The sequence below is a fragment of the Pistacia vera genome, unplaced genomic scaffold, assembly GCF_008641045.1.
Source record: "Pistacia vera cultivar Batoury unplaced genomic scaffold, PisVer_v2 Contig248, whole genome shotgun sequence".
Taxonomy (NCBI): domain Eukaryota; kingdom Viridiplantae; phylum Streptophyta; class Magnoliopsida; order Sapindales; family Anacardiaceae; genus Pistacia; species Pistacia vera.
The window spans coordinates 208127-280215 of NW_022196055.1; the positions used below are offsets into that span (position 1 = coordinate 208127).

Below are 72089 nucleotides of genomic sequence, written 5' to 3' on the forward strand. Positions count from 1 at the left end.
TTATAATATAGGTCATTGGTCCAGAAACTGAATACATAATACGAGAGTAACCCGAGGTTGACACATTTCTATGCCTTGGTCTCGTCGAGATAACGTATGATGAAATGATCGAATTGTGCGGTAACCATATCGTTGATAGGTAGCTACCTTGCTGAATCCGAATCTATCGATGGCCATGATGCCTGCTAGGGGCCAATCTTGGTCTGTGTTTAGTAAGACGATTAATTGGTGTTAATCGCAATACATACACTGCCAGTATGATGAGGAGTAAGGGTCACACACATAGAAGAAATTTAAGAGCCAAGAAGAAAGAAGGGCTTTTCGTCTTTTTAGGCAAAAGGGTATTTTGGTAGTTTTACAGTGCAATTAAATTTGCTGAGGGCGTAGCCTTATTTAATTTATTAGAAAAATTAAATAAGTGAAATTATGTTAAATATGTGTTCGTATATATTTAAATAAATTATCATATTGTTAAATGTTAATATATATATTAAATATATAAATGATTTAATTGAAGATAAGATGAATAAAATAATATCTAATTAGGGGGTGTTTGGGTTGGAGCCCAAGCCCAAGCCCATTCCATATGGGAATAGTGCAAGTAAGTAACGCTATAAGAAAAGTGTTAATTGAAAAAAAGAGGAGAATTTTTATTCATTCACTATTCATTGAAAAGTGCAAAAACCTACAACCCCATTTTCTCCCACGCCAGATTTGGTTTAGCCAAAATCAAATACTCATTTTCTTCTTTGTTTCTTAAGGCTAAGGAGGATCTAGCAAATCCCTCATTATTTCTGTGGTATCTTCGTGTAGACATACGTCGGTTCGATCCTAAACTTGGGTCGTTAGCAAAACGTTCAAGGACAAAGTTAGAGGAGCCTCCAAACTTGCGTAAGATTATTGAACCTTGAAACAGATTTTCTGCAGATTTAATTTATATACTGTATAAACTGTGATATTATACCTGGATCTTTGTTCTAAGGAACGATCCATGTCATTTATGTTTTTGTTTTCCGCTGCGTAAGTGGGTCGTTCACTAACAAGAATAGTTACAAAGAGTTGTCTCAATTGTCTTTCGGTAGCCCATGTTGATGCTTCATCCAAGCAATCATTCCACTCTTTATCATCATTAAGCAATCCAAATGCACAACATGCATCTTTGAATGTAAGGAATATTTCTCCGTTGATAGTTCGAATATCTTCAAATGATGTTGCTCCTCTTACTAAGTTCAGAAGCATTCGCAAATAATATTTCTCACCACTACCTGGAAATGCAAAATACACCTTGCCAATACACCTTGATTTATGTCATGGGGACCATTGTCTTTCTGTATCCTTCCAAACCCATTCGCTCGAAAATTCAAGATAAGTCAATGATCTTGCAGAATGGTATCGTTGATTACACTTCATCCATTCAGTCAACTTCATTTGCGTAACAACCTTACTTTCCAAAAGTTGAACCAAACACTTTCTTGGATAAAAAATAACTGTTTGTTCGTTCTCTAAGTGGAATGGCAAACTTTCAATAGCTAGTTCTTTGTAATACATGTCAAACTTAAATATCCTCTAGCAAGCTTCCATAAAAGAGATATATTTGTAATGTTTTTGATTGAATTACTTAATATCATATTTATAACAACTATCAACAAACAATATAAAAACATTATATTTGATGTATTTTGTAAATACCTGCAGTCCAGATATGCCTTTATTTTGTCTTTGTCCTGTAAAATCTCGTATTAGTTGTTCTGTTGACCATTGTTTTCAATTTCCATAGAAACTCTCGTTCTGTCCAGCCCTTTGTTGACATACTTGAATAGATACTTGATTGATCTATGTTGATTACATATCTCAATATTTATGCGAGCATCAAACTTAACCAAAAGATTCCTATTATAAGAAACAACAAAACGGTTATCCAGTTTGATACCTTTTTTCTCAACAAATGCTCCATTATTAAGTCTTCTATATATTGGGTATCTGTTGTCATCCACAGATGTTTCATTGACAAATTTCTTCAAAAAATGTTTTTACATCTTCCTTTTTCCATACATGGTGAATTCTTGATAAAATCACCATACGGACCATGGATCATGTGAATCTCCACAGCTGCAAAGGCAACACCATCAGTTTCCTTATTTGAAATTTCAGCAATAACTATGTCATCTATTTTGGATGCCGAAGGATTCTTATATTAGGAACGTAGAAAAACCAATATATGAGCATGTGGGAGGCCTCTCTTTTGGAACTCGATAGTGTAGATAACTGACATAAACAATTATAACGTGTTCAACAATACTTGGTATAACATAATTTCATATCATAAATTATCAATGAACTACAATTTGTAAAAAAAGTAGAAATATTATTTGTTGGAATACTTACTTGCCACTGTTTCACCAAAATATTCACCTTTTTTTACCTCTCGGATTAGCTTAAGCAATTTGATCTCAAAAACTCTGCAAACTGCAGTTATTCTACTTTCTTGATCACATTGTTTAATACAATTCCGTAGATATTGTATCTCGTGCCACTTGGGATTACAGGTTAACGTTAAAAAAATATCTGGATATCCATAACATTTGCAAATCGCCATTGCATCTTGATAATTCTGAACACGATATCAGGGACTGCTAATGTGAGACGAAGGGAGCAACATAGATTTCCCTAGACGTTGTGCATTAACATCATCCTTTGAAATGGCATCCATCAACCCACTGTACAAATCACTCCTCAATTTTTTTTTTTTTAATTGTTTCTAATCCAACAAAATCTTTCTTCTTCAACTGCCATATATGCATCCATAATATATTGCTGCAATAATCTACCTAATTTCAACAGAGTATGCCCTTCACATAATCTATACTGCAATCAAAATGCATAGTATTCTCTCATGCTTAGCTTGTTTCTCTTTGAAGACTTTTTGTCAAGAAAGTCTTTATGGTTAATATCAATTTTGTATCTGTTTTCTCCATACGTAAATAATATTGGATAACTTAATGCCATAAAGCTTGGATGCAAGTAAAAAATTCTTTGAAGACTGTAACACCCACATTAAGGTACGTAATTTTATTTATGCCCTAATACCCTTAGTTGGATTTCTTTGAAGTTACCTTAGACAAATGTGAAGGAAATTCCTTAAAATTTCATTAGGGGTAAAATGGTCTTTTCACTCCTAATTAGATGAAAAAGTGGGAAGTCAAAGGAAGCAAAATAATGTGAACAAGATAATAAAAATGAGGATATTTTAGTAATTGACTAAAGGACATAGATGGAATTTCATAGAAAGTGCAAGGGCAAAATGGGAATACATGTTTATATTATTTGATATAAGGCTTTATTTGAAGAAACCCTAACACACCTTCAGCCCTTGTTCACACCACCTTTACCCCATTTTCTCTCAATTTTCTTCACTAAATTTCAAAGGAAAATCATAGGATTTGGCTTGGATTTTTGGAGATTTTCAATCCTAGAGCATCCTAAGGTAAGATTCTAGCAAAAGGAGTGTGATTAAACTTTAAAGTTTTAAATTCTTATGGTTTTTATATGATCTAGGTCCAAGAGGAAGAGATTTAGAGCAAAAAGGAAGTGATCTCACATATTCAAGGTAAGTAAACCTAATTTTAACCTTGATTTGAGCAAGACTTGTGTTGAATGAATTTTTGCATGTTTGTATGTGAGAATTGTTGCCTGTTTTTGATGTTGAATGATGTGTAATTTCCAGCCATGAGAAGTAGTATATGGTTATGTGATGATTTGGTGAAGTTGTGGAAGAATTTGTGTTGAAATTTTTGGAGTGTAGAGAAGTGATGAATTCGGCCAGGTTTGATACTAAAGTTAGTGAGTTTTTGGCTCACAATTTGGTGGAATTGAGAGTTGTGGAAGTGTAGCCAACATGGTAGTTGCATGTGCATATGAAGTGTTTTATGAAAATCCCAAGAGAAAATGCATGCATGAGTTGGCTAAACCCTAATGAAGAAAGGGTTAGAGAAAGACAAGAATTGAAGTAGGAAGATTATGTTTGGGCTTAACCAAGTGTAAATGTTAGTATTCAAAAGTGCATATTGTTATGCCAAAATTTAATATATCACTTGGTCATGTTAGTTCCATGAGAGAAAGGGCCCTTAGTGCTGGGTTCTAGTTGCTTGAACATTTACTACTTCTTGAAATGCACATGGAAGTGTTAGAGAAGAATTTCAAGTTAAAGTGTTACTTTGATATGGCAATTGTGATAGTAGAGAATGGTAGAATATGTCATGACATACCATTATGCCATAATGAATTTGAAAGTTTGTATATGTGAACTTGGAAAGCATATTAAAGAATGGGCTTGATCATGCATATATTGTGCACATGATATATATGTATAGCCTTGATTTAGTAAATGAGAAAGAAAGGAAAGAAAATGACTAATAATTTTCTTTTAAGCTAAAATGCAAGTATGTATATTTTCTCATTTATTAAAGAATGCAAGTGTAGAATGTCCATAGCCTAGAAATTCATGTTGAAATGTGCATAGTATCTCTTTTTATTCTCTTTCTACAGCATGCTATGTTATAAGGTTTTTGCGATGGGGAACCTGTGAGTGATAGAAATGCCCACATACATCCCGCCACTAGCAAGCGGCCACAGCAAGAGATACAATTTTTGTACATTCTATCAATAGTGTATGTGGATGAGGACTATACCCAGCAAAGCATACCTACATGCATGCCGCCACAAGCCAACAGCCACAAAAGAGAGATACAATATTTGTACAGTCCATCAGCAGTGCATATAGATGAGGACTGTACCCACTCACATGGCCAAGGTTCCAAATCCATGCATCAACCTAGTCTGATCGGCAAACCAAAATAGAAGAAAGAAAAGAAAGAGAAACAGAGAAGAAAAGAATGAGATACAGCATAAGAGACAGAAAACAGAAAAGAAGAGAAAGTTCTTTTCTCAGGAAAGTGTATTATTCTACATATGTATTATGCTACTTACATGATTCTGTATTTCTTATGTGCTCGACAATGTACAGTTTTATTCATTGTCTTTGCACGTTGATAAGTAGCAAATCATAATATCAGAAAAGAATGCAGAATATCAGAAAAGAATATAGAATATCATAAAGGAATGAAGAATATTAGCAAAGATTAAAGTGAGAAAAGGGAAATCAAAACATGAGTAACGGAGGAAGAACAGTCGTGCAATATGGTTTACTTACTGAGCAATTAGTGCTCACTCCGTTATTTTATTGTTTTGTAGGTACTAGATGATTTACGACCGGGTGGGGTGTCAAGAAGCGAAGGACTTTTGCGGCACTGTTCAAGATTACCTTGTGCTTACTAAAGTATATCAATACTTCGTGTATATACTTATATGAATTAAAATTATAATTTTTCAGATTTTACATTATGTATATATGTTTATAAAAGTTATTTAGTGGATTTTTATCTTATATTTCTAAAAAACATTACTAGCTATTTCGAATGATGAACAATAAGATCTTTTCCAGTTTCTGAAATTCCAATATCACCGATAATTAAACCCGCAATTTCATATGCAATTGGAAAATTGTATTGTCTTCCATCCTTTTCCCTTTTCATTTTTAACCACAAATGCACATCTCTAATATCATTCCAATGGATATGGTTCCTGACAGAACGAAAACTTTTAACCAATTCATTGTTCACATCAAGCATCAATTGCAATTCTTGTACTAATTCCCTATCAATAGTAGCATCGGCTGTATTACCTTGTACAAAATTCAATCTATGACTAGTTTCATACTATGTGTCATAAATATAAAGTTGCGCAAACTGAGGTTTCCTTCCTTCAAGTGGAAGTAACGATCCTATTCGGTAGTAATTCTGTCTGCAAAGTTTGAAAACGCATGGACCACCCCCTTGGTTAACCTAATTGTCAACATGCCCTCCCATGATGTAAATGAGAACAATGAATTTTATATTCTTATTTTACTCCTGAAACTAATCCCTTTGTTACCACTGGACACATCCAATAAACCTTTTAATGGTTCTGGCGGTTCTTTCAATAACGGTAACTGAACTTTGCCATCCATACAACATAATGAAAACAAAGGGATGGCTGGCTCTTGGTTCTTAACAGTTCGCTCTTCATACCACATGACTGATCCACGATGAATGCACGTGCAGCATGGTTCACCAAAGTTCCAAGACTCTTTTTCCACTGTGCAAAGAAATAACGTGTTATTTTTAGAAAGTAATTGATGTGTTCTGTTAATTTAGAAACTCAAAATGACATTTTTTTTTTTTTTTACTAAGATTAATACTTAAGTTAACATTTAAATATGTATAACTAACAATGTGACACTTGTTACCTCTTTCTGTCGAGCGAGATTTTGAACTTCTATTTGTCTTCGATAAAGATTTCTTTTGTTTTTTCAATGTCTAACATGATAATAAAAAAAAGATCATCACAATTTTCAAAAACACTTGCAATGTCAAAATTGTTCGGCAAAGTTCTGCATCTTTATTTTTACAAAATAATGAAATAACATTATGTTTTTAAGATATAACAAACTAAATGTTTAAACATATGTTGTTAGATTCAGGGCTCATGATTGTATTGTTCTGCATTAGTAATTGAAATATTAGAGTTAGGCTCTGCGCACGGAGAAGCACTTGAAAAACATAGATTTAGTTAGTCAATTTAAGTTATCATAATCTAAAAATTATAGGTAACCACTAATATAATATTTTTTACCTCTCTTCCTTTTTAATACGGACATTCTCTCTGTTCTATTTTCCTCATGTATCTCATTTACATTTACAGAAGCATTTGAAGAACTTGTAGAACACTTCTCTGTGTTTGATAGATATTGTTTTTGTTCTTTAGATCTCTCATCTGAATTTAAAAAATAATAATAATAGAATTAATACTATACCATGCATTAAATTATATAATTGAAAATCTTAACCAAAAGGCAAAAACAGTAATTAAATATCTTATTTATATTTATAAAAGTATTTAAAGAAATTATTGGATCTTTTTTTGTCTTCGATACACAAGTTTTATGATTGAGACTATGTTACACTTCAAATTATATCATTAAAGAAAACAGAAACTGATTTACTCAACCATGTAATATACAAAATAATTGTATGACTATAGCAAAATAAATAAGGTAGTTACTTTTGTTGGATACTTTATTATGGATCATTTTGTTGTGAAATTCATACTTCAAAACACCGATTTATAGTTCGTGAATAACTAAAAGAACAAAGATATAGACTGAACTCGTTTACTCTTTATATAATAATTATATGAAGTTCTAATATTAAATATACCTTTTTTCTTTTTGGAGATTGACTTTCTGACTCGCTTTGGAAATCTAGGCCTTTTTTTGTTCTACATAAACATTCTCAATTTTCTATTCTCCTTGCATACTTTTGTTCTGAAATCAACGATACTTATTTGTCCAGAATCATATGCCAATCTATAGTTTTCAATCGCTTGCAAAAATAATTCCTGAATGTATGACTATATAGTTGCTGCATCTTCATCCGTAAGAACCATTTTATAATCTTGCACCTGACCAAAACAAAAAATATATTGTGTTAATTGCATTGTTTTTTTCCCCTCTGCCAAGTCTATACAATTACCTCTGCCAAGTCCATACTTTTATAATTGTATGCAAAAGTTGATAACAACTGATTTACTATAGTTTTTTGTGTAATTTTATTGATGAACAAATATTTTATTAAAACTTTATATCTTACAATATTATGATCTTGTAGGAAGATTTGAATTGAAACAGAGCTTCATCTGTTATAGCCACACATTAAAATAGTTCGGCAACGTAGAGATTTCCAAACAAAGGAAACATTTATTATTATAAATATGAATAAGCTGTTGGTTCGGCAATGGTCTATCAAAAGTAGGGGTGTTCAAAAGAACCGGTTGGAACCGGAACTGACAGGTACCCTGGGTTTGGTTCCGGTTCCTACCCAAAACCAATCATCAATGGGTAGGTTCCGGTTCCAAATTTTTGGAACTGTTACTGTGCGGTTCCAGTTCCGGTTCCTATAGTTAGGAACCAGAACCAGAATCAGAACCAGAACCAGGAACCAGGAACCAGGAACTGAGACTAATATAAAATAAAATTAAATATTAGGGGGGTTAATAAAAACTTTTTTAGAAAAAGTAATGTAAATACATTTATATTTATATTTCATAACATTTAAAGTAAGTTGGTTTGACTTTTGAGAATCTACCTTTACAAAGTAATGAAGTTTGTAATTTTGAATTTATAATTTGTAATTTTATTTTTGTTAACAAGTGTCAGGTAGGGGGGTATTTGTAAGTTTTTAAGGGTTTTTTTGCCATTTTAAAAACTTTTGGGGGGTCTATAATTTTACAGGGTACCCAGAACCGGAACCGGAACTGTTGTTACGGGTTCTGGTTCTAGGTAACTAGGAACCGGAACCGTCGGTTCCGGTTCTGGTTCCAAATTTCGAGGAACCGTTGGTTCTGATTTCGGTTCCTTCAAAAAGTGCAGGGTACCCGGAATCGAACACCCCTGATCAAAAGTATATCATCCATTTGTTGGTTTGACAACTGAGAATGTGATCGACTTTGACATTAAAACAAAAAACATACCTACATTTATTAAATTATATTATGGTATTCTTCTTTTTCCAAGAATTTATATAAATATTTTCACAAATTAGGATCGTCAAATTCACTTGTATAAAAAACTTGAGTTATTTGAATCTAATATCACAATCAATATTCAATTTAACAATTGTAAAAAAATAGTTCAGAGAAAGAATATATTCATTACCTTTAATAAGAATCACACTGCAACTATAAGGAGCAAGCGTTTCATCCAACTGTATATATCTATTTAACTATCAATAAAATAGAGATGTAAGGTAAGAAAGATGTAAATATTATTATGCATAAATTATTTAAGAAACAAAAGCAGTACGATATGAAAAAAAAAAAAAAAGGAAATGTAAAGCTTAAAGTAGATCAAACACGTCATACATAAAATAATATCAGTCTAATGTTCAGATGAATGTCCCTGTCTCTGTCTCTGTCTCTGTCTTTGTCTTTGTCTCTATCTCTGTCTATGTCTCTCTCTCTCTCTCTCTCTCTCTCTCTCTCCACACACACATACACACACACACACACACACACACACACACACACACATATATATATATAGCAATGTTATTAATTTCAATATCCAATCAAACACGATATTCTATAACATTTAAAATCTATGAGTCTATTGAAATTCACATAACTGTTTATATATGTATTTCAAAATGCCTTGTATTATACCTCATCATTTATTTATAGGATTAGATTCATCTCACTTGTAGTTTATTAAGAGCAATACATTAATGAGCAAATTAAATTTTACAAAATAAATCATTAGAAAATTAATGGTACGATATATCTTTATATTTTTNATTCTTCTTCGCCCCGGTGAAGCTTGGCACACTGAACTTCTTCTATTTTCAACCAATTTCAGGGCAAGTATTCAACACAACACTCAATCAAAGGTCAACCAAACAATATTACTAAGAAACCAACTCAAATAAGAGCAAAAAAAGAAACAATAACTACGTACCTCAAGTGGGGCGTTACAAATCTTTTGCAATTTTGAAAGCATTACAATATCATCGACGATTTTGATTTATTACCATGCGATGGTTTTAAACCTTTTATAAATTCGGAGACCACTCTTGGGTTTTTCACCTTTTTGAAATTTTTCTCCACTGTGGTCTTGTGCCTCCTCTCTCTTCGTTTGTGGAAGAAGTCATGATTTTTTTATAACGTTGTACCCACTCAGCTCCATCCCAATGCCTGGAGATTAATTTTGAGTTTTGAAAGTCTGTGTTTAATGCATGATATTCTACCCATGTTTGATATTTTTAACTACTTTTATGCATTGAAAAAGAGGCCGAATAGTCCATTTTATTTTATTGAGGGTAGAAAAGGCTCAATACTATTAACTGGATTATCAAATAAAGTGCGAGGATGGAGTGATAGATATTTTCTGTTGGGTTGCAAAAAAGGTTGGGGTGGACTACCCACACAATGGACAAAAGCTATAATACCCCACCAGAATCTCGGTAAAATAGATATGAAGGAACCTGGCATCCAGACATTGGAGAAGTTTACTCAAAATCAACAAACATTCGATGTTTTCGATATGTTGGAGAAATACTCCATTCTTCAATTCAAAAGAGGTATTGCAATTTTTTATATGATAACTTTTCATTTGTTTATTAACTGATTCTCATGTAACTTTTTTTTTCGTTTGTTGTAGTGGATATCGACATTGAATCCCCAAATTTAATAGCTTCAACATGAACTTCTACACCCAAACTGATGGGCCCTATTTCTGTGGGACCATCTACATTCAAAAATGAAGATAAATATGAAGATATAGAAGAGTTGCCACTGATCAGACGAACCAAGCGTAAAAAGGTGTGTGATGAGGAAGTTCAAGTTACATCCCCTCCCAGCAAGTTAAAAACAATGTCTCAAAAAGATCTTGAAGAACTTACATCAAAAGAGGAAAATTCTGTGATTTAAAATTGATGAATTTGATTTACTTTTAATTTATTTAAAAAAATTTATATTATTGTTGTTGTCGTTGACATGTTTGTGGCACAGAGAGTTATGGCTTATTTGGAAATCAGAAGGCGATGGCTGGCCTCCGATNTTTTTTTCGCTATTTATAGTGGATCTCGAAAAAGAATCCCCAAATTTAACAACTTCAATATCAACTTCTACGCCCAAATTGATGGGCGCTATTTCTGTGGGACCATCTACATTTGAAAATGATGGTAAAGATGAAGATATAGAAGAGCTGCCACTAATCAGACGAACCAAGCGTAAAAAGGTGTGTGATGAGGGAGTTCAAGTTTCAGCTCCTCCCAACGGGTTAAAAACAATGTCTAAAAAAGATCTTGAAGAACTTACATCAAAAGAGGTGAATTCTGTGACTTAAAATTGATTAATTTGATTTACTTTTAGTTTATTAATATTTTTTTATATTATTATTGTTGTTATGGCTTATTTGGAAATCAGGAGGTGATGGCTGGCCTCCGATAAGGTCATGGAAAATTTGGAAAGAAACAAAAAAAGGTTTGTTGTTTACAAGGCCAAAATCACTGAGGAAATAATGGATTTAGAGAAACAGATGGTAGAAGCTATGAATGGATTGGAGTTTCATAAGAAGAAATTATCAGTGATTGAACAATCATGTTCAAATGCAAAGTTAGAAAATGGTTTTCTTGAAAGAAAGGAGAAAGAGTTTTTGGACTGCAACAGTAAGCTGAAATCTAGCCTTATTGTAGTTGAAAAGGAAAGAGATAGAGCTTTTGATGTTGTCTCATGCATGTTCTTGAACATTCAAGAAGCGTGCTGTGATGCATTTAAGTCCAAATTTCCTGATGAAGATTTCAGTTTCTTAGAGAGTTTGTTTCTGCAAGAGGAAGAGATAGATTTGGTAAAAGAGGATTGAAACGCGGACGTTTGTGCTAACAACGATAACTCAGTTCAGGCCTTGAGGTTTCGTATTACTTATGGTTTGTTTACGGATCTTGTTCTTATAGTACTTTCGTTAAATTTTTTGGTTCAAATTTGGATTTTTTGTTTTGGAAATGTTGATTTTACCCAAGGGTGATTCGATTCACATCTGAGAGGTGTGTAATAATAATCTTGAAGAGGAATTTGCTTCAATTCATGAAATTTTTGATAAGTAGGATTACATAGCCATGGATACTGAGTTTCCTGGCGTTGTTTTGCATCTAGTTGGGAGTTTCAAGAATATAAACGATTATAAGTACCAGACGTTGAAAGTTATGTTGAAATTGATTCAATTGGGCTAACGTTTTCAGATAAAAATGGAAATTTACCTACTTGTGGTTTGCAAGTGATTCAGTGGAGATGTTGCAGCAATGTGGGATTGACTTTAAGAAGAATATTGAGAAGCATATTGATGTGAATCGATTTGGTGAGCTTTTGATGTCATCAAGGATTGTGTTGAATGATGGTGCTCACTAGGTTACGTTTCACAGTGGTTTATGTTTGTATTTGTAAAAATATTCCCTCATATATTATTACTAAACTGTGTGTGGAGCTATTGTAACTGCTATACTTGGTTAACGACTGGTACACTCTTAAGAATATTAACTTGGATTGTATCAGCAAATATTGAAATACTGGTATTACAATATTGCAATCCTATTGTTTAACCAATACAAAATAATTTCAAACAGTAAACAAAAAAAAAAAAAAAAAAACAATTTATATGAGAACAGAGATTTGTTTAATATATTTTAATATCAAAATACATGTGTGCATTGCTCTATATATTTATCAAGGTTCAACAAATGGTGTAGGTCCATGTTATGTGGTCATATGATCAGAACATTTCGATTCTTCTTTTTTGAGATCGATCGAATAGTCCCATGATTTAAGACCAGCAACAATAAGCTTAACATCGTCCACGATTTCAAATAAAGCACCAATCATATCGTTGCATTTTTCTCTTGTACCATTTAGATTTTCAATGTTGCTGCGAACATTGGGTAGTATCTGTTTGAACTCCTTTTGTCTGTCACTCATTGCCGCACCAACAGGTTTAAAAAAACAATGAATTTAAATAAATATTTAAACATGCTAGAAATACAAATTGCATTATAATTGTATATATATGAAAATAATTGGATAATATAAAGTTGAATTCCAAATAAATAAGTCAACAAATAATAGAGAATTCATAATATTTTTTGTTTAGTTTTATATTACACAAATTTTTATTACCTTCTCTCTTGACTCCTTCCCATTACAAGTCGTTCCTCATTTGCAGAAAGCAAAGTATCCTTTCCTTTCAAATCTGAAACAACAGCGACTATAGAATTCATGACCTCGACCAGCAAATGCATGCTTATTTGATTTTTGTTTTCATAGTATTTATATCGGTAACATTCTGGTCAATGTTGCTCAAAATTTGTTTTAGGTCTCCTTTTTCTCTAGCCATTATCGAACCAAGTGAAGGTAAAACAGATAAAGAGAGTCTACAAACGTATAAAAGTTATAAGAATAGAAGTTGAGATTGATGCTTACATATACATACAGTTTCAAGAAGAGCTTAAATAAGAAGAGAAAACGAACATATGGAAAACAAATAGACATGTCCTATTAAATGAATGCAATGATTGAAGAACCCCAAAATATCAAAAACCCAACCGAGGTGCTATGCACTGACTTGAAATGTTTCATTGATTTAATAAATTATTACATCTGGAAAACCAACAAAAAATAAGTATAATGATAAAAAAATATATTCTTTGGATAGTTTCAAAAGAAACAATAATATATATTTAGTTAAAGTCCATTGTTTCATACAACAGTTACAGCTTGATATTAGCATAACAATTTGTTCAGTAGACCAATTATAAGAATGTTATAGTTCAATGAATGATATAATGTTCATAAACACTACCAAACTTAATTAATATGAAACCATATATTAAAGTAATTTTTTATTTTAATTTGGTTGATGGTTTTATATTAATTAGGTAAATAGTTTATTAAATTAGTAATGACATTTTAGTTTTTCGTTCCAGTTATATTTCACCGGTTGACTTATTTGAATTAAGTATATTTCACCTAATTTTTGCAATATCTAACAATAATGTTGTTCGGGGTACTCATAAAAAAATAAATATTATTTTATTAAAAAGTGCACCTGCTATTTCAAAAACATTGGTCCAACCGGTTTTCTACAGTCGGCAGATTAACAGTCATTATGTTTTATTAATATATTCATTTATTTGGTGTTTCTTTATTTAACGCATTTTCTATTTCTTTAAGCTGTGTTCACGCCCATTGTCTGTCGGACACATTGTCAGTGTAATCGTTTCGGCTTTCTCTTCTGTCGGTGCCGATTTTCTTTCAAAGGGTTTGAAGCTTTCGTGTCAAAATCTGCTACATTGCCAATTTAGTTATTGTATATCTTATCCCTCTCTTCAATACCGTTCTTTGTTTTTGGTAGTAGTTTCATTTGTTTGTTTGTGTAATCTATCGTTAAAATTTGTTTAATGTTATAGTATACAGTTGCATTTGATGGGCATTCCTACCAATTGAAGTTATTTCTACGCAATTATAACACATGTAAAAAAATTTGAATCAAGTGTTATTAAAAATGAAAACCTAGGTTTACCATTCATAAGAAATCAATACTTGAAGGGTCACAAAAAAATAATTTGTTACAACAATTTTTAGAAGAAATTTCTTGTTTCAGAATTTACATGTTTGAGATAACAATGTTTTTTTTTTACTATTTGTTTTTCGTGTTAATATATTTCAATTTCAATTTCGTATTTGATTTGCTTTATTATGTGATCTTAGTGGAATGGAAAAGACGAATCAATCATCAAAGATGGTAGAATCACAAACTGAGGTGAAAGAAAATGCAAAGAATTTATCTTTGAAAACTAAACAGAAGAAAGTTGGTAGAGGTCCTGGTAGGCGCTTTGCAAGACTTCAAGGAACAGTTGTGCAATGACGACATTCAACGTGTGATAGAATTGGTGGTTTTCACTGACAGTGACCAAGAGGTTGAACTGCAATCACCTCAGTAGATGAATGAGGTTGCATCAAGTAATACAATTGAAAATTTGAAAGGAAAGGTTGACCATTTTATACACGTAATAAAAAATCAGCAAACTAGATACATAGATTTGTACTTCGAATCCCAAAAGAAGGTATAGAGATTCTGGTAGAATATCATTCGCTTTTCTAGATGATTTCAAATGCTATATCTATTTAAGTACTGTTAATGATTTTAATGATTTTGTTTTCACTCAAATTCAGGTTGAAACCTTAACAGAAGAAAATCATCAGTTGGCTTTGAAGCTACAAAATGGATCTGGAAAAATTGAAGTAGTATGACTTCTACACATTATTAATCAAATCCATTGTTTTATAGCTTTTATAAACTCACAATATTTTTATAACAAAATAAGATGTTTTGCACAAACTATATTTTATATATGAAATTGGTGAAATGAATTTGAACACTTGAGAAGATCAAAAAAATTGTGTTTATTTTGTTTGCTTGCAAACAGATAAGTACACTGGATTATGTCAGGAATTGATGAAGAAACGGAAGAACACAGTCTTACCAGCAAATTTAGTAGAAGTTCAGGATACAATCAATGTATCCTCTCAACCAGCACATGATCAACAACCTTGTCGCAGAGGTGGACCCCCATTGAGCAAGAGAGGGAATATTCACAAATGAAGACCCAATTTGCTTATGTATTTAATCTATTCAGTATGAAATGAATACTTTATGAAAATTTCAATGTTGTTTCTTTTGAACTGCTTTTATAGTTTTTATGTGAACTTAAAAAACGTTTGGCTAGCTTTTTTGCATGAATATTGCAATGTTATGTTGTTTCTTTTGGATTGCTTTTATAGTTCTTTTCCTCTTTTGTGATACCCCTAATATATTTGTATAAAAACGGTCTAATTATATTTTCAGCATTATCTGCTTGTACAATTGATATTATATTTGCAGACATGTTTTTGACATTCGATGTCGGTATTTGTAGTGAATTGTGCATGATATTTAATATTACCTAAATATTATGAAGATCAACTATTTAAATTTAAAATTTATACCGATCTTCTATAATTTCTGTAACTTATAATAATTTTCAAGTTCGACATTGTCTACTAAAACTTTTCTCACAACATAGGATTCATATATTTCTTTAAAATCATTAACCTCCAGTCCAGTTCTCAAACTAAACATCTATTCACTTCAAAAACTTTATTTGTTTAATAATTGAGAACATGATAATCCAATTAATTCTGGATTACTATATCAAACAACATAAAAGTTACTTTCGCAATTCTGTCAGACATACTCACATCTACATTTTCCCTGTTATAACATTAATGAAAAATTTACTAAAATTAAATGGATAATGGTCCTATTGCCGGACCAACCATAAATATACGTTATACTTATTTTATTCATTTAAATCAGTAATAAAAAATTTAATAATTTGAAAACTATAATTGATTAGAAATTTCATAGTTTCATTATTATTTTATTTATAAAAAAAGATTTTCAGATATAAAAGTATATCGAACTATTAATGTTGTGATAATTTATCTTAAAAAAATTGTATTTCCTCAATAATGTATTACTATCAATAAACTATAATTCAAACAAATCTCATCCCATAAATAAACATTGACATAAAATCACATGAATTTTAGGAAATAGCATGCATTTAATTCTTTCATAGTAACATCTATGAAGTAATTCACTATCTACTTCGGCTCAAAATATCAAAACTAAACCATAATGTTTTATACTAATTGTAGTAAACAATATGTCAAATCTAGACTTATGCCCGACTATTAATCACATTTTTGTATTTCTTTTGCTGTTACATGTTATATAATTTGATCATATTTCATATTCCAAGCATACAACTTGATTGTTCGTAGAGTCAAAGGTTAAATTTTGTTATTTGCGAATGAAGGATGCGAGATATATATATTTTTTCTTTATATAAAATAGTTTGTTCACTGTTTTATACTAATTGTGGTTTAATGTTATATTTATTTATGTTGGCATCCATCAATCAAGATAAAGCATTTTCACAAATGAAGTCCCAATTACATTATATACTTAATCGATCAAATGTGACATGATCACTTTATCAAGACTTTAACTTTTTTTTCGGGTTGCTTTTGTAACCCCTACTGCTTCTTTTAACATTCTCATCGTCGTTTTCTTTTGCTCATTTCCTCATTCCCTCTCTTTCAATGTGTCTAACATGTCTGTACAAGGAATCTCTATCCTATTTTCAGCATCATCAGCTTATACTATTGCCACCATTTTTCCAAACACATCTTTCATTTTTGGTGTCAATATTTCGTATTCAGTCACATCTAACATCGAGGATTATGATCCATATTCTCCATTATTTGCCTGTTGTTTTTTACAAAACATTGATATCACTTCAATATTATGAAAATTAACTATTTAAGAATAAAAATTATACTGACCTTTTGCAATTCTCGCAATTTATATTCATCCTCAAGATTCTCATCAATCGAAAAAACTTTTGTCACAGTATAAGATTCGTATCCTTCATTCAGATCCATAATTCTCAACTTGATTTTGAAAATAAACATCTGTCCAGATAGCTCGCTTAAAACTTTTGGGATATTCTTCTAATCATTACCTTGTTTGTTCAACAGTTGCGAACATGATAAACCAACCAATCTCTGGGTTACTGTATCAAACAATATAAAAGTTGCTTCAACAATTCCATCTGACACTCTCATTTCTACCTTGTACCTGTTATAACATTAACTAAACATTGTTACAAATAAATGTCTAAAATTGAATATACTTCTTATTATTGCATTGACAATACATAATTATAAACAGTAAAAAATAAACAATGATATACCTCATATGAGGAGATTTCAATTCCTTGTTGTATTTGTCATAATATAAATAGGTATTAATACCAAGAATATTTTTGTTGCAATAGGTGTAGGAATTGTAACACCAACCATATCTATCTTCAACTTTGGTTAACTTGGCCTTAATTGTATACTCCATCACCTATACAATTGTAATTTTTGTTCACAAACTATGTTATAATAATCAGTTTAACGTTTGAATGAATATTGTACCTCATCAACATCATGCCACACGAGATTGGTAACATGTTTAAGTGATGTTCTATTCTCAAACATTTCCTTCTCAATCGGAACTCGATTCAAAATCTTTTTCTGTAATTGAATTACTAGCAGAATTCCCATTCTGAAATAACAAAAGTAGATAAAATGTTAAATATCATTCTATCCGTGAAATTACTTTAAAAAACTGTTTCTCAAACACATACTCTTTCTGTAGAGAATGCACCTCCCCAATATCTAAATTTATATAAATTCTAGATGTTGAAGTTGTATTGAGATATAATCTTCATGTATGGAAAAAAACATAAGTTAGTAAACGAAAATATATTAATTTCATGTAATATATTTTTATTACCATGGAAATCTTTAACATTCGTTGAAGTAACTATTATGACAATTGGGTTGGTACTTGCTGATTGCAAATCTTCACCTATTCTTCTGAAAACTTTCCCCATAACGTAATGTCAACTGCTTCTCTGAAATTAATATTATTGTAAATTATTTAAAGTGGAAGATAAACATAAAAATATTAACAAAAGAACTTACTCTACCATATGCAATCTAATGTCTTTTTTTAGTCTTTGTTGATTTGATCTCTTCAATTTCTCCAATTGCATTCAAAACTCCAATGATATCTGCATATAATTTATCATATTTGATGTACAAAAATATTTCTCACGCATTTAAAATATAAATATTCAAATTAACTATACCTATATTCTAAAGATCATGAAGACCAAAAAATTCAAATTTATATCTTGGAATAACAATTCTTGGTTCTTTTATTTCTTGTACAATCGTGATCATGAGAAATTGTATACTGTATATACCTTCAATGGGTCTGTAAGAGGGAGCAAATGATATGACTTTTATATGTCTGATCAAATATATTGACCCTTCATGAAGCTGATTTTTAAACTTTGCAATCCAATTCTTTGGTATCGAGGCATGCATAACTTGATTCTTAAAAACCAATGAAAGCCACAAATTTAAACAAACCTGTATAAATCAGAAATAAAAGTCTTAACATTATTTTCAGACTATATTTTATACTTGTTGATCAATCAAAATCATGTCAAGACTCATAAGTTCGGCACCCATTCTAAAATTCCTACACTCTGACAATCTAGATACTTTGACAGTGACTATCTAATCATCTCTTGCTTCATCAATATCTTTAAGAAAATTATCAGACATTGTTATAACTTGCCTGCAAAAAGAAATTCATCCTTAATACAATCCAATAAAAGCAATAACGATTCCCAAGGGAGATTTTACAACTAAAGCAAATGTCGGTGTATCACAATTATAAATAAATAAAATAATGTTTTGATTTTATAATCTAATTAATTTAATAGTATGTGGAATTTTTTGTTCGGTACTGAAATTTTAAACTCCAAAAAGAACTTACTAATTTACAATTGTCACTATAATATTGTTCGTCAATTTCTTTATTACAATTATATAATATTATTATATGCAAATTAATAGCTTTTATGGATGAATTCATAATCCAACATATACAACATTACAATAGAAGGATAAAAACAATTAAAGGTATCACATTACCTATAATAGGAACTATATTTGAACTATGTCAGCAATTTGTTTGTTTTTTTTTTTTTTTGGGAACAATGATCTAATGATGTACTTTCAAGTACCTTTACATATTTCTCTTAATCGTGTATGACAACATAAACAACTACATATATATAACAAACACTTTAATTTCAAGAGTTTTACTTCAGATAAACACTCTTCACACTTCACATTAATTTCACATTAACAATAATACATAGCAAATACAATATATTGATCTCTTTCAGATAAATATCTATCCACAAAATTGCATCAACTTCAATAACACTTAATAAAAAACATAACAATAATAACAAAATTAAATAAAAACTCAGTTTTTTTATTTTTTATTTTTTTTATGTGGACAGCTGTAATTCTTATTTAAGTTGCGTTTGATACAAACTTATACTATTATGTGACATAAACAGTATCATTTAGATAACAAGAGCAAAATCAGCTACAAGTACTCTTAACCATCATACTTCTGGTCTCCCTCATCAAGTCTACCTTACAACAAGTCAGAATGTAGTTGAATCTGAACCTTCTATAGTAGCTAAAGCTCTTGTCAACTCTGCCTGGACAGTAGCCATGTAGGTTGAATTTGATGCACTTGTGCATAACAACACCTGGACCTTTGTCCCTTCAACACCTGATATGAACATTGTAGGGAATAAGTGGGTGGTTAGAACCAAAGACAATGTAGATGGCACATTGCAAAAGTATAAAGCAAGATTGGTAACTAAGGTTTTTTAGCAAACACTTGGCTTAGACTATTTTGAAACTTTTAGTCCAGTGGTTAAAACCATCTACCATTCGGATTATACTTACCCTGGCAGTAACCAATTCCTGGGATGTCTAACAAATTGATGTGAACAATGCATTCTTAAATGGAACCTTGAATGAAACAGTGTATATGGCACAACCTCTTGGATTTGTATCAACTGCTTATCCATCATTTGTTTGCAAGTTAAACAAGGCTTTATATGCATTAAAATAGGCTCTTAGAGCCTGGTTTGACAAGCTAAAAACTACTCTTCAAAGAAAAGGGTTCAAGAACTCCATTTCAAACTCTAGCCTATTCATTCTACATCAGCCCTCTGGTCTTATCTATATCCTGATATATGTAGACAATATCCTTATCACAAGATCAGATCCTAGCTATATTTCTCACCTGATGACATAATTTAATGAGCAGTTTGCTTTGAAGACTCTTGGTTCCTTGAAATACTTCCTAGGCTTGGAAGCCAACAGAGGGTCTACTGAAATACATCTTAAACAAACCAAATATGCCTCAGATTTGTTAGAAAAAACCAAGATGATGGATGCTCATCCTTGCTCCACACCAATGGCTATTGGTACAAAACTATTTGCTGGTGATAGTCCCTTATTTGATCAACCAAAGCTCTATAGAAGCACCATAGGGGCACTGCAGTATTTGACCCTTACAAGACCAGATATTAATTTCCCTGTCAATCGGCTAAGTCAATTTTTACAAGCACCTATTGATCTACAGTGGCAAGCAAGCAAAAGAGTGCTTCGGTATATCAAAGGCACTCTATGCTATGGGCTTCAAACCAGCAAGCACTCGTCATGTTGAGTGCTATACCAACGCTTACTGGGGAAGTAACTTAGACAATAGACGATCAACTAGTAGCTATTGTGTCTACCTTGGTCCAAATTTGATTTAGTGAAGCTCCAGGAAATAGAAAGTAGTGGCTCTCTTTTCCACTAAAGCTAAATATAGAGCTTTAGCTCACACTGCCATTGAAGTGGCATGGCTTTAGAGTATGTTCTCTGAGTTAGGGATTACACTTCCTCACACTCCAATCATTTGGCGTGACAATGTTAGTGCAGGTTCTCTAGCCGCCAATCCCGTGTTTCATGCAAGAATGAAACATATTGAGATTGACACACATTATATACGAGAGCAAGTATTAGCTAAAAAGATCAATGTTCAGTATGTGCCTTCTAAATTGCAAATAGCTGATCTTTTAACCAAACCATTATCTGCTACCCAGTTTGCTAAGTTAAGACAAAAGCTAAGTGTAGTTGAATCTGTTCCTCCACATGCATAGTTCAAATCTGTATACTAGTGTCAGCTACTTGTTGCTCATCCTGGTGTTCACTCAGTTCAACTGTTATCTAAGTTGATTAATTGCTACTTCAGTTCACTTGTTCAGAATATAATCAGTTCAACTGTCATATGAGTTGATAGGTTGATTGATCAGTTCAGAGCTTATTAGTTTCTACTGCTTGCTACTTATCTTAGTATTCAGTTAGTTTAATTACTATATAAGTTGATTAGTTGATGGATCAGTTCATAGCTTTGATTAATTCCTACTTCAGTTCACTTGTTCATAATACAATCAGATTACAGTCATACAGAATGTAGCCAGATTATATGTTTTATATGTTCAAATTGCTTTGTATTGCAGTCTAGATCACTGTCACAATTTGAGTCAGTTGATTTGTGATTAAAGATTACATACTTGCTCCTCTTATTCTACAGGTTCAGTTCAGCTTACAATCATAATTTGTTCAGTTGCTGCGTGATCAAATGTTACAGACTTGGGCTATAATTTGTGGCTCAACTATGTTGACAGCAATGTACTAAAGCTTCCCAGTTTGATTTGAGGGAAGGTGTTGATAAAGTAATGATGCTTCCCAGTTTGGTTTGAGGGGAAGTGTTGGTAAAAAGGGATGAGAATGCAAAGAAGCTGAGTAGCAGGAACAAAATGAACTTTGACAAAAGTGATGTCGTTTTGCCAAAGTTCAGTCATCTGTATTTCACAAAAGAGAATGCAGATTGTTAGAGAATGTAATTTGTGGGTTATCTCAAATTGTATAAAGGGAAAGTTATTCCCTCTTGTAAAACTGTTCAGAAAAAGAATCATATAGAAGTAAAATTCGATTTCTCTTGTCTTTCTCTTTGTATTCTCTGAACCCTAGCCATTGTTTCAGAAAAGCCACAAATAGATTCCACCAAAAAGTAGGAAAAGGCTCAACATCTTTAAGAGTGACTTAAGAAATTGATCAGCATACTCACTTCATCCTTGATAACATGATGAACTGCTAATTTGCTAGTTTTCAGACATTGTAATTCTGGCAGAGGAATGTCCAATACTTCATAGTACAATATGTCAGAAGTCTGTCCAAGAACATGATGAGAAAAAGCATAATATTATATTTTTCATTAAATTTCAACATCCTAGATTAACTACGACCACGAGTACTACCTGGTTGTAGTGAATCAGCATATCCACCAAATGATCAATGCCATGGTACTTAATAGGTTGAGGTTTGGGTTGCTATGAGTAGCGGTTATGTGATGTAAGCCTGATTTTGGATGCATCATCCAAATTAAATTTCTGAGCTACTCTTTCTACAACATCATCATACGTAAAATTTGACATTGACATTCAAAACACAATGGCATCAGATACAATTACTCGGTAATGTACATATACATAAAATAATGCACAATCAACAAAGATAAATCTACAGTAAAATTACAGAATTCAACTTCATCTAATATTAAGCCCTTACATCTCTAGACAAAAATCATCTTCCTTCAGCTTTTCAAGAGATCGGAAGTGAACAACCACCTACCACACAAAATCATGCAAAATTTAGCAAAGTTAAATGATGAGTTGATGAATACCAATTAATTATAAAAACAATAAACACAATGTCTAGGGATGACAAGGAAGATGTCCACAACAAAAAAGCAAAAAGATAAATCACAAATGTCAGGGGATTGTAAACCAATAATAAAACAAAATGAATATCAAAGAAAAGCTTAGTTTTCTGAATACAATAGGAACCATGGAGGTGTACCTGTCGATTATGCACATAGTCCAAAAATGAAGGAACATCTGGATACCGATATTGTTCAGCACTTTCAACTGTATGAGATTTTTGAAAGCAAACAATATCTCCATCTTGAAGCTGCAACAGAGACAATGCCACAGTTAAACATTATCACAGGGAAAACAAATCACACCATGTCTGTTATGCATAACATTTACCTTGCTAGCTCGAAATGTATATCTATAGTCAATGGGTTCGTACATCACACTGGGCTCAAACAAAATTTCATGAATATCAAAACATGAGTAAGTTACCATCCTCAAAATAATGCATAACCATGCAAATTTAAATATGACATGCTAACTGATTATCAAATAAACCAACATTCCAATGCAACCTCTAGAATGGACTTAAACCACAAAATCCTGTAACTAGAGATCTCAGCTCTCAGACAACTCAACTCTTCATGGTCCACATTTTTAAAGGACAATATTAAAAGTCAACCCTTAATACATCAGTCACTCCAAATAACCAAAGCATAGAGAGACAGACAAGTGGACCTGAAACGAGTTGCATACCAGCAAGTACCCTACACACTCTAGGGCAGAGAGCACCAAATTATCATAATTTTATGCTCACAGGCAAGGATGACATTGGCTTCAAGTCCAAGCATAACTAAAGGAAATCATCTCCGAAACATAAGAAATAATATAAATCTCTAAGGGGCCACAAAGTATTAGCACACCCAAACTTTAAATTTCATAAAACTGTGTGATTAACTACTTTTAACATTTTTTTTTTTTTTTTTTTTAAAAGCATTGAAGTTGCTTGTTTTGCTAATTTAAGACCATTTTTCCCCAAGAGAATTTTGATTGCTCGGATCCTTCTTCTTCTTCTTCTTTTTTGTTTTTCTCCAAATACAGTACTAAATACATTTTGCATTAACTATTGAAAATAAGGTTGAAATACTATAGCAGTCCACTCCTTAGTAACAACAATTGAAGAGAAACCTATCCTTTTTGCAACTTTACGAATAAAGTAATGGACTAAGAAATTCTTAAACCACTCAGCTTGAGTTCGCCACCGTTCATTTAAGGCTTCTCATGAAAGATAAGCAACAGGAAACAAACCTCATAGAGTTTGATTTCTTCATCAGGATCATAGCCAGCCATTTTATTTAGATTTGCCAAATATTCCATCAGATTACCAGTACTCTTCACAAAAAGCCTTCCAACATAGCTGTTATCATAGAAAAATAATCTCTAAATCAAATGGAGTTATTCCAGAAGATAAAAAAAAAAAAAAAATACACTCATAGACACAAATGTACAATAGAAAACAACAAAGTACCATAGCTCTTCTTTCTCAGGGTCATAAAGCTTGAAAAAAAGTAATATATCTTCCTTTGTGTTGCTAGGTCGAGCAATAGGCCGTAAATCCTGAACAGAAAATACAAACGTAAATAACATTTATTTTGATTGGTAAGCAACTCTAAATTAAATGTTTTTGAGGGCTGTTTAGCTTCAGGTAATTTTGGTATTATCATAACTGTACAAATTGCTATAGAGATCAGCATATCGACTTTATACTAGTAGCCTCACTGAGGGATGCTACTATTTTGTTAGTGGACACTTGCCCACATGTATCCACTACTTTTTATCAAAATAATTTCCATGTTTCTTTAAAAGTAATAGAAATGACATTAATAACATCACTTAAAATATGATGATAGTTCAAGGAAGAAACCAGAAAGCCTAAATAGGAAGGAAAGAATTACCAGTCCACGCTCTACTTCCAAGAACAACTTCAACTCCGCATTATGAACCTTATTTGATGCCTCCCTTAGCTGCCCAACCTAAAATACCAATATAAAAAAAAATGAAACTGGGCAATGCGTATCTTCACATCCTCAGGCACTAAAACCACTAAAACAAGTGCCCAATTTATATAGTAAAACCATTTGGAATAATGACCCCCCAACGGCAAAATGGAAGGAGACATTACCAAAGCTGATGACAATTCGATACAATATTGCAGAAATAAAACATAATGCTGGAGATAAGCAACATCAATTATCTCATAACAAATGCATAGCAAAATTGAAATGTATATTTTCATATAGAAAACCTAAAACATAAAAACTATAGATTTGTGATAGCTACCACAAAGTGTTGTACCATTAGCAAGAGCAGAAAAAAAATACAGTGGATGGGAATTAGCACATACACTGAAACAGTTGGTCAAAATAATAATGCTGAATAAATGAAGAACAATTATCAAAACAATTCACTAGTTCTTCCAAGGAAACATATGGATATTAATTCACAGTGAAATTACAAATCATACAGGATTACATATTTGCCTAATATAGACAATTGCAAGCAACATATTAGCAATGGCCCAAAAGAAGAATGTTATAATTATTACATCACAAGGAGTCCCTTGAACAAATTTGGCGTTGCCCAAAACTAAACAAACCTACCAAACAACTCTTGAAACTGTAACTATAGGGTAGTAATAGTAAGCAGAACTACTTACAGTTTGTGAATCCTCCAAAGGTGTCAATGGCCGATTAGCGCAGTATGTATGGTTCTGGCGCTTTGCCCACAGCCAAAACCGCTGAAGTTGCACTGGAATACCAAACTCTTTAGCAACCTCTTGCTGCACACACAATCCATCACATCGAGTCTGTAAACTGTAATACCCTATATTTTTTTTTATAGAATTTTATTTTGTGATTTTAAGGGGTAAAGTGTTAGATTTTGAAAGTTTTAGGAGAGCAAAGGCAATGGCCGAAACAAGTGAGGACTAAAGTGAAATTTGTCAGATATTTTGATGAATAGTGAACATTCAAAGAAAAGAAAAAGGGAGAAGAAGGGAACGACGGAGAGCAAAGTGTAATGGTCAAAACAAGTGAGGACTAAAGTGAAATTTGTCAGATATTTTGATTAACAGTGATCATTCAAAGAAATGAAAAAGGGAGAAGAAGAAGAGAAGAAAGAAAGAGAGGGAAGAGAGAAAGAAAGAGAGAAGGGAGAGAACGTAGAGAGAGAGGAGTTGAGAATGATGAAGGTGGCTAGAAAAGTGCCCGCTGGCGAACAAAACTCCGATGATCGGAAAGAGTGGAGGAAGATCAAACATATGGGAGGTGAATAAAGCTTAAAATTTCTCTCTTTGACGAGTTTTAGTTTAACTTATTTGTGTTGTTCATAATTGAGTACAATGACATGAGATTGAATTAAAATATGGAGATTGATTTCAATAATTTTATGTGGGTCGAACGTACATGTTGTTTCTAAACAAAAATGGGTTAAAGATATGATTTTTGATATAACTGTTTATTGTGCAAAAATCTGTCCATTTGGGATTCCGAAAATTGTTTATATGTTTTGGGTTTTTGATTGAAGTTGAATTTTTGATATCTTGCTATAGGCGTCTTGAGGAGTGTTGAGAAATTTATTTTACTCAAAAACTCGAAGGATTGAATTTTATATGGATTTTTGAAATTGCCTTGTCAATTCTGGAATTTTCGTTTTCTACAGAGCGTGTATTTTCGAAAAATGATTTGATGCTATCCAAATTGAGTGACTTTAAATTCTGGTGAATCATATATTTTTCTAGTTTAATTCTGGAGAGTTTCGTGAGGTTTAGATTAAGGGTTGAATTGTTATGAATTTTACAAGTCAGTAACCTCAATTTTGGAAACAGTTGGCAGATTTGAATGAGTTGAAAGAAAATTGTGTTTTAAATATTTACTGATTCTATAATGACTTGAGAAAATTATGGGAACAACTTATGTGTCTCTAGAAGGTCCCATCAAAATTATGGCTTAAAATGATGAATAAATTTTTTATGAAAAATCCGAGAGTGACCAATGTTTGGTTATGAGACAGTTTTGTTAAAGAAGAAGCTAGGTTAATCTTTTGGTGTGTGTGTAGTGTCCAATGAATTTAATAATGAGGTGTTACCTTAGGGGGACTTACGTATGGAGAATTTATTGGATTTTAGATATAGGGAGGCAAGCAGGGCATTGTTAGAGGATTTCAATCTTTTTTGGCTTAAGGGTCAAGCTCTAAAATGATGAGTGGAAAATCCAAATCCTAACTTTCATTTTGAAATAATTGTTTGTTATAAACTTCAAATGAGTTGTTTTGGTTTACTATTTGCCATAATTTAGTGATTTACTTTATATAAATATGATTTATTGCTAATGTTATTGGTTTACATGAGAAATTGAGTATTTTTTTTTTGGAAAATTGTTGTTGATAATATAAAAATTGGGCTAAGGTGTTATTATGAAATCATGTTGAAAACTTCCATTTTAGCCTTAAACTGCACATGAGAATTTAATGTTATGTTATATGTTTTCTTGATGAATAAAGACATGAGATTTCTATAAAATGGTGAGTTAAAGGTATGTATATTGATGATAGTAGTTTTCAAACCACCATGTATAGTACTCATCCTCCTCATGATATTGATTTGATTCTACACATGCGTATGACATGATTTTGCCTACCCAAGTGGGTTGAAGGCCTGAGCGAGGCAGATATTATTACACAAGATTTTGCTGGCCCAAGTGGGTCAAAGGCCCGACGAGGCAAATATCGGTAGACATGATTTTGCCGGCCCAAGTGGGTAGGAGGCTCGAGTGAGGCAGATATCACTAGACACGATTTTGACGGCCCAAGTGGGTTGAAGGCCTGAAAGAGGCAGATATCAATAGACATGATTTTGCTGGCCTAAGTGGGTCGAAGGGCCGAGTGAGGCAAATATTGTTAGATATGATTTTGCCGGCCCAAGTGGGTCGAAGGCCTGAGCGAGACAGATATCGCTACACATGATTTGATATTGCCGGCCTAAGTGGGTTGAAGGCCTGAGTGAGACAGATATCACTACACATGATTTTGCCTACCCAAGTGGGTTGAAGGCCCGAGCGAGGCAGATATCGCTAGACATGATTTTGCTGGCCCAAGTGGGTCAAAGGCCCGAGAGAGGCGGATATCGCTATACATGATTTTGCCGGCCCAAGTGGGTCGAAGGCTCGAGTGAGGCAGATATCACTAGACAGGTTATGATTGTGCCAACCTGAGCGATGCATGATCTCGCTGGGTCGAAGGCTTGAGCGGTGACTGATTCTGCCTAGCAGGATGGATCTAGTGGTTCAAATCGTGCAATGTTAGATCTTGCTGGGTTGGACGAATTTTCTCCTGGGTACTAGTTGGATGAGAGTTTTCACATGTGATTGAGAGATGGTTTGGATATGTATATGTATATCATGAATTTAAAATAGAAATTTATAAATGCAAGTGCTATCTGTATATGAAATGATTTTAGAAATGAGATTTTTCAGAGAAAATAAGTATTGATTTGTTACCATAAAAGTTTTCAGAAAGAAAGTTTTTGTTTTTTTTTTCCCAGTGTGAGATTTCAGCATTGGTTATGAAAGATTGTTTATATTATAAAATGTGTTTATGGAAATGAGATTTTATGAGCATGAATGTTTTATTGTATATTGAAATATTTTATTTCATACTAACCTATTCTCCGCTCACTGAGCATTATATTTTCACCGAAATAAAAACATCACAATTGCTAGTAGAAACACATTAGATACTCCAAAAAGATGGTACCTTGAAGAGGTAAAAATGTATCTGCTTTTGAATACTGAAACTCCTGACTTTGTCATGATCCACAAGATCAAAATATATATGTCTTCCAATTTGTTCCACAAGGTCCTCATCTCATGCAACCTAGAGATATCATATAACTACTAAGAAGATATGCTCAACTAAGTGTCAATTTTAACTATCACTACAACAAAAATGGCCTATGGTAACACTGGACAATAGCACTTTTCCTTAAAGTGTTACCGTAGACTATCTATAATAACACTTGATGTTAAAATGTTACGATAACAATTTTTATATGTAACACTTTAACTTTTTGTAACACATTTTATATCAATGGTAACTCTTTTTCTTAAATGTTATGGAAAATATATCTACAGTAGCATTTTTAAAGTGTTACAATAAACCTAATAATGTAGTAACTTTTTTATAATGTTACCATATAATTAAAATACAGTAACATTTTATAAGTGTTACCATAAACCCAATTATTTACCAGAAAACAAAATATTATTCCTGCCAATACGAAATGAGGTTGATTTTGTCTCATTTTTATTGTTTAGGGGTCAAATTTACTATTTGGCCTTTACTTTGTTACATCTCATTCATGTAGGGACCAAACTAAATGTTTTTACAAATAGTATAAAAGGAAGATGGAAGGTTAAATGCAAAGCCAAAAACGTCCACCCAGCTTCATCCATTTTCCAGAGACCGTCCAACTTCCACCTTCAATGACCATTTTCCTTCTCCAATGGCCGGTCGTCATCACGTAAGACCATCATAGATTCCAACGACCATTAAGCTTCCTCCATATGTGACCATTCATCTTCTTGATGACTTTAATTTCTTAGTTTTTCGGCAACTTCTAGACATCCTAGGGGCTGGTCCATACTCCCTAAGGTCAGATCCACCTTCCCTAAGCTTGGTTGACTCGAAATCTCGCCTAAAAAAGCCATTTCATTGTCTTGACTCTTCACCTTAATTCTCGGTGTGATTTCGTCACTTTTTGGTGTTGGAGTTGTCCACCACTTCAACAATAAGGGGTCACACATACGCATTTGGGAGTCTCGTTGCCCAGTCAATGGGTAAGGGTGTAGGGGCAGCGCATCTCGGCCTGTAGGCAATTTGCATGTATTGAAATAATATTGATTTCACTAAATTAAAATATTGTAACACTTAAAAGTGTTACTAAATCAAAATATAATAACAAATACTATTTTCTTAAACTTTAACCAGGAAAAAACTTTTAACCGGGAAAAAACTTGTCTACCCACCAAACAAATTCCACAACCCCACACCCCCCCCCCCCCCCCAAAAAAAAAAAAACAAAATACCTAATACCTCATTCACTCATCTTCTTCACGCACTTTTTCAATTTTACTTATTCACTAAAATTTCAGCTACAAACTCCCCTCTTAACAATTTTCATTATGTCAATGAAGCCACCCTACACTGGGAGCATTTTCAACTCATCCAACCTACATAAACAAAATACCCTCACTAATCATCTTCATTCATAAAAATCTAGTGAAAATCATTGGTTTCATCGAATTTTTAGCTTAAAATCTTCAATACCCATAACCTATTGAACCCTAAATCGAAGCCCTCTTCCTTTAAGAGGCAAATCAGTGAAGCTATGGTTTAGGTGAATCATTTTCTTGCATTTTTTCTTTGTATTTTTGCTATGCATTTTTGAGTAAGAGGGGAAAGAAAGCTGCTCAAGTGAAGTGAGTAAATTATTAGTGTGATTTTAATTTTATTTTCTTAGATTTCTAAGATGATCTCTTTCTTGCTTGTTATGTAAACATGCAAGGGGTTGAAGTTTTTAAGTGTTCTGTCTATGATTTGAATTCATTGTGTTAACTTTTACTTCTGCTTGTGAAGAAATATGATAATTTATTTAAGAGGAATGCCAAGAATGGTAGCTTTTACCTTCAGTCAAAGGTTCATATAGCAAAGGAATGTTTAGAAGACGTGTATCGAAGCAAAGCGAAGGGTGGTACCCCTAGTTGAGAATCCATCTTCAGCTTAACCCACTGTGCGAATCATCCTCACCTTTGTATGATATACAAGTCTGGTATGGCAGATTTCCCCAAGTTAAAAATTGTATAAATAATTTTGTTTCGCTTATACGGTTGTTTGTTGAACCTTGTGTTAACAACCTGCATTAATCTAATCAATTAGTTTAAGGTTTGTTTTAATAAAACAAAGATCAGGGCCATCAATGATTTGATTTCTATAATGATCAAATTGTTTGAATGAATCATTGTGGTGCTTAATAAGATTGATTTATTCTTTTTGGGTGTTGAAAGTTGTTTTACTTAACATTAAACTAAACTTAGTGCTATGAATCATTGTGGTGCTCTTTTCTGCTTTCTGTTTTGGAAAGTTAAGTTCTTTTGGAAAAGCAAGCTTTTTTCTTTGTTCTTAGCATCTTCTTCAACATTAATTTATTTTAAAGCCATTAATGAGTAATTGAACTAGCTGATTGCTTGCATTTTTATTTTCAAATGGGAATCTTTTACTGTTCTTGGTAGCTCAAGTAGTAATTTTGAAACATACTTGGGGATATGATTTATATGGAATTATAGAATTCAGAGTGGCATCAGGCTACAATACTATCAGTTGATGAAAGAATGCACTTGTTTTCTTCATTGACTGGTTATATTGCAACATGATACACAGAAGACTTTTTTTTACATTCTCCTCAATCACCAACATAAGTTTTCCTTCTATTAATTAAAAGAAAAAAAAAATTGAATACATATCTCCATTTAAGAAAAAAAAAATCAATGATTTATTTTCAGATAAAAAATAATGGAAACTCATTTTTTTTTTTCATACTGAGGTTCTTTTCAGCTGCATTTTGTTGAAGTGGAATTAGTAGCATACGTGCTTTCTTGGGTTGAAAAAATTTCCTTTATAGTACTAAATGTTTGGTTCTACATTTCTTGTGTTAGGTAAACCTCTTCTTGTGACTATCTGTTTGTTGGAAACCAAAGGAATTACCATGAGCCTCTCTTGAAGTATTCTGATGATTTGATCTTTAGAGTAAGCTCGAAATGTCACACGAAGAGGTTTACCTAACACAAGAAATGTAGAACCACACATTTAGTACTATAAAGGAAATTTTTTCAACCCAAGAAAGCACGTATGCTATTGATTCCACTTCAACAAAATGCAACTAAAAAGAACCTCAGTATGAAAAAAAAAATGAGTTTCCATTATTTGCACTACTAATTTATATGCTGTATAGTCCAAATACAATTTGGACTTCATTATTTCCTATTGAGGTTGAGGTATAACTTAGAAACTTACTGTTGCTCTTTTAAATTATTGGATGCAGGAAATTTTGGGCAAGGTTATACTCTTCATGTCATTAGTGTAGCTGCTGGTGAGGTATGACTACATTACTCTTCATGCAGGAAATTCTGGGCAAGGTTAGACTACAGTTTGCAAACTGCAGTCTGTAAAATTGTAGTTGGCATTTTTGCATTACTGATTGTGAAGTTGAATATTTAAACATGTTCTTTTAAACTTGCATGGTGCCATTTTTTAGAACTAGTGATTGTGAAGTTGAAGATTTAAACATGCTCTTTTAAATTCTGGGCAAGATTATACTCTTCATGTCATTAGTGTAGCTGCTGGTGAGGTGTGCATTATCTTAGTATCGAAATTTTCTCATGTTGAGGTATGTATGTATTCAATGTTTTAATTGTATGAACACACAGTTTATGTATAGAGTTTGATCTATCTTTAGAAGTTTTTAATTTTTATTTAAATTGTGTAGCATGAAATGAAATATATCCTAGTAGGTCACTCTATTGTCTTTGTAAAACTTTAAAGGTTTTGCACTATAACATAATAATGTGTTCTTTGTTATTTAATTGAGTGGAGAAAGATTCTTGATGGTGTGCAAACTGCAATATGCAATATGCAATTTGCAAAATTGCAGACCGTAGTTTGCAAACTACAGTTTGCGATTTGCAATTTTGTAGTCGGCATTTTTGCAAACCACAATCTGCATTTTGTAAACTGCAGTCTACAAAATTGCATACTGCAATATGCAAAATGTAAAATTACAGTTGGGATTTTTGCACTGGTTATTGTGAAGTTGAATATTTAAACATGTTTTTTTAAATTTGCATGGTGCCATTTTTTAGAACTAGTGATTGTGAAGTTGAAGATTTAAACATGTTCTTTTCCTCTTTCTTTTGCATTAAATATTTGGGATGTTTTTGTCTTAATCTTTTCTTGAATTTACAATGTATATATGTTGTCATCTTTGAGAATATACATGGGAATTGAAGATTTTTTTTGTATTAATGGTTTTGTAGGTTGTGAAAATGCAAGAGTACTTTTTTGGTAAAGCACAATTTGGAATGGAAGATGCTATGCACGATGGTTTTTGTTGTTAGAATTTTTTGAATGATTGGAAGGTATTAACTATTGCTCATAGTTAATTTTCCAATCATCTAAGTATTATAATGTAAAAATGATAGGTGCATATTTGTTCGGCATATATAAAACGTTTTGTATATGAATACAATGGGCAAGTTCCGAAGGAGCTTGGGGGCTTGTGACGAGCCCAAAAAATGAGTTTTCAGGTAAAAATTAAGCTTTTTCTTAAAATCAAATTTTCGGAGCTCATTTTTTCATTAAGGAAATAAATTAAAATTTCGATTCCACAAGCAAAACCATATCTCTCGTATCCAAATATGGTATTGGATGTAATTTTAGGATAATCTAAGTTATTTGAAATACAAAGAACAGATACATGTAATAAGATAGGAGTAATCTCAGAACTATAGAGTTGTCCAAGTGGTTCAAAGCTTTACTTAGATTTTGACTCCGAGGTCAAAGGTTCAAATTGCGGTTGTGCAAATTTTTATCAGGCTTTTAACTTTTTCTTTGGTTGATATTTGCAAACAATGGCGCCCAAAGGAGCTTGGGGGCTTGTGACGAGCCCAAAAAATGAGTTTTTTAGGTAAAAAATAAGCTTTTTCATAAAATCAAATTTTCGGAGCTTATTGTTTCATTAAGGAAATAAATTAAATTACGATTCCATGAGCAAAACCATATCTGCCATATCCAAATATGGTATTGGATGTAATTTTAGGATAATCGGAGTTATTTAAAATACAAATAACTAATACATATAATAAGGTAGGAGTAATCTTAAAACTATAGAGTTGTCGAAGTGCTTTAGAGCATCACTTAGATTTTGACACCAAGGTCAAAGGTTTAAGCTGCCGTTGTGGAAATTTTTATCATGCACGTAACTTTTTTATCATGCACAAAACAACTGCCCACAACCAAACACAGCCAATTGTCCCACTACCACCACCACCACCACCATCACCACCAACACTACCTACACCGCCCATCACCAAGTACAACCACCCACCAACCCAGGGCCCTGCTATGTCATTTTGATCTAATTTTTCGGACAGTGGTGGGTAAAAAATCAAGGAATGAAACGCAAGTAGAACGGATCGATTCGGACGAGCAGATTATTTTTACTGATTTTTCGAAGATTAAAACTTTGGAAAATCGTAAAAAATAAAATACTATGCATTTTGGGTCGGGGTCAGTTGCGTTGCGCTTCTAAAATCCTCATTCGAATTGTGGTGTGCAGAGTTGGGGTGCACGCATTCGGTGTGGGGCGGCAACCTTGCTTTCGCGCGCGGTAGGGGTGTTCGGGACATCGAGGGACGATCTTTTCGGGGGTTGTCGTTTTGATCTGATTTTTCGTACGGTGGTGGGTAAAAAATCAAGGAACGAAACGCAAGTAGAACGGATCGATTCGGACGAGCGGATTATTTTTAATGATTTTTCGAAGATTAAAACTTTGGAAAATCGTAAAAACTAAAATACTATGCATTTTGGGTCGGGGTCAGTTGCGTTGCGCTTCTAAAATCCTCATTCGAATTGTGGTGTGTAGAGTTGGGGTGTCAACGCATTTGGTGTGGAGCGGCAACCTTGCTTCGCGCGCGCAGGGGCGTTCGGGACATCGAGGGACTCTTTTCGGGGGTTGTCGTTTTGATCAGATTTTTCGCCATGGTTGGGTAAAAATCAAGGAACGAAACACAGTAAACTTGATTCGACAGCGGATTATTTAATGATTTTTCAAGATTAAAACTTTGGAAAATCGTAAAACATAAAATACTATGCATTTTAGGTCGGGGTCAGTTGATTTACGCTTCTAGAATCCTCATTCGAATTGGTGTGCAGAGTTGGGGTGCACGCATTTGGTGTGAAGCGGCAACCTTGCTTCGCGCGCGGCAGGGGCGTTCGGGACATCGAGGACGATTTTTCGGGGTTGTCGTTTTGATCTGATTTTTCGCACGGTGGTGGGTAAAAATTGATGGAACCCAGCACCTCACAGACTCTTCTCAACTTAAACGCAACACACACACAACTCATGCAACAATACAATATAACCAAGCACACATTCAGCAAGATTCCAACACCAAATCCAACCACAGCTCAAAAAATGGAAATGCTATATTGATAATGGTAAGAGTTTAGAACAATATGTGATTGAATGAAATAGTAAACAAACACCAACTGGTCTTCGAGGGCCAGTACCTCGCACATTCAATTCATGAAACAACAAAAATGATATCTCCTCGTGGTACCACCACTCTTTTATTCTGACACTAAATCCTAACTAACAGGACACCTTGTCTTGGTGATTTACCCTTTTTGCCCTTGCCTTCCCTTGCCTGTCATGCGTGAGTACCAGCTGTGTATTTCGGGTCCATCATTACCCTCCCCAAGGATTGCCACCTTGTCCCATGGTGGAAAAAAGGAAATTGCTGGCAGATGGTTGTGTATGACTCCTAAGTATTATCGCAAGTCGGTAGGCCTTTCCATTTGATTAGGACCCATATGTCTCCATTTATCAACCTTTGCTTCCGTAAGACTTGCTCAGGCTCCACTTGGAGTACCATTTTTCATCAAGAAAGGAAGGATTGGAAGTGAGTGATTGGTTGAGAGGTAACCTGTTTTAGTTGGGAACGTGGAAACATTGTGATGCGGGCGGTAGTAGGAAGTTACACGTAAGCCCGGACCAACCTTTTCGATCACTTCATAGGGTCCAATAAATCGGGGTTGAGTTTTTCATTGGGTCTTCGAGCCAGTGATTTGAGACGATAAGGTTGGAGCCTTAAATAAACTAAGTCACCTGATTGAAATTGAACTCTCTTCTTTTACCATCCGCATAGGCCTTCATGCACCTTGAGCTTAAGATAAATTGAGCTTTAATTCATCCAAATGTGTATTCCTTTCGATCATTTGCTGATCAACTGCCGCTACCACTGAGGCATGTTCGGAATATCTAAGAAGACTGGGGGTCCCTGCCGTATAAGGCTCGAAAAGGAACATGCCTGAGGACCTTTGAAGGTTGTGTTTAACCATATTCTACCCAATTGAGCCACTTAGGCCACTGTTCCCACAAAGCAACGTAGGTAGGTCTCAAGACAACAGTTAACCACTTCTGATTGGCCGTCCGATTGAGGGTGATATGCAGTGCTCAGGTGTAGCTTCGTACCTATTGTTTAACAGCTCGCCCAACAAAGGCTCATGAAGAGTCGATCTTGATTTGACACAATCGTTCGTGGAAACCCATGTAGTTTAACAATGTGCTGGATGAAAGATCAGCCCATGTGGTGCCGTATAAGGGTGTTGGAGGGGTATGAAGTGGCTGAACTTGGTTAACCGGTCAACCACCACTAGTATTGTGTCGACCCGTTGAGTTTGGTAGGCCGACGAGAAATCCATAGAAAGGTCCTCCCAAACGTGGTTGTATTGGTAATGGTTGCAGCAGTCCGCTGGTTGAAGGTTGTCATACTTATTCTGTTGGCATGTAGCACAGTTGCAAACAAAGGTCTGGATGTCACTCTTCATACCTTCCCAATAGACAACCTGAGATAACCGTTTATAGGTCCTGAAAATTCCCGAATGTCCACCCATGGGAGCCGGTGAAATTCCTAAAAGAGGAGTTGAACTTGTGGGCTGGTGCGAGGTAGCACTAACGGTCATCATAAAAGCTGTTGTCCCATCAAGTGGAAGTGTGGATGGCTGTTGGGATCCTAATCAAGTCTTGGCAGATTTTCTTCAGCTTAGGATCCTGCTGATAGCCTTCCCATTCGTTACGGCAACCAAAGTAACAGTAGAGATGGAATTGCATTCCACCCCATCAGTACGTCTGTAAGGCATCTACAGCCCTATTTTCCGATCCCAGATTATATTGTATCTCATAGTCCAGTCCCAACAGTTTGATTATCCATTCTGTTGCTCTTCGCCGTGTAGTCTTTGTTCATTTAAGTAACGGAGGCGTGTGCTGGTCCGTTCGGATGATGAAATGCCTACCCAAAAGATATTTTCCACTTCTGACTGCGAAAACAATTGCCATCAGCTCCCGCTCATAGACGACTTGGCTTGGGACCTTAGGATAGCCTTGGCTGATGAAGGCTAGTGGTCGCCCGTCTTGCATCAGTACTGCTCCCAAACCTAACCCCGAAGCATCTGTTTCAACAACAAAAGTTTTAGTAAATCAGGCATAGCAAACCGGTACCGTAGTCATTACCTTTTTTAATTCGTTGAATGCAGTTGTGAGGATTCGGTCCAACTGAAGGAATTTTTGCAAAGTAACGCGGTAGGTTTTGCTAGTGTGCCGTACCTTGAACAAACTCCGGTAATATCCCGTCAATCCGAGAAATCCCCTTAAAGCCTTAATGTCTTTAGGTGTCGGCCATGCAGAATACATTCAATTTTCGCCGGGTCACAGCCACTCCCTTTGAGGAATTATGTGCCCCCAATATTCCAATCGTGATTGGGCGAATGTACACTTCTTTTGGTTCACTACCAACTGATGCTGCCTTAAATTTGAAAAGTTGTACTTAAGTGACCTTCATGGCTTGTGATATTAGACTATAAACCAAGATGTCGTCGAAGAAAACCAGGAGGAATCGTCGAGGTACGGCTTGAAAATATCATTCATGAGAGCTTGAAAGGTAGAAGGGCATTAGATAGTCCGAAAGGCATTACCAGAATTCTTAGTGGCCCTCATGGGTGCGAAACGGTCTTATGGGTATCTTCTTCTTTGACCCGAATCTGATGTAACCCGATTTAAGATCCAACTTAGTAACACCGAAGCTCCTCCCACCTCATCGAATAACTCATCACCGTGGGTATTGGAAATTTATCGGGCACTGTAATCTTGTTCAAGGCTCTGTAATCCACCAAAATCGCCAGCCACCATCTTTTTTTCTCACCAGTAACACAGGACTCGAGAACGGACTTTTGCTTGGTTTGATAATCCCGGAAACCAACTGTCTCGGACAATACTTTCAATCTCATTCTTTAAATAGTAGAGATACCTATAGGGTCTGATATTAGGCGGTTGACTTCCCTCTGTCAGTCTGATGCATGGTCATGTATCCTACCGGTGGTAGCCCAGGTGGGGGTTCAAACAAACTTGATGCTGTTGTAATAGACTTTGAACCAATTCCGAATGGCCTGGTTCTTGTATTAACTGTGTCTGCATATGTCCGAACTCAATGTAGTATCCTGATCCTTCGATTTGTAGTGTTTCAGCATCCCTTTAAGTGACACCATAGTTCTGCATAAAGCTGGATCTCCCTAAGTGTGACCTGGTGCCCGAACATTGAAACTTCATTACCAATTCTTCCAATCTGTGGTTGTTTCTCCCAACGTTTCTAGCCAAGCTATACCCAAAATGACGTCGGCACTACTTATCTCAAATGGAAAAAAATTCTGTATATGTCAACACCCTGCAAACTCAGACACACCCCTTTACATTCTCCCTGGCACTGACGTTATAACCATCACCAACCGCACTCCGAATGTTTCCGGTTCTGTTACTGGAATCTGAAGTTCCTCACCAAGTCCTTGTTTATGAAGTTATCGTGTGCCCCATATCAATTAACTATAACCTCCCTACCTTTAATTTCTCCACTCAACTTCATCGTTTAGGCCCTTAATTCCAATCACAGAACTAATTGATAACTCAGCTTCCTTGGGAACTTCTTCTTCCAACATGTCCTCTTCATTAATTGCTTCCTCCTCTTTATTTTCCTCTTCATCAACCAGGAGTTATTGGAACTGCTTTTCCCCACATCTATGCCCTGGAGAATATTTTGCATCACACCTATAACAGAGGCCCCTCTCTCTCTTCCTTTGTATCTAAGATTCAGTCAACCTTTTGAACGGAAAATCTCGTCGGAATGAGTTGGCCCCACTGTGGTTTGAAGCTGTTGACCCTGAACTGCCGTAAGTCTCAGATGGGAATCTTCTGTTGTTGGTTGTGGTAGGGGAGTAGGCGTGGGTTTGGTTGACAGCTTTGGGTAAGTGTTGAATAGTGTTTGAATTTGAAATTGAACTGGAAGCTTTGTCATTTGTTTTAACTGAATATGGGTTGTCACTTGTTTTAATAGAATATGGGCTGTCGTTTGTTTTAAGTGAATAAGGGTTGGGCCTGGGTAGGTTAGAGTTGGGTTTGGCCCAAAAGAAAAATGATTAAACCTTGTATTTCGGGCCAGGCCTGCTTGGGCGTCTTCTAAGGCCCAATTCCTTTCTTCCACACGTTGAGCCAACCAAGTGGCCTGGGTCAGGGAGTCGGGTCGGGTCAGTAGATCGGGTTGCTGCAGCTTGATCTCGGCACGAATTTCTGGCTTTAATCCGTTGAGAAACGCCGCCGTCAGAACCTCCTCTCTCTCGCCGTGAGTCAGCGCCGCCACCTCTTCGAATCTCCGGCGAAAGTCCAGCACGGTGCCCCCCTGACGCAACGACATCAACATTTCCAGGGGACTGACCTCCTGCGCGCCGCTAAATCGTTGCAGCAGCGCTACCTTGAAGGCTGGCCAAGTCATCGCCGCCGTCCGAGATTTCGTCCACTGGTACCAGTGGAAAGCTTCCCCTTCCATGCAAAGTGCCGTCGACGGAACCCGATGCTCTTTGTGGATCTGGTTGATCGCAAAGTAGCGCTCTACCCGAAAGATCCAGCCGTATGGGTCTTCGCCAGAAAAGAGAGGGAGTTCTAGTTTCCGGCCACCCCACTCAGGGCGGTTCCACCCCTCTCTGCCTTGGTCCGAACCTTGGCCCCCCTGATTCTCCCCGGAGCCTCCCTGTCCTCTTACATGTTCCTATTCAGTACGTCCTCCCCTGTCTGGGTTGATTTCCACAGACGCACTTCTTCGTTGTTCTTCCTCTTCTTCATCTTTTCTTCTCATCCAGTTTTGCATGTCCACCAGAATTTCTCTCATCGACTTCACAGTCTCGCTCACGTTGGCTACATCCCTTTGCACTACTGTTAAGTCTTTCTCTACACCTTCGATTCTGTTCTCCATTCGAGTGCCAACCATAACCCACCACCGTCAACTCTGATACCAGTTTGATGGAACCCAGCACCTTCACAGATCTCTACTCAACTTAAACGCAACACACACAACTCAAATGCAACAATACAATATAACCAAGCACACATTCAGCAAGATTCCAACACCAAATCCAACCACAGCTCAAAATAATGGAAAATGCTATATTGATAATGGTAAAGAGTTTAAGAAACAATAGGTTGATTGAATGAAATAGTAAACAAAAACACCAACTGGTCTTCGAGGGCCAGTACCTCGCACATTCAATTCATGAAACAACAAAAATGATATCTTCCTCTGTGGTACCACCACTCTTTTATTCTGACACTAAATCCTAACTAACAGGACACCTGTCTTTGGTGATTTACCCTTTTTGCCCTTGCCTTCCCTTGCCTGTCATGCGTGAGTACCAGCTGTGTATTTCGGGTCCATCATTACCCTCCCCAAGGAGTGCCACCTTGTCCTCATGGTGGAAAAAAGGAAATTGCTGGCAGATGGTTGTGTATGACTCCTAAGTATTATCGCAAGTCGGTAGGCCTTTCCATTTGATTAGGACCTCATAGTCTCCATTTATCAACCTTTGCTTCCGTAAGACTTGCTCAGGCTCCACTTGGAGTACCATTTTTTCATCAAGAAAGGAAGGAATTGGAAGTGAGGTGATTGGTTGAGAGGTAACCTGTTTTAGTTGGGAGACGTGGAACACATTGTGGATGCGGGCGGTAGTAGGAAGTTACAAACGGTAAGCGACCGGACCAACCTTTTCGATCACTTCATAGGGTCCATAAAATCGGGGGTTGAGTTTTTCATTGGGTCTTCGAGCCAGTGATTTGAGACGATAAGGTTGGAGCCTTAAATAAACTAAGTCACCTGATTGAAATTGAACGTCTCTTCTTTTACCATCCGCATAGGCCTTCATGGCACCTTGAGCTTAAGATAAATTGAGCTTTAATTCATCCAAAATGTGATTCCTTTCGATCATTTGCTGATCAACTGCCGCTACCACTGAGGCATGTTCGGAATATCTAAGAAGGACTGGGGGGTCCCTGCCGTATAAGGCTCGAAAAGGAGACATGCCTGAGGACCGATTGAAGGTTGTGTTTAACCAATATTCTACCCAATTGAGCCACTTAGGCCACTGTTCCCACAAAGCAACGTAGGTAGGTCTCAAGACAACAGTTAACCACTTCTGATTGGCCGTCCGATTGAGGGTGATATGCAGTGCTCATGTGTAGCTTCGTACCTGATTGTTTAAACAGCTCGCCCCAACAAAGGCTCATGAAGAGTCGATCTTGATTTGACACAATCGTTCGTGGAAACCCATGTAGTTTAACAATGTGCTGGATGAAAAGATCAGCCACATGTGGTGCCGTATAAGGGTGTTGGAGGGGTATGAAGTGGCTGAACTTGGTTAACCGGTCAACCACCACTAGTATTGTGTCGACCCGTTGAGTTTTTGGTAGGCCGACGATGAAATCCATAGAAAGGTCCTCCCAAACTTGGGTTGGTATTGGTAATGGTTGCAGCAGTCCGGCTGGTTGAAGGTTGTCATACTTATTCTGTTGGCATGTAGCACAGTTGCAAACAAAGGTCTGGATGTCACTCTTCATACCTTCCCAATAGACAACCTGAGATAACCGTTTATAGGTCCTGAAAATTCCCGAATGTCCACCCATGGGAGACGAGTGAAATTCCTAAAAGAGGAGTTGAACTTGTGGGCTGGTGCGAGGTAGCACTAATCGGTCATCATAGAAAAGCTGGTGTCCCATCAAGTGGAAGTGTGGATGGCTGTTGGGATCCTTAATCAAGTCTTGGCAGATTTTCTTCAGCTTAGGATCCTGCTGAATAGCTTCTTCCCATTCGTTACGGCTACCAAAGTAACAAGTAGAGATGGAATTGCATTCCACCCCATCAGTACGTCTGGATAAGGCATCTACAGCCCTATTTTCCGATCCCAGATTATATTGTATCTCATAGTCCAGTCCCAACAGTTTGATTATCCATTTCTGTTGCTCTTCGCCGTGTAGTCTTTGGTCATTTAAGTAACGGAGGCTGTGCTGGTCCGTTCGGATGATGAAATGCCTACCCAAAAGATAATGTTTCCACTTCTGGACTGCGAAAACAATTGCCATCAGCTCCCGCTCATAGACGGACTTGGCCTTTCGTGGTTTGTCTTTTTGTTCTGATTTTTTCGCACGGTGGAGGGTAAAAAAATTTTTAATGATTTTTCGAAGATTAAAACTTTGGAAAATCGTAAAAAATAAAATACTATGCATTTTGGGTCGGGGTCAGTTGCGTTGCGCTTCTAAAATCCTCGTTCGAATTGTGGTGTGCAGAGTTGGGGTGCACGCATTTGGTGTGGAGCGGCAACCTTGCTTTCGCGCGCGGTAGGGGCGTTCGGGACATCGAGGGACGATCTTTTCGGGGGTTGTTGTTTTGATCTGATTTTTTGTACGGTTACAAAAAATCAAGGAACGAAACGCAAGTAGAACGGATCGATTCGGACGAGCGGATTATTTTTAATGATTTCTTGAAGATTAAAACTTTGGAAAATCGTAAAAAATAAAATACTATGCATTTTGGGTCGGGGTCAGTTGCATTGCGCTTCTAAAATCCTCAATGGTGTGCAGAGTTGGGATGCACGCATTTGGTGTGGAGCGGCAACCTTGCTTTTGCGCGCGGCAGGGGCGTTCGGTTCATCGAGGGCCGATCTTTTGTTAGGTTGTCGTTTTGATCTGATTTTTTGTGTGGTGGTGGGGAAAAATGTAGAGAACAAAATGCAACAAGAACGGAGCAATTCGAACGAGCATATCTTTTTAAATGATTTTTCGAAGATTAAAACTTTGGAAAATTGTAAAAAATCAAATACTATGGATTTTGGGTCGGGGTCAGTTGCGTTGCATTTCTAAAATCCCCATTTGAATTATGTGTGCAGAGTTGGGGTGCACGCTCTTGGTGTACAATAGCAACGTTGCTTTCACGCACGGTAGGGGCATTCGGCACATCAAGGGACGATTTTTTCGTAGGTTGTCGTTTTGATCTTTTTTTTTTTTGCATGGTGGTGGAGAAAAATGCAAGGAACGAAACGCGATAAGAACAGATAGATTCGGACGATCGGATTTTTTTAAAGATTTTTCAAAGTTTAAAGCTTTTGAAAATCGTAAAAAATAAAATACTATGCATTTTGGATCGGGGTCTTTTGCGTTGCACTTTTGAAATCCTCATTTGAATTGTGGTGTGCAGAGTTGGGGTGCATGCTTATTTTCGCGCATGGCAGGGGCGTTCAGCACATTGAGGGACGATCTTCTCGTAGGCTGTCGTTTTGATCTTTTTTTTTTTGCATGGTGGTGGGGAAATATGCAAGCAATGAAACGCGAAAAGAATGGAGCGATTTGGACGAGCGGATATTTTTTAATGATTTTTCGAATATTAAAACTTTGGAAAATCGTAAAAAATCAAATACTATGCATTGTGGGTTGGGGTCTGATGCGTTGCGCTTCTAAAATCTCCATTTGAATTGTGGTGTGCAGAGTTGGAGTGCACGCTTTAGGCATACAGCGGTAACCTTGCTTTCGGGCACGACATGGGTGTTTGACACATCGAGGGACGATCTTTTCATAGGTTGTTGTTTTGATCTGATTTTTTGCATGGTGGTGGGAAAAATAAAAGGAACGAAACGCAACAAGAACAAAGTGATTCGAACGAGCAGATCGTTTTTAATGATTTTTCAAAGATTAATACTTTGGAAAATCGTAAAAAATCAAATACTATGCATTTTGTGTCGGGTTCTATTGCGTTGTGCTTCTAAAATCCCCATTTGAATTGTGGTGTACAGAGTTGGGGTGCATACTTTTGGTGTGCAGCGACAACCTTGCTTTCGCGCACGGCAGGGACGTTCGGCACTATGCATTTTGGGTTGGGGTCTGTTGCGTTGCGCTTCTAAAATCCGCATTTGAATTGTGGTGTGCAAAGTTAGGGTGGACGCTTTTGGTGTGCAACGGCAACCTTGCGTTCGCGCACGACAGTGACGTTCGGCACATAGAGGGACGATCTTTTCGTTGGTTGTTGTTTTGATCTGATTTTTTGCATGGTGGTGGGCAAAAATGCAAGGAACGAAACACAACAAGAACAGAGCGATTCGGAAGAGCGGATCTTTTTTAATGATTTTTCGAAGATTAAAACTTTGGAAAATCGTAAAAAATCAAATATTATGCATTTTGGGTCGGGGTCTATTGCGTTGCACTTATAAAATCCCCATTTGAATTGTGGTGTGAAGAGTTAGGGTGCACGCTTTTGGTGTGCAACAGCAACCTTGCTTTCGCTCATGGCAGGGGTGTTCGGCACATCGAGGGATGATCTTTTCATAGGTTGTCATTTTGATCTGATTTTTTGCATGGTGGTGTGGAAAAATGTAAGGAAGGAAACACAATAAAACGGAGTGATTCGGATGAATGGATCTTTTTTAATGATTTTTCGAATATTAAAACTTTGGAAAATCGTAAAAAATAAAATATTGTGCATTTTGGGTCCGGGTCTGTTGCGTTGCACTTCTAAAATCCCCATTTAAATTGTGGTGTGTAGAGTTGGGGTGTACAGTTTTGGTGTGCAGCGGCAACCTTGCTTTCGCGCATGGTAGGGGTGTTCGGCACATCGAGGTACGATCTTTTCGTAGGTTTTTGTTTTGATATGATTTTTTGCATGGTGGTGGGGAAAAATTCAAGGAATGAAACTCAATAAGAATGGAGCTATTCGGACGAGCGGATCTTTTTTAATGATTTTTCGAAAATTAAAACTTTGGAAAATCGTAAAACATCACTATGCATTTTGGGTCGGGGTTTGTTACGTTGCACTTCTAAAATCCTCATTTGAATTGTGGTGTGCAGAGTTGGGGTGCACGCTTTTGGTGTGCAGCAGCAACCTTGCTTTCGCGCACGGTAGGGGCATTTGGCACATCAAGGGACGATCTTTTTGTAGGTTTTCGTTTTGATTTAATTTTTTTCATGGTGGTGGGGAATAAAGGTGGAACAAATGGGCCGAGTTAGGCAGATCAACCCTAACCTAGCCTGCATTAAAGAGGGTTCAACCCGGACCGCCAATAAGGCGTGCCGGGTTGAACCCAACCCGCATGCAACCCCCGGGCGGGCCGGGTTGATATATGGCAACCCGGTGACCCGCGGGTTGCTATTTTGTTTTTTTGGGAAAGGCCCACCAACCCGGCGGGTTGGCTGTTGTAAACAACGACCAACCTGCCGGGTTGACCCGCTGGTGGCAACAGCCAACTCGACGGGTTGGCCAAAAAAAGTTAAAAATAAAAAACAAAATTAATTTTTTTTTTCTAATACCCCTTTTACCCTTGAAATATGGCCGTTTTATAGCAGTTTGAGGGGTCTTTTTTGTCATTTTCTTTTCCCATTTTTTTTCTTCTATAAATTGGCTTTAAACTCTCATATTTTCTCACATCTCAAATTCTCTCATTCTCTCATTTTCTCTATTCTCTACTCTCTATTAAAATCTCTCAATTATTCTCTTTGTTGTCAATTTGCTCTTATTTTAATTTTTATTAGTTTTTGCAATTTTCAATTCATATTTCCATATTCCAATTCCCCTTCTTTAATTTTTATTTCTTCTATCTCAATTTTTTTTTTAACTACCATGGATAAATATTTCTCTCCCATCAATTTCGATGATGAAGGAAACTACTAACCTAGTCCCGCTGAATTTACTAACATAAATGCAGGAGATTCAAATAGTCCCGCTCTCCCAATCTCAGAATCCGATACACCTCAAAATATGCCCACGATTCCTCCCCATGCTGCTACACCTACAGCTCCCGGTGGTTCCAGAAGTGTTCCTTGTAATCGTCGTCCTCATCCAACTTCATCTCAAGCTGAAGCGGGTTCTTCAACTGCTGTCGAAACCGAAGACAGACACATATCAGATGTTTGGGTGCGTTTCAACAAGTTTTATGAGACAGAAAATGGAGTTCAAGTGAAGAAAGGAAGATGCAAGTATTGTGGAAATATTTATAAAGCGGATTCAGGTAATGGTACTAGTACTTTAAAAAGGCATGCTGATGAGAATGCAAAATGTCATATTTACCCCCCCTTAATTTCTAGTCTTTTATACTTATTTGCTGCCTAAATATACTCATTATTATTCTATTTTGATTTAGGATGCAAATGGAGGCGTTAATTGCAAAACGGAACTAATTAAGTGAATTTGGACAGTTTCGACATTGTTTCGTAATATGGGCATAACTCTCTCATCCAGGCTCCGATTGAGATGATTCAAAATCTGTGGAACGCTAAGAAAGATAACTACAACTTTAATGTTTTGAGTTTGGAGAGATACTCGCTGCATCAAGGTTTTAATCGAGCTTGAAGTTGACGCATCTGCACTACCGACGTTCTGGAACATTCTGCCTTGTCATGCAATTCAAATAGGCAGATTATTACAAGAAGTTTTGAAGACCTATTCCACGCAAATTACAGCTGGAAACACCACTTTCCTATTTTGTATTAAGACTTTATTTTATTTTCAATTACTCAGATTAGGATAAAGGTTATTTTGGGATTTTAGAATATTTTTACGAGATTTAGATTTAGTAGAATTAAAATTCGAATTGGATATTGAGATAGGGAGATCAGATTAGGGATAACACATATCACACACGTCTCTCTCTTCTCTCTTCTGAAATTCGTTTTGCTGGAATTTTTCTTTTCCTTTGAGTTTTGATTATGGCCATGAGTGGCTAAACTTTTATAACTTGGTTGAAGGAAACAAGACCTCGGAATCAATAAACTGTGAGATCAATCTGTTTTTTTTCTTTAAGTGTTCAATTTATGTTTGAGTATTGGATGTTCTTCTATGCATATTTTAATGATTGTTGCGTTTAATTACTAGAAGGCCTACTAGTTTATTATTTGTTGCAATCTACTGCTAAGTTAGATATCAAATCCGTAATTGTTTGATCCCTTTAACTTGTGAAGCAATTAGGGTTTAAGAATTTGTTGCGTCAGGAATTATTAAGTCTTAAGAAGAACATTCAACTAAATTAAATGCAACTGCTTGAGTTTTTGTTGTTTAGCTTCATCGATCTCTCTAAGTCTTAAGGCTGCCACTAGATTAAATCTTTAGCGCTTGTCTAGGGTTGTTTAGTAGTAAGGTTAATTAGATTGCTTGTTTCCTAATTAATTACAACTAAGGAGAGATAGGAAAATGGTTCCAAAGGTGAATATTCAGGGGATGAGTTGATTTATTTTTGTATCGATGATCAGTTGTAAGATTCCGATGGTGGATGTTGACCTAGACCAAGTTTCGTTATTTGATTGATTTTGATAGTTTAATTTGAATTGTTTTTCCTGAAATTACTTCTGTTTTACTCAAAAACCCCCAGCCTTGTTCACGTAACATTAAACTCGGCTAGACACTCTTCGTGGGAACGATCCCTACTCACACTACTACGTATATTTTTTAGGGTTTTAATTCTGGGTGCCTATGACAGCATGCCAGATTTTGGCGCTGTTGCTGGGGAGTGATTCTAGTTGATTTATTTTTGTTTTTGTGATTCTTATTTCATTCTTGCTGTTTTTTTTTTTTTCCCAGAAAAGTAGAAAAAAAAACTGTGAACGGTAGTACTGCTCCGGATGAACAGTAGTACTAGCCATAAGAAAATTTTTGGTTGAATTAGGAGTACTGTGAGTGCCTGTTTCGAAGAAAATGAAATTCTGAGCAAGACTAGAAAGCCTTCTAGCCCCATCCTCTTGAGGCCAGAAAACAACGTTTTGATAGGGTTTTTGGCATTTTTGTGTTTCTGTCATTAAAAAGAAAAAAAAATTTAATTAATTTTTTTATTTTATTTTATTTTCTGGTTGGTTTTTCATTATTTGTCATTTATTTCTTTTATGAGTTTCTATGTTTTATGACCAGGTCCTCTCATCTTGGCGATTTAACATTCGACTCGGAAATAGAGAGCACTTTGCGCAGGTTAAGGAAGGAAGCTCGGAGAAATTCTGAGGAAAGAAATTTGGTTTTTGATTCCCAATTTGCTAGCAACTCTGATTTAGAAGAGGAGGAAGTCATGGCTGGAAATCGAACTTTGAAACAGCTTGCTGCCCCTGATTTGAATCAAGCACCTTTATGCATAACATTTCCTGTTTTAGATGCTGCTACTACTTTTGAATTAAAATCTGGACTAATACATCTCTTGCCCACTTTTCATATCCTTGTAGGTGAAGATCCTCACAAGCATTTAAAGGAGCTTCATGTGGTTTGCACAAGTATGAAACCTACGGGGGTGACCGAGGAGTAAATTAAATTAAGAGCCTTTCCGTTTTCTTTGAAGGATTCGGATAAGGATTGGCTCTATTATCTACCCTCCGAGACTATAACCACATGGAACGAGATGAAGAGATTGTTTTTGGAGAAATATTTCCTAGCTTCGAGGGCGGCCAATATTTGGAAAGAAATTTGTGGTGTAAGGCAGCATAACGGAGAGTCCCTACATGAATACTGGGAACGTTTTAAGAAATTGTGTACAAGCTGCCCCCATCATCAAATTAGTGAGTAGCTACTTATCCAGTATTTCTATGAGGGCCTTCTATACACTCATAGGAGCATGATTGATACTGCTAGTTGAGGAGCTTTGGTGGATAAAACTCCCGAGGCCGCGAGAAACTTGATTGCAAATATGGTAGCCAATTCTCAACAATTTGGCACTAGGTTTGGCCTTCCTTCTAGGCGTGATAATGAGGTAAATATTTCTTGCCTTGAACAACAAATTGTGAGTCTAACTTCTCTTGTTCGTCAAATGGTTGTAGGGAACATGCAAACAGTGAAGGCTTGTGGAATTTGTTCGGTAGTATGGCATCCAACTGATATGTGCCTAACTCTTCAAGAGGAGCCTGTTGAGCAAGTGAATGTAAGAGGTGGTTTTCTTGGACAACTGCAAAGGAAGCATGATCCCTATTCGAGCACATATAACCCTGGATGGAGGGATCACCCCAATCTTGGCTATGGGAATCCACAAGTGAATCAGCCCGTGACTCAAAACTGCCCAAGTTACCAACAGTGTAAGCAACCATACCCCCCTAGACAACAACCAGACCAAACTTCTAATTCTGGTATGTCTTTAGAAGATATTGTTAAGTCTCTTGCCACTAATACTTTGCAATTTCAACAGGAGACGAGGGCCAGTGTTCAAAGTTTGGAGAATCAGATGGGCCAGATGGCAACCGCAATAAGTAAGCTAGGGGCGCAAAGTTCGGGAAATTGCCCTCTCAAACGGTGGTGAATCCAAGGGAAAATGTAAGTGCGATCGTCTTGAGAAGTGGTAAAGAGGTTGAGATCCCAGTAAAGGTAGCCCCTGCATCATCGAAGGAAGAAAAGGAGAAAAACGTCGTTGTAGACAGGAACGTTCCCAACGATGATGGTATTCCTAAGAGTAAGTTTTCGCCTCTATCCGATTACAAATCGGTACCTCATTTTCCTCAAGCTTTAGCAGAATCTAGAAAAGATGAGAAAAACAGAGATATATATGAGACTTTTCGTAGATGCGAGGTAAATATTCCACTTTTAGATGCTATTAAACAAGTACCTCGTTATGCTAAATTCTTGAAAGAACTGTGCACAATTAAGAGGAAACATAAACTTAAAGGGTGTGAAAAGGTGAGAGTATGAGAGAATGTTTCTGCAGTGATTCAGAGAAAACTCCCAGCGACGGCAAGGATCCAGGTATGTTACATACCTTGTACGATAAGGAACACTAGGTTTGAGGAGGCCATGATAGATTTAGGAGTTCTATTAATGTCATGCCATATTTATATATGTCTTTTGAAACTTGGACCTTTGAATAAAACTGGTTGTGTGATTCAATTAGCGATAATCTAATGCCTATCCTAAGGGTGTAGTCGAGATATTCTAGTACAAGTTAATGACTTAGTTTTCTACTGATTTTTAGTGCTTGATATGGAAATGGAGATCACTTGCATCTATTTTGTTAGGAAGACCCTCCTAAAAAACATCCAAGACTAAGATGATGTTCATAGTGGCATACTTACCATGGAATTTGAAAGTTAAATCGTTAAGTTTAATACTTATGATGCCATGAAATATCCTGATGATGTGATGTAATCCTGTTATTCTATTGTGTGATTGTTCTTTAGCACAAGAATTTTTGAACTTGATAGAAAAGATGAATTGGGAGTTGCCATTAGTAAGCATCTTGAGGAAGAGAATGAGGAGTAGCTTTGACACTGATTTGCAGGAAACGTTGCAGCGTTGATAATTTCCAAAGTTACAGCAGCAGTTAGTAACTCTATATTGCATTACCAATTTCTAATGAGCGGCCTTTACACTCTGTTTGCAGGCCCCCATTCCAGATTTGAAGCCTCTCCTAGTTACCTCAGAACTTGTTCCTTGGAGACAAAGGAACGTTATCGGTGATCATCTCAAGTAAACTTAGTGCATCGCAAGAAGAAAAGCCTTGAGTCGAGCCAACGACAATAAACAAAGGCGCTGCTTGGGAGGCAACCCAGGGGAGTTTGTTTTCTTATTCTCGCATTTTAAATTTGCTTATTTTTGCCTTTTCTTTGCATTTCATCTTATTGGGGACAATGTCAGTTTTAGTGTGGGGAGGGGATTTAGGTTGCGTTTTAATTTGTTAAAAAAAAAAAAAACAAATAGTTTTGTTTTTAGGAAGGTTTGTGCTTAAGTTATTTCTTTGAACGTCTAGTGATGCATGAAATAGTAACTTGACTTTGTTGTGAGCATATCTTGATTAGGATGTTAGCAATCTTTCATAAAATAGAGTAATCAGTTTGAATCTTTGAAGTTTGAAACAATATATCTTGGAGAAGTTGTGCAAACTTGGTGACGAAGCATAATTGAGGAGTGTATAACAACCCTTAAAAGAAAAAAAAATTGTTTATTAAGCTAGTCTAAATTTGGGTTTAAGCAAATAGGAAAAAGAAAAGAAAGGTATGTGGTGAGTCAAGATGGAGCGTAAAACGCACTCACTATAAACACAACCATGAAATAAGATGGAGCATAAAATGCACTCATTCTTTCAAAACAGAAAAAAAAAAAATAATAAATATCCCTAGTTTGCACTAGTTTGTAGTAGTAAAGAGAAACAGTTGAGGAAAAGTTGAGAGGTGAGTTGTACATGAATTGGTTGTGATTAGTTTCCTTGTTTGCATTGACGATTGAGAGTAATTGTGGAAAATGACGAAGAGAGAGATGAATGTCATAACTTACTTATTTATTTTGTTGCTGCCTAAGTTAGGTATGAGTATGCATGGATTAAATACTGTTGCTTATGCATCTGATGGTGTTCTTGATATGCATTGAGTGTAGGGTTTGTTTGAATTAGTTTGCCGAGGACGTGCAAAAGCTAAGTGTGGGGGAGTTTGATGAGAATGCAAAATGTCATATTTACCTCCCTAATTTGTATTTATACTATTTGCTGCCTAAATATACTCATTATTATTCTATTTTGATTTAGGATGCAAATGGAGGCGTTAATTGCAAAACGAACTAATTAAGTGAATCAGACAGTTTCGACATTGTTTCGTAATATGGGCATAACTCTTCATCCAAGCTCGATTGAGATGATTCAAATCTGTGGGACCGCTAAGAAAAGATTCTACAACTTTAATGTTTTGAGTTGGAGAGACACTCGCTGCATCAGTTGTAATGAGTTTGAAGTTGACACATCTGCAATGCCGACGTTCTGGAACATTCTGTCTTGTATGCAATTCAAATAGGTAGATTATTACAAGAAGTTTTGAAGAACTATTGCACGCAAATTACAGCTGGAAACACCACTTTCCTATTTGTATTAAGACTTATTTTATTTTCAATACTCAGTTAGGATAAAGGTTATTTTGGGATTTTAGATATTTTTACGAGATTTAGATTTAGTAGAATTAAAATTCGAATTGGATATTGAGATAGGGAGATCAGATTAGGGATAACACATATCACACGCCTCTCTCTTCTCTCTTCTGAAATTGTTTGCTAGAGTTTTCTTTTCCTTTGAGTTTTGATTATGGCCATGACCGGCTAAACTTTTAAACTTGGTCGAAGGAAACAAGACCTCGGAATCAATAAACGTGAGATCAATCTGGTTTTTTCTTTAAGTGTTCAATTTATGTTTGAGTATTGGATGTTCTTCTATGCATATTTTAAGATTGTTGCGTTTAATTACTAGGGGCCTACAGTTTATTATTTGTTGCAATCTACTGCTAAATTAGATATCAAATCCGTAATTGTTTGATCCCTTTAACTGTGAAGCAATTAGGGTTTAAGAATTTGCTGCGTCAGGAGTTATAAGTCTTAAGAAGAACATCAACTAAATTAAATGCAACCGATGGGTTGTGTTGTTTAGCTTCATTGATCTCTCTAGGTTTAAGGCTGCCACTAGATTAAATCTTTAGCGCTTGTCTAGGGTTGTTTAGTAGTAAGGTAATTAGATTGCTTGTTTCTTAATTAATTACAACTAAGGAGAGATATGAAAATAGTTCCAACGGTGAATATTCAGGGTAGAATTGATTTATTTTTTGTATTGATGATCAGTTGTAAGATTCCGATGGTGGATGTTGACCTAGACCAAGTTTCGTTATTGATGATTTCGATAGTTTAATTTGAATTGTTTTTCCTGAAATTATTTCTGTTTTACTCAAAACCCCCAGCCTTGTCACGTAACATTAAACTCGGCTAGACACTCTTCGTGGGAACGATCCCTACTCACACTACTACGTGTATTTTTAGGGTTTTAATTTTGGGTGTACGACAGCAGCCACATGCTAATAAAACATATGCTCAACATGGAAATAGAGAAACCAATCAAACTCAATAACTAATATGGTACTATGGGTTATAATTCTAATTTATTAGGGAACAATTAACTTTATATTGCTGCAACTGATCAACCTTTTAATATGGCTGAAGATGAATATTTTGAAGATTTATTAAAAATACATTTTTCCAGGATTTAAAAGTTATTCTAAAACTGCAACTAGAAATGATTAATAAATTGTTTGGGAAATGAAATTGAATTAAAAAATAAATACAAGTATCATGTTAGTGTGGCTCTAAATGCCGATATTTGGAGTAGTAGAGCTAAACAAGATTATATTTGTGTGATCTTCATTATTTGATACGAATGTAAATTAAATAAATCTTTATTAGAATTAGATTAATGGATGTGGATCATAGTGGTCAACAAATTTATAATAAAATTATTGAAGTTTTAGAAGATTATGATGTGTTAATAAAGTGATAAGTTTAACTTTAGATAATGCAAGTACTAAAATTAAGCTATAGATTTTTTTAAAAGTAATTATCCTTTTTATAACAATTTGAAGTTTTTTCACCAACGTTGTGAATGTCACATTATTAATTAATTGTAAAAAGTGGTACGAAAAAATTAAAGAAAATATTAGTAGAATTAGAGATTCTATAGCTTGGATTACTAGTAGTAAAAAAGAAATGTTGAATTTCAAAATGCTTGTATAAAATCAAATATGTCTCCTAGAACTTTGCATTAGACATGCCTGTTAGATGGAATAGTACTTATTTAATGCTGATTCATTTTACCTTAGCAAATTTAATTAGTTATTTTATAGCAAATAATAGAGGTCATTTGCTATAAAATAATTGACATATAGCTAAAATATTTCATTATTTTCTTAAAATGTTTACCAATCCAATTTACAACTTTTTGGTGTGTATTATCTTATAGTCATGGTAATACATACAATTATAAATCAGAGTTATTAGAAAAAAAACAAAAACAATGAAATTTTAAGGAACCAGTAAAGGCAATGGAATTTTTTTTTTTTTTTTTAAATATTGGAAACCCATTTATTTTCTTTAGTTTAGGTGCTTATTTGATCCTAGAATTAAAGTAGCAGGTTTAGACACATTAACTGAAAATTTACAAAACGAAAAATATGCCAATCAACTAGGAGAGGTAAGAGTGTCTTACAGATGTATATTTCCAATATGAAAACAGGTATGGGAACCCGCAAAGACGTGAAATACCCGGGGAGTTGCATCAGAAGAAACAAGTGAAAGCTTCTACTCCTGGAGTGCATTTAATAGGCCGAAGAGGACCCGAACCGAAGCACATCCTCATCTTCAGAAGCACCAACAACGTCAAGAATATATTGTTTCCATGCAGTCACAGGTAATGAGCTTCAACAATATTTGGGAACCCCAAAAATGTTACTAGCAGATCCACAACAAATAGCAACTTTGTGTCTTTGAATATTGGAAAACTAGAAAATGTATTTTTCCGTATTATCAAGACTGCCTTGGATGTTTTCGCCGTTCTTGTCTCAAATGTCTCATCCAAACAAACATTTAGTGTAAGTGGAAGAATTTTAAATGAAAGAGGAATAAACTTTCACAAAAAAATTATTGAAGTCCTCACATGTCTTCGAGATTGGGAACGGTGCGCCATCAAGATCAACGAGGTTATCGATGATATTTTAATAGAATCATTTCAATTTGTAATAGAGATACGGATGAGGGAGGTCCTAGACAACCCCCAAATTAGTTGTGTTTGTAAATTGTAACTTGATAAATGTAATAAATCCAATTTTCTTATATTACACATTTTATGTATTAAAATGTGATTAATATTTGAATGTTAGTGTTAACAAAAAAAAAAAAAAAAAAAAAAAAAAAAAAAAAAAAAAATATTTAATTGAATTATTGATATTTGAAAAGTTAACTAAAAAACACAATTACACAAAACAAAAGAAAAAAAAAGAAAAAAAAAAAAGGGATAAACCCGGCCTGGCCCGCAGCATAATCCGCTGGGTTAGGGTTGGCGGGCTGGGCTGGGCCAACGAATTCCAAAAAAGTGGCAGGCCGAGTCAGCCTGACCCGCCAAAACTGCCAACCCACTGCGGGCCAGGCCGGGTCGGGCAAGTTGCTTTTCCACCATTAGTGGGGGAAAATGTAAGGAACGAAACACAACAAGAACGAAGTGATTCGGACAAGTGAATTTTTTTTTTAATGATTTTTCGAAGATTAAAACTTTGGAAAATCGTAAAAAATCAAATACTATGCATTTTGGGTCGGGGTCTATTGCGTTACGCTTCTAAAATCCTCATTTGAATTGTGGTGTGCAGAGTTGGGGTGCACGCATTTGGTGTGCAGCGGCAATCTTGCTTTTGCGCACGGTAGGGGCATTCGGCACATCGAGGGACGATCTTTTCGTAGGTTGTCCTTTGGATCTGATTTTTTGCATGGTGGTGGGGAAAAATGCAAGGAACGAAACGCAACAAGAACTGAAGTGACTCGAACAAGTGGATTTTTTTTTTAACGATTTTTCGAAGATTAAAACTTTGGAAAAACGTAAAAATCAAACACTATGCATTTTGGGTCGGGGTCTATTGCGTTGTGCTCCTAAAATCTCCATTTGAATTGTGGTGTATAGAGTTGGAGTGCACGCTTTTGGTGTGCAGTGACAACCTTGCTTTTGCGCACGATAGGGGCGTTCAGCACACCGAGGGACGATCTTTTCGGAGGTTGTCGTTTTGATATGATTTTTTGCATGGTGGTGGAGAAAAATGCAAGGAACGAAACGCAATAAGAACAGAGTGATTCGGACGGGCGGATTTTTTTTAATGATTTTTGGAAGATTAAAATTTTGGAAAATCATAAAAAATAAAATACTATGCATTTTGGTTCGGGGTCATTTGCGTTGTGCTCCTAAAACCCCCATTTGAATTGTGGTTTACAGAGTTGGGGTGCACGCTTTTGGTGTGCAGCGGCAACCTCCTGACCATTAATAGTAATATCACATTGAAAGTATCACATAACAGTACAATGCATCAATCAATTTTGGATAAATATATATCTGTAAATATTTGCAGCGTCAGCACAATGCACCTATAAAATTATTAATAGTACAAATCCAACGCATAAAAAATGAGCAATTGTAAAACTACAAAACATGACATCAAGAGACTAATACCATTAAGAACAACATTAAATATCAGAATACCAAACATGATCAAAATACTGAACATATTAATGAAAAAGTAAGTGTATTAACCCATCGGGCTGTATGATTTGTTGGGCAGCTTGTTTGATACAATTTATTCGCATAAAATACCATGATTCAGAAACCACACCTTTGACATATTTAATAAATTACAGCATAACAAATGGTTTATTACAATGCGAATCATAAACTTCATCGTTTATAGACTGATACTGAAATTTTCAATTGAGAGAGACATTGAGCCACTTCAATTTTTTCATTAATATTATAGTTCGACAACTTTGCTGATCTAAACTCAAAGAGAAATTAAGCCACTCCATGAGTTATTAATATTATAGTTCGACATCTTTAAAAAATGTTCTAACGAATTGTATGGAATTCGTTGCCTAACCATTGTCCATAATTATGATTGTTCAAAGCCTACTGTGATCAATAATTTCACTGTCAAACCATCAATTTGGCTATAGAATGGTAATAGGGCAAATATCGATCCATAATTTATCCATCATTTAAGAATGCTTGGAATTTTGGCAGATCATGGTATCATCGAGGTCCACATTCCATTCTGAACCATAATCAGGATGTAATTAATTACATTTATAATTTGTTATAACTTTTCTAGGAACACTGTTAAACCATGAATTTGGATACTTATCCATGATTTAAGGTTGGCTGAAATTGGGATAGCTTGATATATGAACTAATGATTTACTTTCAACTACCTTTACTTATTTCTCTTAATCGTGTACGACAACATAAACAACTATATATATATAACAAACACATTAATTTCAAGAGTTATGTATAAAACATTTCACATTCAGATAAATACTCCTCACACTTCACATTAATTTCGCATTAAACATAATACATAGCAAATACAATGTATCGATCTCTTTCAGATAAATATCTATCCACAAAATTTCATCAACTTCAATAACACTTAATAAACAACATAACATTAATAACAAAATTAAATAACGACTGGGATTTTTTTTTTTTTTTTTTTTATGTGGACAACTGTAATTCTTATTTAAGTTGCCTTTGACACAAACTTATACTATTATGTGACATAAACAATACCATTTATTTCATCAAAACTTTAACAAAAACACTACATTAAGAACGACATTAAATATAAGAATACTAAACATCATCATAATACCGAACACATCAATTAAAAAGGAAGTACATTAACCCATAATTAAACCAAAATTCTGATATCTTGACCATTAATACTAATATCACATTGAAAGTATCACATAACAATACAATGTACCAATCAATTATTGGATAAATATATATCTTACAACAAATGGTTTATTACAATACAAATTATAAACTTTATCGTTTATAGACTGATACTGAAATTTTCTACTGAGAGAGACATTGAGCCGCTTCAATTTTTTTATGAATATTATAGTTCGGCAGCTTTGCTGATATAAACTCAAAGAAAAATATTAAGCCACTTCAATTTTTTATTAATATTATAGTTCGACATCTTTAAAAAATTGTCTAACTAATTGTATGGAATTCATTTCTTAACCATTGTCCATAATTATGATTGTTCAATGCCTGTTGTGATCGATAAATTCACTGTCAAATAATCAATTTGGCTATAGAATGATAATAAGGCAAACACTGATCCATAATTTATCCATCATCTAAGAATGCTTGAAATTTCGACAGATCAAGTTATCATCAAGGTCTACATTGCATTGCCGAACCATAACCATGATGTAATTAATTGCATTTATAATTTGTTATAACTGCTAAACCATGAATTTGAATACTTATCCATGATTTAAGATGGCCGAAATTATAGCTTGATATATTAGAAAGATAAACAATTCCATCTGTTCCTATATTAGTCAGTCCCAGGTTATTTTTTATAGTTAGACTAAGTATTAGGCAGCTTGCCTGATACCAACTTTGAGAGACATTAACTGATGGGAATGCAAAATGTCATATTTACCCCCCTTAATATTTAGTCTTTTATATGTATTTTTTGCCTAAATGTACTCATTATTATTCTATTTTGATTTAGGATGATTGCTTGCAAATGGAGGCGTTAATTGCAAAAACGGAAAACTAACTAAGTGGAATCGGACAGTTTCGACATTGTTTCGTAATCTGGGCATAAATATCTCCATCCAAGCTCCGATTGAGATGATTCAAAATGCTGTGGAACGCTAAGAAGAATATATCTACAACGTTCATGTTTTGAGTTTGGAGGAGATACTCACTGCATCAAGGTGTGTATCGAGCTTGAATTTGATGCATCTGCACTGGAGTCCTAGAACATTCTGCCTTGTCATGCAAATCAATTGGGCAATTTATTATTGGAAGGTTTGAAGACATGTGGCACGCAAGTTACAGCTCAGAATCACCACTTTCCTATTTTATTTTAGGACTTTATTATTATCAATTAATTAGATATGAAATTAGGATTAATGTTATTTAGGATATTAGAATATTTCTTTTAGGAGATTGAGTGGGATTCACAATACTTGAACTGAATATTTTTTAAGGGGATCAGATTAGGTTTTGGGAAAAGGGGACCACGCCTCTCTCTTCTCTTCTCTGCAATTTTTCTTCTTTTTGAGTTTTTGATTATGGCCATGAGCGGCACTAAACTTGTTTGTAACTTGGTTGAAGGAAACGGAGACCTCGGAATCAACCAACTGTGAGGTCTAATCTATTTATTTTAGTGTTCAATTTTCGTGTTTGGTATTGAATGTTATTTGTGCATATCTTCATCATTGATGCATTAATTACTAGGAGGCCTACTAGTGGATTATTTGTTGCAATCTACTGCTAAGTTTGATATCAAATCCGTAATTGTTTAATCCCTCTAACTTGTCAAGCAATTAGGGTTAATAATTTGCTTGCGTCAGGAATTAGTAATCTTAAGAGGAACATTCAACTAAATTAAATACAACCGCTGTGGTTTTGTGTTGTTAGCTTCATCGATTTCTTATTCTTAAGGCTGCCATTAGATTAAATCTTCAGCGCTTGTCTAGGATTGTTTAATGGTAAGATTAATTAAGATCGCTTGTTCTAATTAATTACAATAAGGAGAGATGGGAAAATAGTTCCAACGGTGAATATTTTTAACAAGAATTGATTTGTTTTTGCATCAATGACAGTTGTAAGATTCCGATGGTGGAGTTGACGGAGACCAAGTTTCGTTATATATTGATTTCGATTTAAATTGTTTTTGTTTTGATTTTTGCCAAGACTGTTTTCTGTTTACTCAAAACCCCCTAGCTTTGTTCACATCATCGAAAAATTTGTGCTAGACGCTCTTCGTGGGATCGACCCTTGCTTATCCTATTTACAGTTTAGTAGTTAGGTTAGAAAAGGTTATTAATCTTGGTTGCCTACGACAACACACCAGTTTTGGCACGTTGTCGGGGAGAAGTATGATTCTAGTTGATTATTTTTGTTTTTGTTGATTTTTTTATTGCGTTTTTGTTATATTTTTTTTTTGCAGAAAAAAAAAAAAGAAAAGAAAAATTGTGGAACAGTAGTACTATTCATAAGGAAAATTTTGGTTGAGTTAGGAGTGCTCTGCGAGTACCCGTGAAGAAAAAAGACATTCTGAGCAAAACTAGAAATTTTTAGCCCTACTCCTTGAGGCCAATTCAAATGTTTTGATAGGGTTTTTGGCGTTTCGGTTCTAGCCATTTTAATTTTATTTTATTAATTAATTTATTTTTTTTTTTAATTTTCTAGTTAGGTTTCATTTTTGTCATTATTCTAATTCTTTTATTGTTTTGTTTGTATGGACCAGGTCCTCTCATCTTGGTGGATTAACAATCAACTCGGAAATAGAGAGCACTTTGCGCAGGTTAGGAAGAGGAAGCTCGGAGTAATTCTAAGGAAAGCAATTGGATTTTGATTCCCAATTTGCTGGCAACTCTGATTTAGAAGAGGAGGATGTCATGGCTGGAAATCAGGACTTTGAAAGAGCTGCTCCCTGATTTGAATCAAGCACCTTATGCATAACGTTTCCTGTTTTAGATGCTGCCACTACTTTTGAATTAAAATCTGGACTAATACATTCTCCCACTTTTCATGGTCTTGCAGGTGAAGATCCTCACAAGCATTTAAAGGAGCTTCATGTGGTTTGCACGAGTATGAAACCTAAGGGGGTGACCGAGGAACAAATTAAATTAAGAGCTTTCCCGTTTTTTTTGTGAAGGATTCGGTTAAGGATTGGCTTATTATCTACACCTCCGAAACTATAACCACATGGAACGAGATGAAGAGATTATTTTTGGAGAAATATTCCCAGCTTCGAGGGCAGCCACATCCAAAAAGAAATTTGTGGTGTAAGGCAGCATAACGGAGAGTCTTACATGAATATTGGAACGCTTTAAGAAATTGTGTGCAAGCTGCCCCCATCATCAGTTAGTGAGTAGCTACTTATCCAGTATTTCTATGAGGGCCTTACATACATGATAGGAGCATGACTGTGAGCTGCAAGTGGAGGAGCTTGTGGTGATAAGACTCTTGAGGCTACGAGAAACTGATTGCAAATATGGCGGCCATTCTCAACAGTTTGGCAATAGGCTTGACCTTCCATTCTAAGCGTGATAATGAGGTAAATATTTCTTCCCTGAACAACAAATCTCGAGTCTAACTTCTCTTGTTCGCAAATGGCTGTAGGTAACATGCAATAGTGAAGGCTTGTGGAATTTGTTCGGTAGTAGGGCATCCGATATGATGTGCCCAACTCTTCAAGAGGAGCCAGTTGAGCAAGTGAATGAAGTAGGTGGTGTTTCCTGGACAACTGCAAAGGAAGTATGATCCTCATATCGAGCACAATATAACCTGGGAGATGGAAGGATCACCCAATCTGGCTATGGGAATCCACAAGTGAATCAGCACTACCCTCAAAATGCCCAAATTACCAACAATATCAACAGCCATTCCCCTAGACAACAAACCGAGCCAAACTTCTAATTCTGGTATGTCTTTAGAAGATATTGTTAAGTCTCTTGCCACTAATACTTTGCAGTTTCAACAGGAGACGAGGGCCAGTGTTCAAAGTTTGGAGAATCAGATAGGGCAGATGGCACCACAATCAGTAAGCTGGAGGTGCAAAGTTGAGGGAATTACCTTCTCAACGGTGGTAATCCAAGAGAAAAGTAAGTGCCTAGAAAGTGTAGGTTGAGATAACAAGGTAGCACCTTGCATCGTTAGGACAAGCGAAGAGGAGAAAGAGGAGGAGAAGGAGAAGAAGAGTGTAGTTGTGACAGCAACGTTCCCAACGACGATGGGTTCAAGCGTAAGTTTCGCCTCTGTCCGACTATAAACCGGTACCACCTTTCCTCAAGCTTTGGCAGAATCTAGAAAAGATGAGCAGAACAGATAACGAGATATATACGAGACTTCTGTGAGATGCGAGGTAAATATTCCACTTTAGATGCTATTAAACAAAGTACCTCGCTATGCTAAATTCTTGAAAGAATGTGCACAACTTAAGAGGAAACAGAAACTAAAGGGGTGTGAAAAGGGGAGAGTAGGAGAAAATGTTTCTGCAGTGTGATCAGAGAAAACTTCCAGCGAAGTGCAAGGACGATCCAGGATTTGTACTATCCCTTGTTCGTAGGTAACACTAGGTTTGAGAAGGCCATGATAGACTTAGGAGCTTCTTATTAATATCATGCCATATTCCATATATGCTTCTTTGAAAACTTTGTTGAATAAAACTGCTGTTGCAATTCAATTAGCTGATGGATCTAATGCTTATCCTAAGGGTGTAGTTGAGGATGTTTTGGTAAAGTTAATAACTTAGTTTTTCCTACTGATTTCTATGTGCTTGATATGGAAAAAAGGAGATCAATCTTGTCTATTTTGTTAGGAAGAACTTCTAAAAACTCCAAGACTAGATAGATGTTCATAGTGGCATACATTACCATGGAAATTGATGGTGAAATTGTCAAGTTTAATATTTATGATGCCATAAAATTATCGATGATGAGATGATAATCATGTTTATTCTAAGATGTGATTGATACTTTGGCACAGGAGGTTTTTGAACTGATGGAGAAGATGGATTGGAAGTTTCCATATAGTAATCATATTGAGGAAGAGAATGAGAAGTTAGCGTTGAGTACTGATTTGCAGGAAACTGTTGCAGCATTGCATGATTTTCAAAGTTACGCAGTCAGGTAACGTTCCTATATTGCATTACCAATTTCTAACGAGAGGCCTTTACCCTCTGTTTTGGCAGGACCCCATTCCAGACTTAAGCCTCTCCCTAGTTACCTCAAGAACGTGTTCCTTGGAGACGGAAGAATGTTACTCAGTGCATCGCAAGAAAAAAAGCCTTGAGTCGAGCACACGACAATAAACAAAGGCGCTGCTTGGGAGGCAACCAGGGGGAGTTTGTTTTCTTTTTCTCGCATTTTGAATTTTGTTTTTTTTTGTTTTTTGTTTTTTTTTTTTTTTTTGCCTTTTCTTGCATTTCATCTTACATTAGGGACAATGTAAACTTTAATGTGGGGGGAGGGGATTTAGGTTCTTCTATAGTGTTCAAAAAAAAAAAAAAAAAAAAAAAAAATGAATTCTGCCTAGTTTAAGGGTATCCGGCTGGAAACCAGAACCGCCTTAAAAACTGCCTAGTAGTACTTGGCAATCTCGGTATAACAACGCCACGTACACCTTAAACGAAAATACCCCGCATTTGTTTTAGGAAGGTTTATGCTTTAGTATGTCTTTGAACGTCTAGTGATGCATGAAATAGTAACTTGACTTTGTTGTTGAGCATATTCCTTGACTTAGGATGTTAGCAATATTTCATAAATAGAGTTATCATATTTGAATCTTGTTAGTTTGAAACAATATGTCTGAGAAGTGTGTGTGGACTTGGCGACGAAGCATGATATGAGGAATGTATAACAACCCTTAAAAAGAAAAAAAATTTTGTTTCTCTTAAGAGTCCTAAATTGGGTTAAGCAAATAGGAAAAAAGAAAAGAAAGGTATGTGGTGAGTCGAGATGGAGCGTAAAACGCACTCACTCAATAAACACAACTATGAAATGAGATGGAGCATAAAATGCACTCATTCTTTTTCAAACAGGAAAAAAAAAAAATTGTACCCTAGTTTGCTACAGTTTGAGTATAAGAAAAAGTTGAATACAATGTAGTAGAGAGTGGAAGAGTTGTACATGAATTGGTTGTGATTAGTTCCTTGTTTGCAATGACTGATTAAGGTAATTGTGGAAGATGATAAAGAGAGATGAATGTCATTAACTCTGTTTATTTTATTTGCTGCTTCCTAAGTTAGGTATGAATATGCGTGGATTAAATATTGTTGCTTATGCATCATGCTGATGTTCTTTATATGACTTGAGATGATGGTGTTCTTGATATGACATGAGTGTAGCGTTGTTTGAATTAGTTTGCCCGAGGACGTGCAAAAGCTAATTGCGGGGGAATTTGATGGGAATGCAAAATGTCATATTTACCCCCTAGTGTTTAGTCTTTTATACTTATTGTTGCCTAAATGACTCATTATATTCTATTTTGATTTAGGATGCAAATGGAGGCGTTAATTGCAAAACGGAACTAACTAAGTGAATTCGGACAGTTTCGACATTGTTTCGTAATCTGGGCAAAACTCTCTCATCGAGCTCCGATTGCGATGATTCAAAATGCTGTGAACGCTAAGAAATATATCGACAATTCAGTTTGAGTTTGGAGAGATACTCGCTGAATCAAGGTTGTAATCGAGCTTGAAGTTGATGCATCTGCACTGGATGTCCTAGAACATTCTGCCTTGTCATGCAAATCAATTGGGCAATTATTATTGGAGGTAAGTGAGACATGTGGCACGCAAGTTACAGCTCAGAATCACCGCTTTCCTATTTTATAGGACTTATCTTATTATCAATTAATTAGAATTAAATTAGGATTAGTTATTTTAGGATATTAGAATATTTCTTTAGGAGATTGAGTGGGATTCAAATAATTGAACTGGATTTTGTTAAGGGGATCAGATTAGGTTTTGGGAAAAGGGGACCACGCCTCTCTCTTTTCTCTGCAATTTTTCTTTCTTTTGAGTTTTTGTTTATGGCCATGAGCAGCTAAACTTTTGTAACTTGGTTGAGGAAACGGAGACCTCGGAATCAACCAACTGTGAGGTCTAATCTATTTTATTTTAGTGTTCAATTTTTGTTGTGTTGAGTATTGAATGTTATCTGTGCATATCTTCATGATTGATGCATTTATTACTAGGAGGCTACTAGTGGATTATTTGTTGCAATTCTACTACAAGTTTGATATCAAATCCGTAATTGTTGATCCCTTAATGTTCAAGCAATTAGGGTTAATAATTTGCTGCGTCAGGAATTAGTAATCTTAAGGGAACATTCAACTAAATAAATACAAGCGCTTGTGTTTGTGTTGTTTAGCTTCATCGATTTCTCTAATTCTTAAGACTGCAATAGATTAAATCTTTAGCGCTTGTCTAGGTTTGTAATGGTAAGATTAATTAAGATCACTTGTTTCCTAATATTATTACAATTAAGGAGAGATAGGAAATAGTTCCAACGGTGAATATTTAAACAAGAATTGATTATTTTTTGCATCAATGATCAGTTGTAAGAGTACGGAATGTGGTGCGATGTGTGACGGAGACCAAGTTTCGTTATATTAATTGATTTCGATTTAAATTGTTTTTGTTTTGATTTTTGCCAAGACTGTTTTCTGTTTTACTCAAAACCCCCCAGCTTTGTTCACATCATAAAAAAATTAGGCTAGACACTCTTCATGGGATCGACCATTACTTATCATATTTACAGTTTAGTAGTTAGGTTAGAAAGGTTATTAATCTTGGTTGCCTACGACAGCACACCATTAACCCACTTAATTTTTTTATTAATATTGTAGTTCAACATCTTTAAAAAATTGTCTAACAAATAGTATGGAATCTGTTGCCCAACCATTGTCCATAATTATGATTGTTCAAAGTCTGCTACGGTTGATAACTTCACTGTCAAACCATCAATTTGGCTATAGACTGGTAATAGAGTAGACACCAATCCACAATTTATCCATAAGGTATCATTGACGTCAACATTCCATTGCCAAACCATTATCAGGATATGATTGGTTGCATTTAGAATTTGTTATAACTTTTCTAGGAACACTGCTAAACCATGAATTTGATCGGAATTTTTATACCTTAATACAATTCCATCTATTCCTATATTGGTCACTTTCAGGTTATTTTTTATAGTCAAATAAAGTATTAGGAAGTGAGATTTAGGAATATTTCATTGGCACAAGTCCAAAAGAAAGGATAGTAAATATTTTGTTAAACTCACAACTTAGAAAACATTATAAGGATGTCAAAATGGTTACAACTTTGGGATGTCAATGCAATGCACACATATTGATAAAAGAAGTAAAAAAATCGTCATCCATAATTGGGTGGCATGATTTGCTTGGCAATTTGTTTGTTATAATTCATTCACATAAAATATCATGATCCAAAAAGCACACCTTTGATATATTGCCTAAGTATTAATAAATACATAGATGATTGGGACACATACAATCGAATATCTCAAAACCACCGTATATTGACTACAACCAACAAATCTTTACATCATCAAACATCAAACTGCAAATGTTCATGCAGGCAAAATAACATGCACAATAGCAACTATCACAATCCAGCAACACCGAACCCGGAACAACCAAATCTCTGAATCACTATCACCGTCATGCCACGTTACTAACCATTACACTTTCACAACATGAATCGTTGACATCCACATTGACCAGGTCTGATACAATAACATTTCATTAATAAATCACAAAATCAAACCTCAACTACTATCGGATCATGCTACTTTGTGACAACAATGCACCAAGCAGCACAATTTGATGATAGTTGAGGGCCGATCGTGTCACTTGAAAATAGAGTTAGCAAAAACAATACTCATACGAGCTTTGTTAACATAAAAGAATCCATAAATGTTTCATGTAGCTCAGTCCCAAAACAAATACTTACATATCGTCTAGAACAAATAGATAGCATGGTCGAAAAAACAATACAAAAATCTTTAAAGAAAATACAAACCATGAACGTTTAATGTTACTCAGCGTCAACAATACATGGAAAAACTAATTACCCTTCGTATGGACATACAGACAACAAATACTCACTATTCGACCGAAACTATAAGCTGAAAACAAAATCAACAAACATCAATGAACATATAATTCATGCTGATCGATTGCAACCACAGACATACCAAACCAATGACCTCATCGAAGACTTAATAAACATAACTTGGTACAGAACACGCTAACCATTTACCGAATAAAAACAATCATTTAATCTAACAATAACTGTTAAAATAAATTGGAGACATACTTACAGTTTCACATTAAAATAGTTAGAAGATATACTTACAGTTCAGAAGAACAAATCGAAATAACAACTCATCTGACAGTGTCAATTGTACATCTAGTTTATTCCATGTCAATTCATGAATCTTTGACCTATAAACAACAACAAAAACATAAATAAATAAAAAAATCATTGATAAAAAAAAAATGAAGAATAGATATATTATTGACACAAACTAAAATGACCTATAAATAATTAACAAAAGACCAAACGTATTGTTGACACCAACTAACAAATTGCGATGATACACAACTAAACATGCGCCCCTTTTATAACCCCTTATTTAGACCTTCCGAATACCAACACAATTAAATACGAATTCAATACGAAGAGAGTTTTCCAATGTCAATACAATGCACCTATATAATTATAGATAGCAACCCTAGACAAATGTCATTAAACCATAATTAGTAATAGCAATCCAGTACATCTGTATACTTCTTATTAATGCAAATCTTTGGAATGCCAATGCAATGCACCTGTATTATTATTATTATTATTATTAATTATTAATACAGATCCCATTTTTTTAATTAATTAATAATTATAGATGGATCAATAAATTCTAATCCAACGTGTCAAGATAGAACAACTTGATTGGCTTGTCAGCTTTATATATATATACACTGTCTCTGATTCTTCATTGTACCATTTATCTAGGTAATCAGATTGCGGTTCATCGCCCAACACACTAGAACAAATAATTAAGGAAAAATGCATGTCCTTAAATCTGTAGACCGCAAGGTATGGTGGTTGTCCACTGATGAGGCTTGTGGTTGGAAGAATCAAAGAGACAATTAGGTTAGCCAAATTATGTTTTTGTCTACCTGGGAACTTTGTTTTTTTGTCTTTGAGGACACCTAAAAGACCTCCCTCCAAGAATGCCTACAAGGTGTTTGTGTATATTCACTTAAGGACAAGCTTATTGCTCTAATCATACAAATCAAGGTGTTAGTGTGAAAGTGAATGAAAGGTAAATGGAGAGTAGAGGGCAGCGACGAATAACTTATAGTTAGCAGAGATGGCAACTAGAAAAAGACAACGAGAGTCGGCAGCCAGAGGGCAAGAGATGACGGTGACTGGAAAGACGACATCCGGTAGGTGAAGAATCCACAGCAGAAGGTAGGCGCAAATGTGAAGAGACAGATAGTTGTGAGAGAGTTAGAGATTAAGATTGAAATATCCCAAATCAATTGTTTTTTTTTTTTTAATTCGGTTTTCGTTAATCAGATTGCTTTTTTTTTTTTGGATAAATCGAAACTGAACTGGATATTCGATTTTCCCATTTACCTAATCCAAATTCGAACTAGTTTCGACTAAAAACTGTGTTTTCGTACTGATTTCGGTCCAATTTTTCGGTTCAATTTGATTTTTGATTTTTTCCCCCTACTTTAAACCCAACAAGTTGTAAACTTTTTGGTTTAGTCCCTCGTTGTTAGGCCTCCAGAATGTTTATAATATGCAACAACACATTATATATAGTAGAACCTCTTTATAGTGATACTCTATATAGGCATAACCTTCATGTAGTCATAAAAAATTATGGTCCCAACTTGGGCTAGTTATAAATAAGAATAAATTTCACATTAAGTTATAATTTTTCTAAGTCCCATCTTAAGGAACTTGCCTCTATATAGTAATAATTATATGTATATTGCAAAAAATATATGCTATGTTACATTAAAGATTTAAGATGAAATAAAATATTTATCTAAAGTTATTCGGGACAATAATTTATGTTTTAGAGTTGTTACCACATCTTTTATCTTGTAGGTATATAATAAGTCGCCAACATGAACATCTTCTTGTTAAAGCCAAAATATTTCTAGCTTCTCAAGCATGTTTAGAGTTTCTTGGCACGAAACTTTTGGTATTTCCATACTATCATCCTCAAGATTATCTCCTTCCTCTTCTTGTCTAACTCTAGTAATGATTTCTTCTTTAGTTAAAACATACACGACTTGTTGCTCATTTGGATGATTGAGGAAGACATCAATATGCATTTGATTAGTGTAGTGAAGTTGTCGAATCTGATCACTCAATTCTGCAATGACTCATAGATATTCATTTCTTTACTATCATAATGCTACTGAAATAATGACTTGAAATCCTAATACTACTAAAACATGAAGTGAAATCCCAATAGTACTGAAACATGAAGTATAAAACAAGAAATGAAAACAATAATTTTTGAAGCAAAAAAATAATTCTTGTAACTACACCTCTATTAAGTTATAACCTCCTCATAGTAATAAATTTAGTTGGTCCCAACATTATGACTATAGAGAGGTTCTATTGCAGTATTCTGGTCTAACATCAATGCATGACAATGCCAAAAACAACCCAAAATAAAGCCCACCTGCACCAATGCGTATGCTGCCCGTAATAGCGGTTTTATATGCATCGACACATATGGGCAATAGTGTCAAAGACTTGTTGAACATGCACCAACATGTTAGCAAGCTATTGGTATAATTTTTGAATCAATTGACTCACTATTGAATCCATTATGACCTATTTACAAACCTGTAGCGAATTAAAGTGCACCAACATTGACTATTTGTAAACAAATTGAAACCCTATGCTACAGAAGTCCAAAAACTTATGTAAATGCACTGACATGATCCTCACACATGCAGCAACACATGAGATTTTGAATCTCTCAAAAATAAGCACCATAGTGAAAATGAAAGTAATTTCCCCGGAGGAAAATCACAGGTTGCCCAAAACAAGACAGTTGTGCATAAAAATGCACAACGGGTCAAACACTTGTGTGAATACACAATGTGCAAGTAAAGTCAATATGTATAAACATATAGCCAGTAAGGTTGGGCTATTTGTAACAACTTTCAGCCCAAGGCAACCACCGTACACGGTGGAGTTATAGTGAAAGTGACAACAGTCTCATGTAATCAACATGGAGTTGCTTAAGGCAATGGTCGTGTGCCTTAGCACACAACCATTGAACGCCTTGATGGGCGTTGGCCAAGGCCGTGTGTTGAAACATGCGGCCAACACATCTACATGCATGGCAGCAGCGTGCACTACTGATGCTTCAGTCATGGTGCTGCCATGAACCACCACGAACAACAACAAACACCACCATACACGATGGTGCACCTAGGGTTTCAAAAATCCTCCAATTTCAACAAAAATCAGATTAAACATAACAAATTTCAATTTCCCCATCAACACAACAAAATCAATTTTAATCCAATTAATCAAATCCAAAATTAATTAAATTAAAACTCAAATCATGTAATCAAGAAATCACACAATTTCAAGCAAAAATTAAACAACGTAATCTGATATAAAGGGCTCTGATACCACTGTAAGGAATTAATCAATGAAATACATAGCGGAAAACAAAAATTTGACGATTAAAACCTAAAGCCCAAAATCTTTATAAGAGATTTTGCGTTATTTACATGCTTCCTATTCAAGGTTTCGATTTCATACCCTTGTTGATGTCTCCTTCAGTTGATCGTTGAAAACGCTCCCGCTTCAAGATTAGAAGTGAACTCACATAAATCCACACAAACTCAAGACTCCACACACAATCAATTTACTAGAGTGATTTTTGTGGTTTAAAGAAGAGAAGAGGTAAGAAAAATTCAAAGAGAATTTTCTCTCTACTCTTTTGCTTGGGCAACAATAGTAAGGGTTACGGGAGATTTGGGAAAGAGCTTTTTATAGGCCAACCCTAATCTCCCCTTTTTAGGATATATTCCCAATATGCCCCCATCTAATTATTTAAGCAATTATTATTTTATTCATCCAATAATAATTATATATATATATATATATATATAATGACATTTTATTTATTTAAAATATGCATACACAAATATATATATTTAAATAAATCTTCAATCTTACAAATTAAATCCAATATGGAATTGGATCCAGCCAACAACCTTTCTAGCAAATTTAATTGCTCCGTAAGATTTACCAAATTACCCTTTGTCTATGAAAGACAAAAATACCCCTTACTCGTTATCTTATTTAAATTGCCTTTTAAGTGTGTGACTTATAGACATCATATTGTTAGTGAGTAATATCGTGATCAACACCCTATTAATCATCTCATTATACACAGACCAAGATTGGCCTTTAGCAAGACATCATGGCCACCCTAACAGATTCAGATTCAGTAAATTTGCTACCTATCAACAGTATGGTTACCGTGCAATCAAATCATTTCATCATCTATTATCTCATTAAGGTTTGAAGCGCAAAAATAATGTCAGCTTCAAGTATGAAGCACCTTGACATATTCAAATTCAGTTATGTCGTTCAAAGTTATGATAGTTTTACCGTATTATCTGTGCCCTAAGTCAGGATAATACTAGGGCTATGGATGTTTCTAGAATGGCCACCAAATGTGATCATATGGATCTCACAATCAAGACTTATCACTGCTGATTCCATCGTCACGGTTCAACCACTCTAAGGACATATATTAACACATACATATGGAATATGGTTTACATAATATAAACGATGCCTTTTATTAATAGAATAACATGATTCATAGAGTCAATATACAATATATGATTGACTTTGGACACCTACTCTAACACTCAAAACTAGAGGTCATATTATCTATCTTCTGGTTTATGTTGATGACATTATTGTTACTAGTGATAATGATGATTTGGTTCAACGGTTTGTGCATTTACTTTCTCACCAATTTTCTCTTAAGGATCTTGGAGAGCTATCTTATATTCTTGGTATAGAAGTTATTCAAAATGCCAATGGTATCTTGCTTTCTCAAAGACGTTATATTATGGATCTTCTTGCTCGAACAAACATGATAAATGCTAAGCCGATACTCACTCCCCTTCCTACCAGTCCTCCTATTACACTACAGTCAGGTACCACTCTCTCGGAACCTATAGAGTATAGAACTATTGTTAGGAGCTTACAATATCTACTAATCACACAGCTAGATTTGGCTTTTGCAGTCAACAAACTTTCTCAATTCATGCATTGGCCAACTACCAACCATTGGGTTCTTGTCAAACGCCTATTGTGTTATCTTTGCGGTTCCTTTAATGATTGCATTCAATTTTACCGTGATCATCCACTTTCCGTACATGCATATTCTGATGTTGATTGTGCTGGCAACAAGGATGATTTTTCTTCTACCAGTGTTATGTTGTTTATCTTGGTCACAATCCAATATCTTGGAGTTCAAAGAAGCAACGCACGGTTGCTAGATCCTTTACCGGGGCTGAATACAGAGTTGTTGCTTCTACTGCTGCTGAGCTCAACTGGGTGTGTTCTCTCTTACTGAACTTGGTATTGTTATTCCTCATTGTCCTATGATTTATTGTGATAGATCCAGCTTTTCATGAATGAATGAAACATGTCGCTATTGATTTTCGCTTTATTCATGATCAAGTTCAAAATGGCTCTCTACGTGTGGCTCATATTTCTAGTGCAGACCAACTTGTAGATGCTCTTACCAAACCACTCCC

General features: G+C 35.2%; 1 non-coding gene and 1 pseudogene across 1 annotated transcript; both read right to left on the reverse strand.

Annotated features, from left to right (window-relative positions):
* Nucleotides 1-17256: 17256 nt before the first annotated feature.
* Nucleotides 17257-31862, reverse strand: LOC116132044 (annotated as a pseudogene).
* Nucleotides 31863-48605: 16743 nt separating this feature from the next.
* On the reverse strand, nucleotides 48606-48709 carry LOC116132083. The gene has a single exon (XR_004128368.1). It is a non-coding gene; the product is annotated as a small nucleolar RNA R71 (small nucleolar RNA).
* Between the last annotated feature and the right edge of the window lie 23380 nt (nucleotides 48710-72089).